The 60,948-nt window shown below is 34.7% G+C and overlaps 3 protein-coding genes across 10 annotated transcripts; all 3 read left to right on the forward strand.

Annotated features, from left to right (window-relative positions):
- Nucleotides 1-21,836: 21,836 nt before the first annotated feature.
- LOC114178672 (E3 ubiquitin-protein ligase UPL1-like) lies at nt 21,837-38,048 on the forward strand. 2 transcript variants are annotated; one of them, XM_028064712.1, is made up of 15 exons: nt 21,837-22,060; nt 24,205-24,300; nt 24,392-24,598; nt 24,776-32,677; nt 32,771-33,082; nt 33,290-33,491; nt 33,598-34,171; nt 34,345-35,473; nt 35,653-35,799; nt 36,248-36,328; nt 36,516-36,741; nt 36,829-36,968; nt 37,174-37,280; nt 37,372-37,539; nt 37,653-38,048. In XM_028064712.1, the coding sequence occupies exons 1-14, from the start codon at nt 22,028-22,030 to the stop codon at nt 37,472-37,474; spliced, it is 11,259 nt and encodes a 3,752-aa protein (XP_027920513.1). In that variant the 5' UTR covers nt 21,837-22,027; the 3' UTR covers nt 37,475-37,539; nt 37,653-38,048. The 2 variants fall into 2 exon arrangements, with proteins under 2 accessions (XP_027920513.1, XP_027920514.1); XM_028064713.1 differs by having other exon boundaries at nt 24,779-32,677.
- A 6,291-nt stretch (nt 38,049-44,339) lies between these two features.
- Nucleotides 44,340-52,826, forward strand: LOC114177723 (U6 small nuclear RNA (adenine-(43)-N(6))-methyltransferase). 7 transcript variants are annotated; one of them, XM_028063204.1, is made up of 9 exons: nt 44,340-44,622; nt 44,757-48,764; nt 48,837-49,042; nt 49,695-50,130; nt 50,237-50,441; nt 51,691-51,798; nt 51,879-52,025; nt 52,118-52,187; nt 52,587-52,823. In XM_028063204.1, exons 2-9 carry the CDS (start codon nt 48,529-48,531, stop codon nt 52,655-52,657), a joined length of 1,479 nt encoding a protein of 492 aa, XP_027919005.1. In that variant the 5' UTR covers nt 44,340-44,622; nt 44,757-48,528; the 3' UTR covers nt 52,658-52,823. The 7 variants fall into 7 exon arrangements, with proteins under 7 accessions (XP_027919005.1, XP_027919006.1, XP_027919007.1 ...); XM_028063205.1 differs by having other exon boundaries at nt 44,941-48,764; XM_028063206.1 differs by having other exon boundaries at nt 48,333-48,764.
- Nucleotides 52,827-54,583: 1,757 nt separating this feature from the next.
- LOC114176217 (glycine-rich RNA-binding protein 4, mitochondrial) lies at nt 54,584-60,287 on the forward strand. The gene is made up of 4 exons (XM_028061174.1): nt 54,584-54,793; nt 59,330-59,398; nt 59,513-59,619; nt 59,889-60,287. The coding sequence occupies exons 1-4, from the start codon at nt 54,658-54,660 to the stop codon at nt 60,024-60,026; spliced, it is 450 nt and encodes a 149-aa protein (XP_027916975.1). The 5' UTR covers nt 54,584-54,657; the 3' UTR covers nt 60,027-60,287.
- The last annotated feature ends 661 nt before the right edge of the window (nt 60,288-60,948 follow it).

Here is a 60,948-nt window from a genome sequence, read left to right on the forward strand (position 1 = left end):
ACACCACTATGTATAGTCTTTTTCCCTTTGCTCCATGCGTTAGTATGAAACTTGTACCCATTCATGAAGTACATGTGCCATTCTTTGACACATTTCATGGGCCAATTTGACAAATCCCTTAGGCCTTGGTTCCTAACACTTAATGACTCGTTATAAACCTATAAATATAGAAAGATAGATGTAGAATTATGATACATTAAAATCCATTTGTGGTATAACTAATGGTATAATACGTACTTGATATTGGAACCATTCAGGAAACTCTGAATGAATACGAGCAAAAGCACTAGTCTCAGGTATTTGCAAGCACATAAGGAATGAGCTGGAAAAAATAAATTTCAATGGTAAATTTTTAAAAGCTTATATATAATTGACCACAAAGTTGTTCACAAAGGAGGATATAACTTACTCAAGATATGGTTTGACTTTTGTGTAATTGATTAACAAATGAACATAAACAAATTTTAACTAGGCATCAGTTAACCAATGAATCGATTCTCTCCTTGCATGTCGACCATGTTGTTGAAAAACAAACAACGTTGACACATCTCTTTGACATTCAACTTCATTCCTCCAATTGCGTGGTGACAACATGAAGTTGTTGAAGTAATAAGAACAAAAGTATGTTGTCTCACGGTATAAATAAAATGTAATAATAGAACCTTCAACTTTGGCTTTATTTTTTATCGATCGTTTTGAATCACTCATGAATCTATATAAATAAAAAAGTACATCATGATGAAAAAAATTGGCGACAAAATTAATTATAAATAAGAATAGGGAGGTCCTTTAGTACCTTTCAAATGGATACATCCATTTGTATTGCACTGGTCCACCCAACAATGCTTCATGGGGGAGATGAATAGGGAGATGTTCCATGGAATCAAACAATCCAGAGGGAATATTCTTTTTAATTTGCAGAGAATAATTGGAAAATTTTCCTCCATTCTTCTTAGGGATTCCTCTTTTAATGTTGCAGAGCACAAATCTTTGAAAAAATGACTAATTTTAGTAAGAGGATTTAAAACATGAATGTGGAAAGCACTAAATGCAATAGGAAGTAATGACTGCATGAATACATGACAATAATGACTTTTTATACCATGGATTCTTCCCTTTTCAACATCAACACATCTAGCCAAGTTGGAACTATAATCATATGGCATCTTAAGTTCATTTATCGACCGACAAACTGATTTAACTTCATCTAGGGTTAAGGTGTATTTCGCTTTAGGCTTTAATATTTTTCCATTATCTTGAACCTTCAACTCCAAGTCTTTTCACTTGCAATACAATCCTAAATCCCTTCTTACCTTCTCATTGTCCTTTGTCTTTCCCGTCACATTCATAATTGTATTGTCCAAAAAATGCTTTTTTTTGTCCAATTATGCCACTCTCCATATCCATCTATCCTTGTTACACCATTTTTCGTGACTTTTGGAAAATGTTTCACTCTTCTCCAAACTTGTAATGGTGTCAACCTAGGAGGTGGCCCATCTATTTCAACTTGGCCTTTTCGAAAGGCTTCAATATTTCTCCTAAAGTTATGGTCATTAGGTAACAATTTACGATGTGAGTCAAACCAACAACTTTTGCGACCATAATTTAACGTGAATGACTTACTATGCTCCATGCAATGTGGACAAACTAATCTACCATGTGTGCCCCAACCAAATAACATCCCATAAGCAGGGAAGTCATTAATAGTCCACATCAAACATGCCCTCATCATAAAATTTTGTTTCCTTGAAACATCATAGGTCAAGATACCAACCCACAACTTCTTCAAATCATCAATAAAGGGCTCCAAGTAAACATCAATAGAGGCATTTGGATTGAATGACCCTAGTATAGGACAACTCAAAAACATATAAGGTTTTGACATGCACATTTCAGGAGGAAGATTGTATGGAGTAACAATCACTGACCAATAAGAATATAGTGAAGATGAAGCCTAAATGTAAGGGTTAAATCCATCTAAACATAGACCAAGTCGCACATTGCGTAGATCAGACGCAAAGGTAGGATGTTTACGATCAAAGTGCTTCTAGGCTTCACCATCAGATGGGTGGCGTAGCATTCCTTGGCTTTGGTTTTCATGATGCCAAGTCATATCTGGTGCGGTTTGCATATAAGCAAACATTCTTTGTAATCTTAGGATTAAAGGCAAATAGAACATTGATTTAACTACAATTGGTTTTTTGCACCTTGATCCCTGATGAAGTGGGTGATATCTTGGTTTGTGACAAAATTTACATTCAAGCAATGCTGCATCTTTTTTCCACTATCATTGTCATATAAGAATATACAATCACTCACACAACAATCAATCTTCTTAGCCTCCAATAACAACTTTGATACTAACCTCTTAGCATCATAATAACTCCTTGGCAAGCTCATATTTGGTGGTGTGAGATCTAACAAAACTTTGGTGAAATTCTCTAAGCATTGGTTGGGAATATTTCAATTATTTTATAAGATAGTAACACATACTGAAAATTTAGAGTCTCTTGCCCCTTCAAATAAAGGTTGATTTGCCTCCGCCAACAAATTATAAAACCTTTGTGTGGATTCATTAGGACACTCTTCTAAGTTAGTGTCATTGGGTTGTTGGGTTGATTGAAATTGACACAAAGCGTTATTAACCATCTATTCCATGTCACATAATTGCTCCATTACAACATTACGTACACCATCTCTAGGGACATAATTATCACCTTCATGTAAATCAACAACTGGCATACCTTCATTGTGTAATATCCAAATCCAATAATTTGGTATGAACCATTTTTTATAAAGGTGAACTTTGACAACCTCATATGTCAAAATCCTTGTACAGTCACACTTAATGCAAGTGTAAGACCCGTAAGATTTAAATAATTAATTAAATAATTAATTAATAAATGCGGGTGGGGAAATGATTATGACATTAAATTATGATTGGTATGACGTGGAAAAGTACTAGCTCAAGTGGTTAAGAGTACTTTGGTTGTGGTGAGAGGACTTGGGTTCGAGTCCTATGTATGCTAACTTTTAATGTTATTATTTTATTATTTAAATCTATGTAATCCTGTTCTGGTATAATATGATAATTGAATTATGATTGTTAGTATGAAATATGAATTGGTTAAATGGTTTGATATTGATTTGGCAATTGCATGATTATGGGTTCAAGCCTTGGAGAACTTACATTAAACTTTATATTTTTTTTCGTAGTTTGGCTTTAGCTTGAATATGGAAAGGTTGAAAGAAAACCCTAAGTGAGTGGGCAGCCAAAGGAGGTTGGAAAGGCAGCCGTAGGTGAGTTTAATGGGACATTACATCCTATTCAATGCCATTTTCGTTTTGGGATTAATCACCTAGCTTTAGGCACCTTTTAAAAGGCAAAATTAGGTTAATAACTAAGGTTTGGCAAGCTGGAAAATATACCCAGAGAGAGAGCACGAAAATCTGAGAGTTGTGAGGCTTAAGTGAGAGTTGAGGTGCTGAATAGTGAGGAATCAAGGAAGGAGGGTGATCAAAGGAGAACTTCCCAAATTGTCAAAGTTTAAGCTAAAGGATCCAGGTTAGGGGAGCTGGACTCCGTTTTTGATTGTTTTATTATTTAATTTCATGAATAATATGATAGCCTGAATGCATGATCACTGTTGTCTTTGTGAAATTCTGATTTTTGGAAAATTTCCAGAAACCGCCTGGCGGGCTCTACATAGCCTCCAGGCGGCGTATACTTGTGTGAGTGTTTTCTGGGTTCCTGAAGGAATCGCCTAGCGGTGAAGCCATGTACTGCCAAGCGACACGAACCTGTAACCATGTTTCTGGGTTCTCTGTTGAACTATTTGGCGGTGATGAATTTCCGCCAGGCGATGCAAGTCTGTGTGGCTTGATTTTCTGTGATTTTGGGGGTCCTGGAAGGAATTGATTGAGGAGTACACGGGGGGGTAGTGGTCAAGAGATGTTTTAACTTGATTGTCATTGAATTACAGCGAAGTGTATGGTTTAATGTGATGAAACAGTGTAATGAAATGGTTTGGGTTTGGGTATTGGCAGATTGGTAGAATTAGGATTACAAAAGTTAATTATACTGAAACTGGTTTGTTGGAAATTAGACTATGTAGTGTCGGGTGGCATTAGCATCAAGTTCTTGGAGAAAATGGATTGTGAAGGGGATAAGAGAGCCTTCAAATTTGAAGGGGATCGTTTCGTAGGGGCTGTGAGACTAGGAAATGCCCAGAATTCTTTGTGCCGCCTGGCGGCGCGGAGCTTGCCTTCGGGCGCCCTCGCGACAGTGAGACTTAGGTGTGTGGTTGCGTGAAACAGTGAGGGTGGTAGCTGTATTGGGAAGCAAGTTGGAGGGCAAAGAGGAAAGATGTGAGAAGAGAGTAGGGGAGGAGTTTATATGACTTGGAAAGAAGGGAAGGAATAAATGCAAACAGCAGAAGGTGTAATGGTTGTGTAGGATAAAAATTAATGTTGCACTAATGAATTTGAGGTTCAATAAATCAAAGTTCTGTGTTGGGTAATAATGACTGAATGGTGAAACCTTAAGGTTAATTGGTAATGTTAGCTTTGAGTCTTGAGAGCAAAGGTAATAATGGTAAGGGTGAGAGATATTGACCTTAGTATTAATATATTCATTACTGGATGAATCAGAAGGTAACAAAGGTAGGAAATGCCTAAGAGTACGTCTGATATGATAAATAAGGAGGTTAAACCAGATTACCCTCTTATATGTCGGGTTAGCGAATCCAAATGAAAGTCTAGAATTTGGGTAATGAGTTAATTATTGGGAGCGAGTGTAAGAGGATTAGAAGGAAATTAGGTGGTGAGGTTGGGTGAATTGAGTCATAGTGTATTCTGGTTGAGCAACCTAAAAGTCAGTACTGTGCAACTTACTGATACGGCGCCTGGCGGCAGGGTTGAGACCGCCAGGCGATGGCCACTATACAGAGGGCCCTGGAATGCGTGGCGCCTGGCGGTGAGGGAGATTCCGCCAGGTGAACGGAGTAGTAACAACGAGGTCCTAGAGTGTTGGCGCCTGGCGGTGGTGACGGAACCGCCTAGCGGAGGCGACTGTGATTACGTGTTTTTAGGCGCTTGGCGCCTGGCGATACGCGACACCCGCCAGGCGGTCTGGGAGCTAGCAGCGCCTGGCGGCACGTGTCCCCCGCTAGGCGATTTGTGCTGCTGCAGCTTGGAATTTTGATTGTGTAATGGTGATCTACAAGGCGTTTAGCGATGCTTTAAAGGTGGGATTGCTGGTGTTCCTGGAGTTGTGGCTCGGAACGTATCCCTTGAGTTGTGGCTCGGGATAGGGATTAGCACGTGGTATTCCTTGAGTTGTGGCTCGGAATAACATCTCATGAGTTGTGGCTCGGGATGGCGGATGAACACGAGGAACCCTTGAGTTGTGGCTCGGGTTGGCGAGTGTTGTCGGTGTGAGTGTGCTGGTTGTGGCTAGTACGGATGGGTCCAGATAGATTGCCCTCCTCAGTTGTTGGCTGACGAGTTTGGTAGTCTTGGGACGATACAGACTATGTTCGTATATGGGAACTCTATCTGGCGTTACGGTGTATGATCCGTAGCATTATTTCTTGCATGTGCTTTATCGGTTGTGGCCGATAGGTATGGCAGCAAGTCATCTTGAAGTAATCATTAGACGATGTAGAACACATATAATTTGATTGGGGGTCAGATGGTAGGAATTAAAGTATAGAATAATGAGGGATGTTGAGTTATGTATAGTGATATGTGTGTATATAGATATATATCTGTAACATCTTATATGTTTTATCTGTTTAGCTCATCCTATCTGCGTGTGTTTGGCGATGATCGTGTACGTGGTACACGGGAGCAGATGTTGTTGATGCAGGTGGCTCAGGTGGAGCTTAGTCTCGGAGAGGGGATAGACTCGAGGAATTTTTATGTTTCCTTTTATTTGCTTTTGGAATTAGTTGTAAACCCTGATGGGTGATTTCGTAACATTGTTATTTTGGTTTTTATAACAATTGGTTATGAACATTAATTGCTCATTTAATAAATTTTAAATTTTCCCGTGTTTTGGGAAAATGAGGTATTATTAATTGCGCTGTTATTTATTTACTTCGTTTATTTTTATTTATAAATCCGTAATATCCTGACGGGATGTTACAACAAGGGCATCTAATTTGACCTTCAAGTTTAAAACATCTAGACTGTCTTGCTACTTAGACAAACACTTCAATGCCTAAGACAAAAGACTCCTTCAACCCCCTTCTACCACTATAACAACGATCATACATCCAAGCACGATCGAAAGGAGGTTCGTCCATGTTCTATAAAACAATAAAGGCCTAATATTAGATTATTAAAGGGAGAATTGGAATTAAGTGGAGTAATGTGGGGATATATCTCACTTATTGTGTAAGATATCCAAATAGTAACCAAACATCATTGTCCTAATTGGAATGCAAGTCCCATGGTTATGCAAACCAAAAGTAGTAATTAGAATTACCTAGTTATAGAAATTTCGATAGTAATTACCTAAGGATAGTAAAATAGATCCAAAATCATATTCAAAGCATAAACAGACAAAAAAAAAAACAACAATCAAAGAGCTAAATAAGTCACTCACCTTTACTTTGAAGCATCAGTAGAGAACACTCACCACCAATCAACAACCTTACTTACAAACACCTACATTGGCACAAATCATAACCAATAAAACCAAACAATTAGTTTCAGCAATTAAAACCAAACAATTAGTTCCAACAACTAAAACCCAACAATTAGCTCCAGTAATTAACACCAAAGAAATTCAGCAAGGGTTCAGATTTCAACCACTCTAGAAGTCACTTTTGATGGAGAGTTAACCCAAGGGTTGACTTTTCAAGTCAAAGCTCCAAATCAAGGTTTGAACATCTTAGCATCTTGGTTTAGTCATTTGAAACATGTTTGAGCCATCAATTATCTCATTCCAAGCATTTTACAAGTTTTGAGTGTGATATGTTCCTTTTAGGTTTTCTATACTACCTAGAATTAGGATTTTTCTTTTGCACTAGTTCTTTAGGAAAATTCACTATTTTAGTACATCATTAGCATCATATTAAGCTTGTCTAGATGATACAATTATGCATTTGCACACTACTACATGTTTTGACCCTTTTAAAGCTTTCAAATTCTTTCCCGGGAATTTCTTCCTAAAGTTTGCATATAAATGCCTCATACAAAACCTTTGGTCAGCCCCATGCAAAAGGGATTGAATAGCAGGCAACAAACCCTACAAAAGACAATTAAATTAACTTAGGCAAGGCATCAAATGTCTCAGCAGTAAAAGGTAATAACAATAATGTGCGAAAATAATATAGATACCTTTTGCTAGTCTGACATGAACGTGTAGGAACAGATATTTGGTCCCCCAAGATCATCAATTAACAACTCCAAAAACCATGTCCATATATCCTTATTTTCCACTTCAACAATAGCACATGCAATTGGTACCATTTGGTTGTTGGCATCCCTTCCAACAACAGTAAGGAGTTCACCTCCATACTTGTATTTTAGAAAATAGCCATCTAAGTCGATAAAAAGGGCGGTATGAAATCATACTATATTTGCATGCTTTTAAACACATGTAGAACCTGTTGAAATATCTTTCCCCTTCATTTCCTTCAACTTTCACCTTTACTGTAGAATTAGGATTAGATTGAAGAATCTCATGTGTATAATCATAGATTCGATTAAATTGTTCTACAAAAGACCCATCAACTTGCTCAACAACCAGTGTTTTTGCTCTACGAGCCATGGACTTTTTCACAACAATATTCCACATCCTAATTACATTTAATTATCTGCTGCACTTGTGCTTGTCATTAATTCTCCTTAACTGTCATATGTTTGTTGCAGCCACATAAGCACAATATGCAAACCAAGTATATTTTCCTTTCGCACCCAAACATATCACTCTACATCTACGTTAATAATTTTTTTGAAGTTTTAGCCTTCTTCCATATTGCACTCCATATGTCCTTATTGCCTCTACAAATGTCTCTTTATATGGAAAATACGTTCCAACTTCCCACTAGTATTGGACCATGCTTTTGGGCATTTTAAAGGTCCCAAAGTTTGTCTTACATTGGCTGACATTGGCCAATGACTCATCATTATATCCCTATCATGCATATGAACATGGCCACTGCAATCAACATCTAACATTTCCTCCTCAACATCTTCTTCCCCATTTCCTTCCAACAAATTGTCCTCATAATGGACACTTACATCATGTAGATCTTCCTCACTCCCAATATAATCAGAATAAATTTCACCTTCATTTCTTTCCTCCCCAATTGTTATTTCTGCCTCAGCTCCAATATCTGCTTCTAAATCACACTCAGATTGGACACCACCTACTGCCTCAGGTGCAAAACCTACGTGTACATTAACTTCAGGTTGGACACCAACTTCTGCTTCAACCTCATTATTTTCCTAAACCAGAATTTGATCCACTTCATTTTTTGGCTGAACCTCAACATTGACATCCACTTCAGTTTGTGGTTGTACCCTAATGTTATGGTGATTATCAGCGTCATCCTCCAATTCTTATTCCATGTGACAACCATTATTATCTTGTTGTTTTTCAGCCTCATCAACCACATTATTATCCTCCACATAATTAATGTGATTTCCATCGCCACAACCACTATGACCATCCACCTCACCCTGGACCTCAACAGTTTTGGTTCATGTTTCTGCCACCACCTCTTTAGGGAAATATCCCAAAAAATTGTCCACAACTTCAGCTTTACAAATTGAGTGAATAACAAACATATGAACCTACTCATTCCTTCTAGCAATATTGACCATGTGCATTACACCCTTGTCATCAAACACAATTTTTAAATTGTTCTCCAATATAACTGACTTACTAAATTTATACCATAACTATTTAATGTTTACATAACCCATTTCCCTAAGTATTCCCATTATCTCGAAAAAACTTCACCTATCTGGGTCACAAGCCAATATGGTCGTTAACCCATTACTATAACTCAATGTTTCATTCGTTTCAAAGTATCACCCATGGTGGACCACCATCTCAAATCTATCATCACACATATCAACCTATAAAAAACCATAAAACAAGTTACTTTATGCACTACCAATGCCCACAGATACAACACATATTACAACCTATACCCCAAAAAAGTTAAACGCAATCTCCTTTAAAAGGGGACCACAACCCACTAACCACAAACTAACGGGACCACAACCCACACACCATTAAAAACACACAGAGACAGAATCACACAAAAAACAATAACAACGCCCACAATTTCAATAATATAAAAGTAAAAGGCGACAAAGAATCCATTAAAAACCCAAAAACTTACCTTCGATTTGGTGCCACTACGAACAAAACGAGGACCTTATGCCACAATCAAGGAGACGCGAATCCTTCCTCTTCGAATCGTTATCCTTCGATCGCTTCTTCCTCGAATCAATGTTATTCTCCACCAATATCCCTAATTTCTTCACCACATGAACCCTAATTTTACCCTCTTCGAAAACCCAATACAACTTCAATTTTTTATTTACTGTCCACATCATCTGATCTCCCTACATTGCCATGTAATTATCAATTGCCACAGTATCACATTAGAACACTCTACCATTAAATTATTTAACATTGTTAACATCAAGGACTAAATTGAATCCTGAAAAAATTAGGGACCAAAATGAACAAAGCATATAAATTAGGGGACCAAAAGTCTATTTAAGCCTAATCAATTTTATAAGGTTATCTTGGTCCACGTAAGAATATTTGGTGTCCATTGTGAAACCTAAGTAAAACGTAGAACATGGTATCAACGATGAATATGACCAATAAAAGATGACAATGAATACTAAAAGCACAAGAGAATTATATACCAAATGACATTACTCATTGAACCTTAAATGAACTTAATATATGGAGGAGAAAATGTGTTGAAAGAAGAAAATGTAAAAATGAGGAGGATGTTGGATAGGATCTCCATAGTCCTAAACTAAGGCCTTAAAATGATGGAAGGAGAAGCACCCAATTATTATTGATCGCCTCCATCTCAAGCTCATTCATTTGTTCCGATAATGGAGGTTAAAAACACTCAAAACGTTAGACTATATATCCAGAATTCTACCCACACCTCTTTAACCTAAGGAGAGTCCCACCAACATCCCTTTATTGATGGAATCACGGACACCCAAACCCCAATGATCACATGGGTGTTTATGTTAATCAAATTAATGTGATTTCCTATCATGTCTTCCTAACTTTCACAAAAATTTTATGATGCTCAAGAGCACAACATGTGTAATATAAATATATAGTGAATATTTTATTTATATGCAACAAATTCTACATATATCAACAACAAAGGATTCCAATAATCAATCAATTAATAACATGTATCCCTACTAGCACTATTGACTTACTACAAGTACACAATTATTGTTATTTATATGCTAATCTTGTCATAAGATTAAGGATGAGTACATAAGGTTTCTTCAAACAAAGTATATAAAGTCTCTCTAATTCATACAACAAGGAAGTTGTTTAGATTATAAGGTTCACATTCAAATGAATGAATATGAAATATTTGCTCTTTGTACTAAGAGATTACTTCACTAGAGTGAAGAATGTGCAATAAGCACTATCTTCTTATATTATTTGAAAAACAATTTTTTTATATGTAGTAAGAATCTAGTTAAAAATTGAAAGCTTAAATGAGTTATTGTATTTTATTTTTTCAGCAATTTGTCGCCAAACTTCATGTACATGACATGTCTTCTATTTATAAAAATAACAACAAATATTTGTTGTGAGTCAATGCTTCTACTTTGTCCTTTTTGTCATTTTAACATTTGATGTTATATAACACCTATTGTTTAAGTGAAACACAATTTTTCTTTGAACAACTATCTTTATTGACCGCATTAAAATGAACACATAATGTTTAGGAGTAGGTTGTTCGAATGCGAAGATTATCTTTTAAATTCATGACACTTTACCTTTAGGATAGACAATCTTCCATGTGTCCAAGGTTGTAGCTTTTAAGAATGCCAACTGAGTGCATGATCATTTAGTCTCAATGTAATTGTCATGTGTATCTAGACTTGTTCAATCGTTATGATCTTAGGTCCAGTGCTTCTTTAAAAGACTTATTTGATCTTCGTGATCTTGCATCTAATACTTATTTGAGAGACTTATCTAATTTTCTTGCTTCTCAACTAATGCTTCTAACATGTGATTATTATTACTTTGAACTTGTTTTATATGTCTTACTAAGTATTAGATAATGTCTATAGCAATAATATATATATATATATATATATATATATATATATATATATATATATATATATATATATATATATATATATATATATATTACATTTAGTTATTAAAGTTTGGAAATATTTATCTTAAAACACAAAACAAAAATTTAATGTTATTTATTGTTATAAAAATTACATTTGTCTTATTAACTCAAATATTCAATAATAAATTTGAATCTAATTACTCCCATTTGCTTTTACTCCTTTTGCTTTTACTGCTCCAATATTAGAAAATTTAAATTAATTAAAATTTTGGAATGTTACACTAATTCTCCCTCTCTTTTATTACTTACAATTTTATATCCTTTAAAAGTCTAAATAAAATCTCAAATTTAATTATTTGATAAACAAAGCTTAAATCTTATACCATAATATTGTTTGCATGATCTCCAATCATATTGGAGTTTTATTTCGGTCACGATATAATATTTTTGTCATTTTACATAATATGTTTTAAAATAAATTATTGATCTATTTTATAAAATATTAGTGAAAATATAGGTACTATATGCATGTGTATTCACTTTGATAATAAAAAAATTATAAATATATTTTACAATTTTATTGTAGATAGTTTTTAATTGTTTTATGGGTAACTCTTTTATTATATAGATAGTTATTTTAGTTTAAAAATAGTTAAATTAAAATCACTAAAATTTTAAAATTGATAATATAATTATTTTAATGGCTTAAATATACATTTGGTCCCTATTTTCGTTTTTTTCGTCAATTTGGTCCTCATTTTTGTAAAATTCGAATCACTCAAGTCCTTTTAGCAAATAATGTTAAAATGATTAACAACACACTAACAATGTGGAACTGTTTGCGGGAGGTGGCAAATTTATGCATTGACGTGGCTCGTTATTCATTTGTATACCTTTGTAGGTTTAAAACTTCTTGAAATCCAATTGGGAAAGAAATTGAATTAGGGTTTGCAGGAGTGGAATTTGTGGCCAACAAGAATTCATGTTTGTGAGGTATGTCTTATCACCATTTGTCTTCCTCCTCTTGTTGTAATTGTTGGGGGCAACCAAGTTGTAGTGGGTTTCATATTCGTGGTTCCAAGGGTATGGGTTGAACCCCCATTTGCAAATGTGGAGAACTTTTAGTAGTCTGAGTGGCAAGAACTTCAAGGAATAATGGAAGGCAAATTTGGGGTTGTCTTAACGACAAGGTTAGATTGATGTGCCTTAAAACAAAATTCATTTGTCATTTGCCTTTCGTATAGAATGATAATACAAAATTTATGCTTCGATAATTTTGTGTTCAATAATAGAGTGTTGCTTCCAGTGATGTGGTGTGGTGTAACTACTTCAAGTGGTGTGATGAAGAATTATATAATGAAAGGGATGGTATTATAGCCCAACAAAGAATGAAGATTTCTAAACTAGAGACTTCAGTCAAGGTTATGAAGAAAACAATCCAATTTTTCATAGAATTGGGTATTGTTATTGTTGTAATCAATATAGTCATTGTTCCAATAATGTTAAAAAAGCAATGTGTTTAGGTGAGGATGTTGATCAAGTTATGAATGTTAAAAAACCAATGTCTGGTTTTGCTTTGTAATTTATGAATGAAGTTATGAATCTTATTTGTGTTTTGGATGAACTAGGCTTGGGCAATCTTTATTTTGTTCTGGATGAATGAATATGAATCTTTATTTTCATTTAAATTGTTTAATTTGGTCCCTAATTTGATTTAAATATGTTCAATTAAGTCCCTAATTTCGTGAAAATTTGTGTAATGAAGTCTCTAATTTTGTAACACAACCTCCCATCAGAAATGCATAATTGAATTCAGTCTATATTTTGGTAAGACAACCTGCCAAGCACAAAAGCATAATTCAATTGACTCCCTATTCTTAAAACAATAGATGCCAATCACAACTCCAATATTGGAGACCAATATTCATTTAAGTGAAAATAGAACCTGTTTACTCAAGCAATTTAGAGTTCAAAATAGTAAAATGTTGGACCAAAAGACTGAACAAAATAGAGTACCAATTACTACAAAATTACACCAAAAGAGGCCTAAATACAGTTAACACAAAATATGGTCTTCTAAGTAGGCCTAATTAAAACACACAAAAGGATCTTCAAGTTGGTCTCCAAATCTGCAATTTTTGCCTTGTGCTTGGTTGCCCAAACTACATTGAGACTTCATGTGGTTGTTGTGTAGGTTGTGTAGACTACTGACTTGTTGGGGGTGGTGGTTCTGTTGGTTGACTTGATTGTGGATTTGGTTGTTGAGAGACTTATGGAAAATTACTTTTGTTATGTCCCACTTCATGACAGACACTACATTTCTTATGATGACCACCTTTTTTCCTCAATTCTGTATCATTCTTCTTTAACTCCCATTGTTCCAATCTCTTTTTTTTCTTTGGCTTCCAGGTAATCTCCTTTTAAAGAGGGGGGAGGGGGGGTTGTACATCATTACAAGAAGTCCTCTCCCAGAGCAACTAGCCATTGACTGAATAGATTATTGAGTTGTATGTTTCTTTATACGTGCAAATTTTGAACCAGTGTGGTATGAACTCCTCTGCATTCAAATTTAAGAACCTCATCACAACAAGTGCATGGCAACAAGGAATACTAGTGACCATCCATCTCCTACAGGTGCATTCTTGTGTGTCAATGTTGACTTTGTACTTTTCCCTAATAATTGAAATGTGCCTGACTTCAAAAATCTTTTCTCCTGACCAATTATGAAAGTGTTAAAAGTTAGAAATAAGGATGAACATAAATATGTGTGTGAAAGACATTATTTACATACCTTGGAATCCAATTCTTTGTTAAAGTTGATTCTTCTCGAAGTCTACTTTTAATCTTTGGACAAATTAAACCTTTACAAGATTTCACATACTTTCGGTTTTTGGCCCACCTCTTCATTAAATAAATTCTGATGTCCTCTAGCATTGATATAATTGGTTTAGTCCTTTGCATGAATAATGACATTATTGAAAGCTTCGCTCATGTTGTTTACCAAAGTGTCACAAATGGCTTGATTTGTAAACCTAGATCTGGATCAAAATCTGAAAATGAATATGTGTCACAAAAAGGTTAGCATGATCATAATGTACAACAACATTGTGAATATGAAGGATGAAAAACAAACCTTGGTGGAATGGCTATGAGGTATTTGTAAGCCTCAACATTGACTTCTTTGATATTTCTCATCTCTCTTTTCCAAGCTTGGGGATATATACTTGCAGCAACCCGCCACATTAAATTCTTGAATTTCTTCCCACCAATTTTTTTCCTGAAATTGGCGTACATATGTTGCATGTAGAATCTTTGTTCTGCTCCAGGTAACAGTTCTTGGATAGCAGACATAAGTACCTATCATAAGGCAAAATCAAATATATAAGTCCATAAGCACAGTGCAAATGCTTTAAAAGATGTATTAAATTATTACTTTTATTTACCTTTTGTTGGTGTGACATGAAGGTGATGGACCTACATACTTCTGGCCCACCTAGGTCTTCAATCAATAGCTATATAAACCAAGTTCATATCTCTTTGTTCTCAACTTCAACAAGTGCATAGCATAGTGGTGGCATTTGGTCATTACCATCTTGACAAACAACAATTAATAACTCACCTTCATACCTTCCTTTCAAAAAGCATTCATCCAACTCAATAATTGGTCTGCATGACACAAAACTATCTTTACACGCTTTTAAACAAGTGTAAAATCTTTTAAATGTTGCTTGACCTTGTACGTCTTCCACTTTTAATTTTATTGTAGATCCTAGATTAAATTTCAACAATTCATTTGCATAATCATAAATTCTCCTAAACCGCTCTTTAAAAGAACCTTAGACTTGGTCTGATGCCATTACTCTTACCCTATGAGCCATAGACATTGACATTCTAGTATTCCATTTCCTAACAACCTTGTTACATATTTCATTTATTTTTAAACTTGGATTTTCTCTTAAATTTGTCTCCAAAGTCCCACTCAATGGTGGAGCTCCAAAGATGCATGAAGAGTTTCATGGGCAGCGGAAATGGATGAAGGAATGGAGGCAAGTTGGAAGGCACTTGCAAGCAATGGAAGGTGAAAGAGGTGATAGGATTTCCTAATCTATGCTAGCCTAAGGAAGGTGGCTAGAGGTAGAGAGAGGGAATCTCTAGAAAGTGGTGACTCTCAAAGGCAATAGAGGGAGGAATGCTCTCAACTCAAGTTGCATCTATTGCTTAAAATTTCAAGAGTGTCTACAAATGAGTGAAATTTTGGCTTTTATATGAAGCCATTTACACATGAGAAAAATGAGCCCTTGGATGGAGTGGGCCTTGATCTTGGCCCTTAGATCAAGCTTGGAGAAGGAGGCTTGATCTTGACCATTGGATGATGCCTTGGAAAAGGAGGAAGCATTCTTAACCCTTGGATGCTTTGGATCCATGAGGTGTAGGAAGAAGTGTTGACTTCCACTTAGTCCACCTTGGCTCTTTTGATAGCTCATGGCCAAATCTCTTATTGGGCTTAGTCAAGCCCAATTTTATCAATTGAACTACTCATTGTTTGACTTATTATTTTAGAAAGCAAAGCCTAAACAATGGGCCAATATTATTGCTATTTTATTGCTCTTTGAGAAACCTCTTCAAATCTTCACATCTTCTTTGGCCCATGTGAAGATTATGAGAAGCCCATGTGGGTTTGGGCCATCTTGAATGAAGCCCAATTGGATCTTTTCTTAGCATGCTCCTTGTTATTGGGCCTCTTGATGGGCTTGGGCTTGAAGGTGCATGTGGGCCATGTATTGGGCCTTGAGCATGATTTGGGCCTAGGCGTTGACCCAAGCTATAAGCCTTGTTGGGATCACATCACTCAACCACTTAGCATTTATTATATCAATGCTAAATTCTCTATTGCAAGTATGAACATCCATAACTTTCCGTAATTGCTAGTTATTATGGGAAGTCAACAATGCACAATAAGCTAACCATGGACACTTTCCTTGGGCCCCCATGCATCTCACCCTCTAACTCTATGTTTATCATTTTTGACAAATCTTATATTTCTTCCACCATGAACTGCATACGTTCTAACAACATCTCTAACATGTTCCTTGTTAAGGAAATATGTTCTCACATCCCACTTAAAGTCTGCCATGGATTTGGGCATCATAAACACCCCAAACACATCTCGACTGCTATCATCATCTTTTGATTCACAATCAGTTTCTCCACCACTTAACAATTCATCTGACTGTCATTGATCATCAGAAAGCCCTCTATAATGTGTTTTCGCACATCCCCTCTTTGGTCACAATCACTTTCATTCTCTTTTTCAGTTATACCTACTTCAACTGCCACAAAACCCACATCATTATCACAATTATTAACGTCACCCATTACACTGACAAGAACATCAACAAAGTCCTCATCCTCAGTCTCCAAATCAACCCAACTGTGCACCTCGACTTCAATATCCACCTCAATTTCAAACACCCCCTTCTGACCCCCTCCACCCCAGGTCTACATGAAACTCATCCTCACGTCCACTTGCCAACTCATCCTCACCTCCACCTTCCAAGTCAACCTCAATCTCACATCCACCTCCCAAGTCAACCTCAGTCTCACCTCCACCTCCCAACTCACCCTCATTCTCACCTCCACCTCCCAAGTCAGCCTTAATCTTATATCCACCTCCCAAGTCAGCCTCATTCTCATCTCCACCTCCAACTCACCCTCAGTCTCACCTCCACCTCCCAAGTCAGCCTCAGTCTCATCTCCACCTCCCAAGTCTGCCTCATTTTGACCTCCATCTCCCAACTCACCCTCAATCTCACCTCCACCCCCAAGACAACCTCAGTCAAACCTCCACCTCCCAACTTAGCATTAACTTCAACAATTACATATTCCAAATTACTTTCTAAATCATCATCTACAACTACTGCTTCTGATACAATGTGGACCACATACAAGTGGACTTCTCCCTTACGCTTAGCAATATTAACCATATTAATTGACTCATTATCATCATACAACAATTGCAGCCTTCTATCTACAACATACCATAACTCTTTAACAGTTAAATAACCCATAGACTTAAGTGTGTCTAACACCTCAAAATACCCCTTGTGTCTGGGTCACATGACCAATCATCAATAAATCCACCCACATAAAAAAGCGCACCATTCTGAACAAAATTTCCACCATGGTGGACCACAACCTTGAATCTTTCGTCACACATCTAAATACATAAATAAAATAATAGGCTATCAATTAAACAGGGGACCACAACTAAAAAGCACATAAACAAGGGGGAACATAAGGGGACCACCAAACACGTAAAATATTAACACACCCCACTATCGAAAGCGACTACACAAACAACAAATCAACCAAAAAGTGACACTTTAGAAACAATAAGCAACAAAACTATAAAACCCACCGCAAACGAAACCACACTACACAAATATTTACAATGAACTACCCTGGTTGATGCTCCAATCGTTCACATTGCTTGAAGACGAAGTTCACCCACGAACAAAGCACAATTTCGAAGTCTAATCGCAGTGGAAGAAGGTTGTCGTTCTTGATTTTCCCCCTTCTCACGAACCCTAATTTGGTGCTCACGAACCCTAATTTTTCCCCTTTCTCTCGAACCACTTTTTCACTTATTTACTTCCACTTTCTCTCGCTGTACTTAATTTTCACTTCCAAATTTTTAACTTTTTAACTTATTCACTTGTTTTACATACTTAATTTTAATTTATTTTTTCCTAAATGTTAAAAACTAAGTAAACACAATGCCGACGTCAATGCATAACTTGCCATGTCCTCAAAATAGTTCCACGTTATCACTATGATGTTAATAATTTTAACACCGTTTGCTAAAAGGACTTGATTGATTCCAATTTTACAAAAATGAGGACCAAATTGACCACAAAACCAAAATAGGGATCAAATTGAATAATTTTGACGAAAATAGAGACCAAATATATATTTAAGCCTATTTTAATTTAAAAAATAGATACTTGTTAAAGGGTAAGATTGAAAAAACAATGTATACAAATAATAGAACTTTACCAAACTTTACTTGTTAATATTGATCCTAAAAAAATAATGGACAACTTTTTTTTTTTAGAATTAATTATTCTTTGGGTAGAAAATACACATATGACAATGTATTAATAATACCTCCTCCTTATACAAATAATATTGCAAATAACAAAATATATTATAACCAATCATATCTAACAATATTTTAACGAGACCTAACCCTCGTTCTAAAGTTGGTGCATATAAATAGTATGTACTAGGGGTGACAATGTGGGTTTAGCTTGGCGGGTCGATCCGTAGGCTCGTCAAAAAAATACAAGGCTAATCGAGATGTTGAACTCGCAAAAGCCCGACCCGCATAACCAGTAGCCCCGCAGGCTGGCCTGTGGCCTGCATAAAAAAAAAGGAGAAAAATTTGCACTTATGTATTTAGTTACTTTCCTTCTGAACTCCTGCATGAACATTCCAAATTATTGTATGAATGGAAAAGAATGGTGTTATGTATTTTTGAATGTGCTAAAATTTGAAAAATATACTGTGTATGTCAAAGTACGGATATGAATATGATGAAAGTGTTTATTATCAATTTATTATTCAACTCCCCAAAGTCTTTGCTTAATTTTTTGAACTTGTTAAAGTTTTCCAATTTGTTGAACATTGAATGCTTTATCATAAGATTTTTTAAAAAAGAAAAAAAAATGGGCCACCCCGTGGGCCCAACGAACCAAACTTTTCAGCCCGCATTTTCAATGCGGGGAAAGCTAGCCTGATCTGCATTTTGCGGGCCAAGTGAGGAACAAGCCTAAATGGGCCATGCCAACTCGCATTGCCACCCCTAATATTTATCAAACTTGTTACAAATATAATCAATTATTGGTTCATGTAAAGACTTAATGAAAATATCTATTAACTTATCACTTGTAGCTTGATTATCACATATAAATGTCATTTGAGAGACATCTCCAAATTGTAACTCTTTAAGTAATTTTTTAAGACAAACAAGTTCACAAGTGACTAAGGTTATAACTCTATATTCTGCTTCTACACTAGTTCTTGCCACAACATTTTGTTTTTTACTTTGATATCAAGCTACCTCCAATGAAAACACAATATCTGGAAGTAGAACTTCTATTAAAAGGAGATATTGCCTAGTAAACATTTGAATAATAAACAACTTTATTATTATTATTGTGACCATATAACAAACATTTTCCAGGAGATCGTTTAGTGTACATTGATATACGAATGACTACATCATGATGATTTATGACACTTGAATTAAGAACCTAATGTCCTAAGGAAGTATAGTGAGTTAGGCCAATAAGTTATATCATTAATCGCATGTTATCTTTTGTCTTCGATAACAAAATAGGGTGAATCTTTTTATATAATGACATAGATTTTATATATGAATATTTCTTTTTCATGGTTTATCTTTATTAAATGTTATGAACATTTATATTTTGCACATAAAAGTTAATATGGTACACTAGTAATATATATTATTTAAAATTGAACTAAACTAATTATTTTCTCCATTATATATTATAAATATTGTTTCCATTAAACATCAATGAGTATTGTTGATGCAAAACTTAAATTCTACTAGAAGAACAATACAAATTATATGGCATGGTACTTAAAAAATGGTTTTGTCCTAACATGGAAATTTGGAAATACTATGATACCGTTTTAATTTGGTGTTCTTCATGTTGACATGTCAAATATGACATACCCTTAAACTTATGTTGGATATAACCAATGTTAACATTATCTTTTGTCTTCATTTTCTTAATCTTCTAAACTCATTAATGAGTATATATACATGTAATAAGTATGATGGTTCATGAAATTAATTAGTCATTAGTGAGTATATATATACACATATAGTAAGTATGACCGTTCATGAAATTTATTACAAACAATTATTATATAGACATCTTTTTCTTATCGCAACTAGTACTAATAAGAAAAATGACGCTTTGGAAGAAAAAAAGCATGGACTAGTATAAAGGTGAAAATGTAAATATATTATGATTTTAATATTTTCTTTGAATATGTCCTTTTTGTTTTTGGTCTTTTAATATTTTTAAAGTATTTTTTGAGTAGGTTATTTTTATTTTTAGTTTATGAAAATGTCACTTGATATCGTATGTCATCACTATCAACATTGTGTGAGAGAAATAAAAAATATAACTATTTTTTTTGTTAAATGTAAAAAAAAAACCATGAAAAATATTTTTAAGAAGGAAAATAAAAACACTAATATCACACAAACAGATATTTAACCTAGGAATACAGACAAAGTTAATACATCTCAGATGAAGAAACAAAAGTAACGGTCTATTTAATATTTCACTTAATAAAATAATACGGTCTATGATAAGCCGTGTTTATTTTAATTTGAAAATCACTAAAGTTCATATTTTTTAACAATAGGACAACTTTGAACTCTTATATCTTTTTATTTAATTTAAAGTTTTAAAAAATGGCTATATAATACCAAAACTTACCTTTTTAAGATAGCTTATTGGTAGAAGAAAGAATAGTTTTCATTCTTCCTCACCATGGGTAATTCCACCTATTAATAACTGATTACTATTACTTATATTGTTATTATATATAAATATTTTAAAGAAATATTTAAAAGTATTATTTTATTTTGATATATATTTGTATTTTGGTTCTTGAACTTTAACCCCAATCACAAAATAACTGAAATATGATCAAAATTATGTGTTAAAAGATGAACCCATTGTAATATATATATATATATATATATATATATATATATATATATATATATTATTTTAGTAACCTGAACTATTAAATTGGTTACAATATTTTTATATGCAGAAATCCAAAAAATAATTTCACAAGAAATAAGTATTTGTATTTGTAGAAACTGAAAAGTCAGTGCTTTACCATGAAATGCTCTGCAGACGCCAAATAACATTGCTTATGTTTGTTTTGGTTTATAACAAAACTGAATAATTGGAATCTTAAAAATCAAATTCACAATCTGATAGGAAAAATTAAAAAATCAAATAGCCAAATAAAAGGATAAACAAATTTTGGTAATTGAAATTTATAATAATGCTTTGCATAAAAGAAAACCTTGCCGTTTTTTTTTTCTCTTCCGGATATATTCCATTTCTGGAAGATTAAAAAAAGAACAGTTTTTTAATATCCAGTGTAGAGGAGATATTAAAAAAGAGAAGAAAGGAATCCACCAGAAAAGAAAAAAAATATAATTAGAGATGGAACATATTTTTAACAAAATATTATGTAATCAGCAAATGTTTTCCCATTTTACCTTTTCAATCTTCATCTCATAATAATATCTAATCTAATAATATAATAATAGTTATTTATTTAATAATAAGGTGGTGCTATTTATCATATTAAATTTAATTTAATTTATGATAGTCTTGTTGTGAATATATAGAAGGGTATTGGAATTGTAAACCACGTTATTGTGTGCAGCTTCTTCTCTCAGTTGGGTTTCTCGCTTCCTCTAATCTTCTCCTTCTCTCTCTCCTCACTTTCACTTCAATTTTCTCATTCCTTTCCAGAATTAGGATCAATTCTCGATTGTTGGTCGGGGATTGATCAACTCGCACAATCTATTTTATTTTCTTCCCTGCGATGCTCTTAGTTCCAAGATGAAGTTGAAGAGGAAAAGGGCACTTGAAGTGGTTAGTTTTTGGTTTCCTTTTTTTTCTCTTTCTTTTGTGATTGTTCATTTATACGCCGATTCTTCTGTTTATTGATCAATTTTGCGATTTTAGGTTCTTCTCCTTCATTCAGTCTTTTTGTTGTTGGGGTTTATGGGGTATTTTTAATTCTTTTTAATCTTTTTGGGTTGTTCTTTTTAATTTCTGGGTTGCAACTATTTTATATTATTTCCATTTTTCCCTATCCCGTTTTTGATGAGTTTTCACTGATGCGTGTGCAAATTGTTATATTCGATTTTATTCGGTTGATTGATGGGGAGTTTTGATGTTTACTGTTGTTGGTGTTGGCAAACAAGGATTCTTCTGAGATGAATTTTACCCTTTTTCAGTTCAGTTGGCCGTCTTATTGTTGAGTACTTATAGGAGCCTTAATGACTTATTCTTTCACGTTATGTATGATCTAACTTTACTTGATCAAGTTTAGCGGAAGATTTTTTTCTCCTCATAGGAGATACTATGATTTTTATTTTAGAAATTCTTAAGTGCAGGGAAAAAAAAAGTGATCGATACTGATACTATGAAAATATGGTGACTCTTTCTTTGGTCTGAATTGCATGTTTCTTATTTTGCATGGGTTCTTTAAAATTTGCTATTGTTGTATTTTGCATTGAAATTAAAGGGGTAATTGACTTGAAAATCAGGGAATAGCATAGCATGAAATATGTTTGTTGTCATTTTGTTTATTAGCTATCCTGGATAAAATGCAACCTTTCTGTTTATTGATGGGAGACTTTGATGTTTACTGTTGGTGGTGGGAAGCAAGGATTTTCTGAGATGAATTTTACCATTTTTCAGTTACGGGGGCTGTCATATTGTTGGGTACTTATTAGAGCCTTGATGACTTATCCTTTCACGTTATGTATGATCTAACTTTAGTTGATCAAGTTTAGCGGAAGATTTTTTCTCCTCGTAGGAGATACTATGATTTTTATTTTAGAAATTCTTAAGTAAAGAAAAAAAGTGATCATACTGTGTCAACTGATGGCTTGAGCGTAAGCTAAGGTTCTGGTTGTAAGAATTGATGAACCAACAAATGGCCACAATCATGTAGGCATGTTGCATTTGTAACATGTACTATGATTTTCAAAGATTAATAAATGTTTTAGTTTCTGATTTTGACTTGGTTGTAGTTTGATTAGTTCCTGATTCTAATGTCCTAATATAGGATGTGTATTTTCTTATCTTTTTCTTCTTCCATCAATATCAAGTCCCTGTTTCACAATTCTAAAGCATCACGCCTATAGATTTTCTTGTTAGAACTTTTATATATTACACATGTATCTTTTAATAGATTGATACTTTATTTTTTCGTAAGAAAAACACTTTATAATATGTTACAAATATATATATATATATATATATATATATATATATATTGTTTTTCTGAATATTAAACGAAATTGTCTTCAGAAGGAAAGTAATCCTGTTGCTGTAGACAAGTCTATTTATAGATATAGTATTTTCCATACTTCTATGGACTTGGAAATCATAATTTGCTTAAATAGGATTGGAGATGACAATTTTGAAGACGCAAGATGTGATGTTATTACTTTTAAAGCTTCTGATTATATTTTCTCAATATTTTGGTCTTGATGGATGCCAATGCCTTTGTTCAATTGATTCAGCTACCCAAACTAATGGGTTATTAATTGTTGTTTGTGTGCTTTTATTGTTTTATTTTAGTTCATTTTAGCTATATTGACTAAATTCATATTGTCGATGCAATACCAGTAAATTCAGTCTCATACTTTGATGAGAGGTTTCCTTTGAGAACTAGAATAGTGCGTTCCACAAGGTTTCTTTAAGTAACTTTGCAGTTTTTGCAATCGGTAAAGTATTTTTTGATGGGTCTTGTTACAATTTCTATTTATCAGCTGGAAATCAGTTTCAATGTTTAATATGCAATCTTATGTTTTTAATTAATTGCCTCTGTACTATTTGATCTTTAACATGGTTATGAGTTTAGTTGTGTACTGTGTGCTCTTTTATTATCTTAGTTATATATTTTTTTTAGTAGTTGATCATTTTAATTTCAGTATGTGATGGTCATATTGATAAATCAATTAAAGGAGTGTATGAATTACCTTTTTGTTGACTGGTTTCAGCCTCCCAAAATTAGATGTTTCATTGATCGTGTTACTTCAGTTCCACTTGAGAAGATAGAAGAACCTCTGAAGGGTTTTGTTTGGGAGTTTGATAAGGTAACTTTATGGCTTTGTCTTAGGCAGACGCAGATCATTTACATTTGTTTTGACGTGCTTGATTCATTGCTATTTTTTTTTTCGTGTACAGGGAGATTTTCATCACTGGGTTGACCTTTTTAACCATTTTGATTCATACTTTGAGAAGTACATAAAACCAAGGAAGGATTTGCTGATTGATGATGATTTTCTTAATTTAGATCCTCCATTCCCTAGAGAAGCCATTCTTCAAATTCTTCGTGTCATCAGAACAATTTTGGATAATTGCACAAACAAACATTTCTATAGTTCGTATGAGGTATGGCATCTTCCCTTAAGTAATAATTTTCGGCTTCCAAACAATGAGACCTAAGATAAGCTTATTGATTTTGTGTGTTCCCTTTTTTTATCAGTGACCTGTTTTATGTATTTTATTTTGAAATATGACTTTCATACCTCTAGCACTGATGCTGCATGTGTTTCTGTGTGTCTACAGCAGCATCTCTCTGCATTGCTTGCATCTACTGATCCAGATGTGGTTGAGGCTAGCCTAGACACTTTGGCTACCTTTTTGAAGAAAACAGTTGGAAAGTACTCCATAAGAGATACTTCCTTGAATTCAAAATTGTATGCTCTTGCCCAAGGATGGGGTGGAAAGGAGGAAGGACTTGGATTGATTGCATCTGCTGTACCTGATGGTTGCGACCATATTGCTTTTGAATTGGGTTGTACCCTTCATTTTGAATTTTATGCTGTAAATGAGCCAGAAAATGACATAAAAGTGGCTGAACCCTTGGTCCAAGGCTTGCAAATTATACACTTAAGTGGTATTGACAAACGTGTGGAAACTGATCTTGAGCTTTTGCACAAGTTAGTTACGGAATATAAGGTGCCTCTCAGTTTAAGATTTTCTTTATTGTCAAGACTACGTTTTGCTAGGGCTTTTGGTTCTTTGGCTTCTAGACAGCAATATACATGCATTCGCTTGTATGCCTTCATAGTACTAATTCAAGCATGTGCTGATGCCGATGACCTGGTTTCGTTCTTCAATGCTGAGCCTGGATTTATCAATGAATTAGTATCATTACTGAGCTATGAAGATGCAGTTTTGGAAAAAATTCGGATTTTATGTTTGCATGCATTAGCTGCTCTTTGCCAAGATCGTTCCCGTCAGCAGTCAGTACAGACTGCAGTTACATCTGGTGGGCATCGTGGCATTTTATCTAGCCTGATGCAAAAAGCCATTGATTCTGTTACCAGTGATACCTCAAAATGGTCAGTTCATTTTGCTGAGGCTCTTTTATCTCTTGTCACTGTGTTGGTTTCAACATCATCAGGGTGCTCTGCCATGCGTGAAGCAGGATTTATTCCTACTCTCCTACCCCTCCTTAAAGATACGAATCCACAGCATTTGCATTTGGTTGAAAAGGCTGTGCGCATTTTAGAGGCTTTTATGGATTACAGTAATCCGGCTGCTGCTCTATTCAGAGATTTGGGAGGTTTGGATGATACCATCTCTCGCTTAAAGATTGAAGTCTCATATGTAGAAAATGGTGGAAAACAGCCAGAAGAAAAATCTGAGTCTAGTGCAAGAAGTGTAAATATGGCTAGAAGTTCTTCAACTGGGCTGGATGATTTGCAGAAACCATTGTATTCTGAACCATTAATTTCATATCACCGTAGGTTGCTAATGAAAGCTTTATTGCGTGCTATATCCTTGGGAACTTATGCCCCTGGAAATACTGCTCGTATCTATGGATCTGAAGAGAATGTTCTGCCTCATTGCTTATGCATAATTTTTAGAAGGGCAAAAGATTTTGGTGGTGGAGTTTTCTCTCTTGCAGCTACTGTTATGAGTGACTTAATACAAAAGGACCCTACTTGTTATCCGGTTTTGGATGCAGCTGGTCTTCCATCTGCCTTCTTGGATGCTATAATGGATGATGTTCTCAACTCTTCAGAAGCCATTACTTGCATTCCCCAGTGTTTGGATGCCTTGTGCTTAAATAGTAATGGCCTGCAGGCTGTGAAAGATAGGAACTCTTTGAGGTGTTTTGTGAAAGTGTTTACTTCTAAAACATATTTGCGTGCTCTGGCTGGGGACACACCAGCATCTTTGTCTAGTGGATTGGATGAATTAATGCGCCATGCTTCTTCATTGCGTGGGCCTGGAGTTGAAATGTTAGTTGAAATTCTGGAAACTATCTCAAAAATTGGTTCTGTGGTGGAATCCTCATCCTCGAGTTCTGATCCAAGCTCTTCATCATTGGTTCCAATGGAAATGGATGGTGAGGACAAGAATGTGATCTTAGCTAATAATGAGTCTTCAAAGGCTGATGACACAGAGCACATTTCTGAGCCATCTCCTGATGTGTCAATAGTGAATGTGGAGTCGTTTCTTCCAGATTGCGTTAACAATATTGCTCGTCTACTTGAGACAATTCTTCAGAATGCTGATACATGTCGTATATTTGTTGAGAAAAAAGGAATTGAAGCTATTCTCCAGTTAGTTACATTACCTTTGATGCCAGCTTCTGTTTCTGTTGGGCACAGCATATCTGTTGCCTTTAAAAATTTCTCACCGCAGCATTATGTTTCTCTTGCTCGGGCCGTTTGCTCTTTCTTGAGGGAACATCTAAAGTCTACTAATGAGCTTTTAGATTTGGTGGGAGGGACCCAACTTGCTCTAGTGGAATCTGCAAAGCAGACAAAGGTGTTGAAATATCTTGCTAGTCTTGAAGCTGTCTTAACTCTTTCTGTATTTTTGTTGAAGGGAACAAGCACTGTTGTCTCTGAACTAAGCACTTCAGATGCCGATGTGTTGAAAGATCTTGGGAAAACTTACAAGGAAATAATTTGGCAAATATCATTGTGCAATGATTCTAAGGCGGAGGAAAAGAAGAATGCTGATCAAGAGCCTGAGGTTTCACAGGTACCTCCATCTACGACAATTGAAAGAGAGAGTGATGATGATTCAAATATCCAGACTGTAAGATACACAAACCCAGTTTTTGCTAGGAATGGTTCACATTCACTGTGGAGTGGGGAACGGGAATTCCTTTCTGTTGTTCGCGCTGGAGAAAGTTTGCATCGCCGAAGTCGGCACGGAATATCCCGCATAAGAGGTGGAAGAGCTGGTCGTCATTTGGAAGCTTTAAACATTGATTCAGAAACACCTCCTAGTGCACTGGAAGCACCTTCATCCCAAGATCTGAAAAAGAAAAGCCCCGATGTTATTGTTTCAGAGATTCTTAACAAATTGGCATCAACTTTGCGCTCTTTCTTCACTGCCCTTGTGAAGGGATTCACTTCACCAAATCGTCGCAGAGCTGATTCTGGGTCACTCAGTTCAGCTTCAAAGACTCTTGGAGCTGTTTTAGCTACAAATTTTCTCGAGGCTCTTAGTTTTTCTGGGCATTCTACTTATGCTTCTGGACTTGAAATGTCACTTTCTGTAAAATGTAGATATCTTGGGAAGGTTGTGGATGATATGGTTGCTCTGACATTTGACAGCAGGCGCCGGAGTTGTTATACTGCAATGGTTAATAATTTTTATGTCCATGGAACTTTTAAAGAGCTCCTCACAACATTTGAAGCTACTAGTCAGTTGCTATGGACACTCCCGTGTTCTCTTCCTTCATCAGACATTGATGTTGGGAAAAAAGGGGAAGGAGGTAAATTGTCCCATAATACATGGCTACTTGATACATTGCAAAGCTACTGTCGTTTGCTTGAGTATTTTGTAAATTCTTCTCTTCTTTTGTCCCCAACCTCGGCATCTCAGGCAGAGCTTCTTGTTCAGCCAGTTGCAGTTGGTCTCTCAATTGGACTCTTTCCAGTTCCTCGAGACCCAGAAGTTTTTGTACGTATGTTGCAATCTCAGGTTCTGGATGTAATTCTACCAGTCTGGAATCATCCCATGTTTTGTAGCTGTAGTCCTGGTTTCGTTGCATCTATTATTTCACTTGTTACACATGTATACTCCGGTGTTGGAGATGTCAAGCGAAGTCGTAGTACCATTGTGGGAAGTACAAACCAACGATTCATGCCCCCTCCACCTGATGAGGCAACCATTGCCACTATTGTTGAGATGGGTTTTTCAAGGGCAAGGGCTGAGGAAGCGTTGAGAAGAGTTGAAACAAACAGCGTTGAAATGGCCATGGAGTGGCTGTTTAGTCATGCTGATGATCCTGTCCAGGAGGATGATGAACTTGCTCGGGCACTTGCTCTGTCCCTAGGAAATAGTTCTGAATCTACTAAAGCTGAGAGTGCTGAGAAGACTATAGACGTGCTAACTGAAGAGGGGCATGTAAAGAAACCTCCGGTTGATGATATACTTGCTGCATCTGTCAAGTTGTTTCAGACTAGTGATTCAGTGTCATTTCAGTTGACAGATTTGCTTGTGACACTTTGCAGTCAGAACAAAGGTGATGATCGTCCAAAGGTAATATCTTATCTTATGCAGCAGTTAAAACTTTGTCCATTGGATTTTTCCCAGGATAATTGTGCATTGAGTGTGTTAGCACATATCTTAGCACTTCTTCTTTTTGAGGATGTAAGTACTCGGGAAATTGCTGCCCAGAATGGCATTATATCTACCATTATAGATATCTTGACTAACTTCAAAGGCAGACAAGAGTTGGGGAAAGAACTACCAGTTCCTAAATGCATTAGTGCTTTACTACTTATATTGGATCAAATGGTGCAGTCAAGACCAAAAGTTGAAAATGTGGAAGGAACTCAAACTGGTTCCCTACCTGATTCTTCAGTGGAGCATGGTTCTCTGCAATTTTCTGATACAGTTTTACCAAAGGAAAAAAATTCAAATGGGAATGAGAAAGAACCTTCAATGGCTTTTGAGAGTATACTGGGAAAATCTACTGGATTTGCAACTGTTGAAGAGAGTCATAAATTGCTGGATGTTGCATGTGATTTGATAAAACAGCATGTTCCTGCTGTAGTCATGCAGGCAGTTCTGCAATTATGTGCTAGGTTAACAAAAACACATGCTTTAGCTTTGCAGTTTCTTGAAAATGGAGGTCTGGCTGCTCTTTTTAATCTTCCGAGGATTTGCTTTTTCCCTGGGTATGACTCTGTTGTGTCAGCTATAGTCCGACACCTCCTTGAAGATCCTCAAACACTGCAGACAGCCATGGAGTTGGAGATACGACAAACTTTAAGTGGAAATCGCCATTCGGGACGTGTTTCTCCTCGATCTTTTTTGACCTCATTGGCACCAGTTATCTCTAGGGATCCTAACGTTTTCATGAAAGCTGCAGCAGCAGTTTGTCAGTTAGAAACATCAGGGGGAAGGACTGTTGTTGTTTTGTCAAAGGAGAAAGAGAAAGAAAAGTCAAAGTCATCTAGTATTGAGGTCGGGTTATCTTCCAATGAATGTGTCCGGATATCTGAAAGCAAGTCTCATGATGGATCAGGGAAATGTTTGAAAAGCCACAAAAAGGTTCCTGTTAATCTCACTCAAGTAATTGATCAGCTTCTTGAGATTGTGCTTAAGTACCCACCTTTGAAAGGTCAGGAAGAATCTGAGCGTGACTCAACATTCATGGATATAGATGAACCTGCCATGAAGGTGAAGGGCAAGTCTAAGGTTGATGAGGCTGGGTCATTAGAGCCCGAGTCTGAAAGGTCTACAGGACTAGTGAAGGTGACTTTTGTTCTCAAGTTACTGAGTGACATTCTTCTGATGTACGGGCATGCAGTTGGTGTTATACTTAGACGTGATTCTGAAATGTGTCAATTCCGTGGATCTAATCAACCATCTGGACATAGTGGTATTATCCACCACATATTACATCGGTTGTTACCGCTCTCTGTTGATAAATCTGCAGGACCTGATGATTGGAGAGGTAAGTTATCTGAAAAGGCTTCATGGTTCTTGGTAGTTTTGTGTGGTCGATCTGGTGAAGGGCGTAAACGAGTGACAAATGAACTTGTTAAAGAATTGGTGTCCTTTTCAAATTTCGAGAGCCATTCCATGAGAAGCAGCTTATTGCCAGATAAGAGGTTATTCACTTTTGTTGATCTAGTGTATTCTATCTTGTCAAAAAATTCGTCATCTGGTAGCTTACCTGGTTCTGGATATTCACCTGATATTGCAAAGAGCATGATAGATGGGGGAATTATTCAGTGTCTTACTAGTATTCTACAAGTGGTTGATCTGGATCATCCTGATGCACCCAAAATTGTGAATCTTATACTCAAAGGTTTAGAAGGTCTTACAAGAGCTGCTAATGCAAGTGAGCAAATATTTAAATCTGATGGGACTGAAAAGAAAAGATCTACTGGTTTAAATGACAGATCTGATGATCAAATAACAGCACCATCTGCAACTGAAGCAGTGGCCCATGATCAAAATGTGGGCAGCCAAGAAGCAATAATAGATACAATGGATAATGCACATGATCAAGGAACTTCTCAAGGTGATGATTGTGCTGATAATCCAAATCAGTCAGTGGAGCAGGATATGAGAGTCGAAGAAGATGGGACATTGTCTCAAAACCCACCAATGGAACTTGGAATGGACTTCATGCGTGAAGAGATGGGAGAGGGTGGTGTCTTGCACAACCCAGATCAAATTGAGATGACTTTTCATGTTGAAAATAGGGCTGATGATGATATGGGTGATGAAGATGATGATATGGGTGATGATGGTGATGAGGATGAAGATGATGATGATGGAGAGGATGAAGACGAGGACATTGCTGAAGATGGTGGGGGCATGATGTCCTTGGCAGATACTGATGTGGAGGATCATGATGATGTTGGCTTTGGAGATGACTATAATGATGAGATGATTGATGAAGATGATGATGATTTTCATGAGAATCGTGTCATTGAGGTAAGGTGGAGGGAAGCTCTTGATGGCTTGGATCACTTGCAGATACTTGGACAACCTGGATTTATAGATGTGGCTGCTGAGCCTTTTGAAGGTGTTAATGTGGATGACCTATTTCGTCTTCAGAGTTTTGAGCGTCGTCGTCAAACTGGTAGGTCTTCATTTGAGAGACCTGCTACTGAAGTGAATGGTTTTCAACATCCTCTCCTTGTTAGACCACCGCCATCTGGTGATTTTGTCTCAATGTGGTCGTCTGCTGGTAATTCTACATCCCGAGATTCAGAAGCCATGTCATCTGGGAATCTTGACGTGGCTCATTTCTACATGTTTGATGCACCAATTCTTCCATATGATCATGTGCCAAGTAGTCTGTTTGGTGACCGTTTGGGAGGTGCAGCACCTCCTCCTTTGACAGACTATTCTGTCGGTATGGGCTCATTGCACCTACCTGGAAGAAGAGTGTTAGGTAATGGTAGATGGACTGATGATGGTCAGCCACAAGGAAGTGCTCAAGCGGCATCCATTGCGCAAGCAGTAGAGGAACAATTCCTAGCCCAATTGAACAGTATAGCTCCTGCAAGCAGTCCTGTTGAGCCACAGTTACAAAATTCTGGAGAACAAGAGAATAGGTCTGATACTCTTGCATCTCATGATGGTCCAATATTAACTGCAGGAACTGACTCTACGTGTCAGCAGATTGAAAGTCAGGAGCAAGAAAATGGTAATGGTGAAGAAATTAATGTTGACTCAGTTGCTAGAGATACTGGTGAAGACCTGCCAGCTAATGAGCCTATGTCAGTTCAACCAGTTTCATTGAACATCATGCCAAATGATATTGATTGCACAGTAATTGAAGGAAATGCTACTCCTGATGAGAATGTGGAAATATTTGTTAACTCGTCTGTTAATTCTAATGCTGCTATACAATGTGAAAGGGCTGCTGATGTACCGACTAGCATCCAGGATGTACCAGTTGAATCCATGGAATGCAATGGATCATCAACTGCTGATGGGCAGCATATTAATCATGACTTAGGCGGCTGTGGTTTTGAAACTCCTAATTCAGGTGATTGCCATGCTGCATCAATTTATGCTAGTGCTGATGTTGATATGGGCGGTACTGACACTGAAGGAAATCAGTCAGAGCAACCAGCTGTTTCTGAAGACAGGAGGGATGAGTTGTTATCAGCTCAGAACACAGAGGTTGCTCCAGATGCTTCTCAGGCTGATCAAGTTAGTGCAAATAATGAAGCTTCTGGTGCTAATACAATTGACCCTACCTTTTTGGAGGCTCTGCCTGAAGATTTAAGGGCAGAAGTTCTAGCAAACCAACAAGCTCAGTCTGTTCAACCACCAGCCTATGCGCCACCTTCTGCCGAAGATATTGATCCTGAGTTTTTAGCTGCTCTTCCTCCTGATATTCAAGCAGAGGTGTTGGCCCAACAAAGAGCTCAAAGGGTAGCCCAGCAGGCTGAAGGACAGCCAGTTGACATGGATAATGCTTCTATAATTGCCACTTTTCCTGCTGATTTGCGTGAAGAGGTTTAAATCTTAATTTTTTGTTGTGTAATTGTTGAGGAAGTTCTATTTTTGTGAAATATGACATGATGATTATCCTTGTATTTTCTGTCATAGGTTCTTTTGACTTCTTCTGAGGCTGTTTTGTCAGCCCTGCCATCTCCGTTGCTTGCAGAAGCTCAGATATTGAGGGATCGAGCAATGAGTCATTACCAAGCTCGCAGCCTTTTTGGGAGCAGCCACAGGCTTAACAATAGAAGAAACGGTCTTGGATTTGACAGGCGGCCTGTGATGGATCGGGGTGTTGGAGTTACGATAGGGAGGAGATCTGCCCTTACGGATAGCTTAAAGGTAAAGGAGATTGAAGGTGAGCCACTACTTGATGCAACTGCACTCAAAGCTTTGATCCGGCTTCTGCGACTTTCACAGGTAACTTGGATCTCTTCCTGGTGGTAGTCTTACCTCATTTTGAATATGAAAATGCTTTATTTTTATTCCAAATGCTGTGCCTACTGTTTATTCTGTTGATGTTTATTACAAGATTCAGTATGTGTGATCAGACATATAGGTTGTAGTTTGGATGTCTGTATCTGTGATTTCAATAAATTTTAACATTTTTTTCTATCTTCTTCTCAGCCCCTTGGAAAGGGACTTCTGCAGAGGCTCTTGTTAAACTTATGTGCGCATAGTGTTACAATGGCCACGCTTATTTATCTTTTGCTTGACATGATTGAACCTGAAGCTGAAGGCTCTGTAAGTAGATCAGCAACACTAAATTCCCAGAGGCTTTTTGGTTGTCACTCAAACACAGTTTATGGTCAATCTCAATTGTTGGATGGTAACATTTATACTTTGTTTGGGATAGAATCATTATGTGCTTATTTCAATATTATAGTTTATTGCTCACTGAATCACTGATCACTCCCATCATGCCTTCATTCTAGGTCTTCCTCCTCTTGTGTTCCGCCGAATTCTTGAAATTCTGACTTATTTGGCAACAAATCATTCTGCTGTTGCAAAAATGTTGTTTCATTTTGATCAATCAATTATTCCTGATTCTTCACGTCCAGTTAATGTGCATACAAATGAGAAAGGGAAAGAGAAGGTTATTGAAGGGGGCCCTTCACTAAATCCCTCTAGATCTCAGACTGGGGTTATTCCTCTTGTTCTCTTTCTGAGGCTCTTGAGTCGACCCCTGTTTTTACGCAGCAATGCTCATCTTGAGCAGGTAATGGGCCTGATTCAAGTTATAGTTGATACTGCAGCTTCAAGATTAGAAAGTCAATCACAGTCTGAGAAAGAAATGGCAGATACCCAAAAATTGTCAGCCAGTGAAGTCCCAAGTAATACTGAGAAGGATGCTGCTTTAGTGGAGCCAGACTCTAATCAACAAGATAAGCGTGCAGATATGCATGTATGCCATTCTGAAGGGAAGAAGAGTACAGATATGTACAATATCTTTTTGCAGTTGCCACAATCTGATTTGCGGAATTTGTGCAGTCTTCTTGGTCGTGAAGGGTGCTACTCTTAACCTTTTCAAATTTATACTTTCATTTTTTTGAACTATGCTATTCAGAATAGATGACTTTGAATACTGTCTTTGTGCTGTCTCACCTGTTAATTCTCATTTCCATCTCCATATTTTTATGAAGTTGTGATGAATAAAAGTGACTAATTCGACATTATTTTAGGCTCTCGGATAAAATGTATATGCTTGCTGGTGAAGTGCTGAAGAAGTTGGCTTTCATTGTTCCATCCCATAGGAAGTTTTTTACTTTAGAGCTTTCAGAATCAGCTCATGCTTTGACAGGCTCAGCCATTAGCGAGCTTGTCACCTTACAGAAAACAAATATGCTTGGTTTGAGTGCTGGTTCTATGGCCGGTGCAGCCATTCTACGTGTTTTGCAAGCTCTTAGTTCTCTCACTTCACTTAGTACTGTGGGTGAGATGGATATGGATAATGGTGTGGATCAACATGATGATCAAGCAACTATTTGGAATTTAAATACTGCTCTTGAGCCATTGTGGCAAGAACTTAGTAATTGTATAAGTGCTGCTGAGATGCAGCTTGGACAGAGCTCTTTCTCTCCTAGCATGTCAAACATAAATGTTGCTGAGAATTTGCAAGGTTCTTCTACTTCACCACCTCTTCCTCCTGGGACACAAAGATTATTGCCTTTTATCGAGGCTTTCTTTGTTTTGTGTGAAAAGCTACAAGCAAATGAATCATTTATGCAGCAAGACCATGGAAATGTGACTGCTAGAGAAGTCAAGGAATCTGCTGGTTGTTCAGCTTCAACAAGCGTAAAAGGTGGAGACTCACAGCGAAAGCTGGATGGGGCTATCACTTTCACAAGGTTTGCTGAGAAGCATCGCCGGCTTTCAAATGCTTTCATTAGGCAGAACCCAGGTTTGTTGGAGAAATCACTTTCTATGATGCTCAAGGCACCAAGGTTGATTGACTTTGATAACAAGAGAGCCTATTTCCGCTCAAGAATAAGGCAACAACATGACCAGCACTTGTCTGGGCCATTGCGAATAAGTGTAAGGCGGGCTTATATTTTGGAGGACTCTTATAATCAATTAAGGATGCGTCCTACTCAAGATCTAAAGGGGCGGTTAAATGTTCAATTTCAAGGTGAAGAAGGTATTGATGCAGGTGGTCTCACCCGAGAATGGTATCAGCTGCTATCAAGGGTCATATTTGACAAAGGTGCTTTACTTTTCACAACAGTGGGTAACAACGCAACTTTCCAACCAAACCCGAATTCAGTATATCAAACCGAACATCTCTCATATTTCAAGTTTGTGGGCCGAGTGGTATGTTTCGCAAAAGGTTTTTTATGTGGTTTCATGATAATAGAGAACCCCGCCTCCCCTCAATCTCTTTTATTTTTCTGGGTGATATATGGTTAAAGCTGCCTGTGATACCAATATTAAACTTAGGTTAACAGTTGAGTGGTTTTGAATATTTGACAGTTGTCTGATCTTACATGCAGGTGGGAAAGGCTTTGTTTGATGGGCAACTGCTAGATGTTTACTTTACTCGATCTTTCTATAAGCATATACTGGGTGTTAAGGTTACATACCATGATATTGAAGCGGTTGATCCTGATTACTATAAGAATTTGAAATGGATGTTGGAGGTGAGTTTCAATTTACAATCTTTAACACTTTATTGTCTTTTTTCTTAGACACATACACACTTATGGGCCAGGTCATCTAGGAGTGTCATTGGGTACGATAAGACTGGTTGTGGGTGTTGAGGGAAAGAGGTCTCAGCCTCATCATAGAGGTAAGTGAGATGGATAATGTTGGCAGTAAGATGGATAGAGTGACTTGGGGGAGGTGCGTGTGTTTTGGCAAGTTATTTATAAAATTGTGACTTTAGAAATTGTTAATTTAGCTAGGTTGGAGGGTAATCACTGGATATAGTTGGATAGGATACAAACATAGATGACTTGGTATTTTAAGCCGCCATTTCAATCTGTAATAAGCTTTGCGGAACATGCCTATTTCAGTCCATTTTGGTTCATGACATACTTGTTTTCTGTATGCATTTTGTTTAATTTTATTTTTGTATCTTCACAACAGAATGATGTGAGTGATGTTCCTGATCTGACATTTAGCATGGATGCCGATGAGGAAAAACATATTCTTTATGAGAAGAATGAGGTAAATGAGCATTTTATTTTGGCTTATCGTGTGTTGCCTGCGTACTAGGTTAAAAAGAAAAATAGATTTGTTGCATTTAATCTTTGGGCTTTAATTTGACTCTTTCTTTTTTCAATTTCTGTATATTAACTCTAGATAAATTCTCCTTACCATTTTTCTTTTGGTCTCTCACGAAATTCTGAAATAGGTCACCGATTATGAGCTTAAACCTGGAGGAAGGAACATAAGAGTCACAGAAGAAACAAAGCACGAGTACGTTGATCTAGTTGCTGACCATCTTTTGACAAATGCCATACGTCCTCAAATCAATTCCTTCCTGGAAGGTTTTAATGAATTAGTACCACGAGAACTTATATCCATATTTAATGACAAAGAGCTTGAGCTTCTCATAAGTGGTCTCCCAGAAATTGATTGTGAGTTGGTTTCATCATTTTTTTTAAATTATGTACCATATTTTTAATCACCAATGAAGCACCTGAATGGTGTTATTCTCCCTACAGTGGATGACTTGAAGGCCAACACCGAGTATACTGGCTATACAGTGGCATCAAATGTTGTTCAATGGTTCTGGGAAGTGGTTAAAACTTTCAACAAAGAAGACATGGCAAGATTACTGCAATTTGTGACTGGAACATCAAAGGTGATCTAATGGAAGCATCAAATTGTCATCTTATAAATAAATATTTCTATCACATGCTAAGGTTACTCTAAACATATCTAAAAAATGTATGGTCGAAGATTATTTATTGTTGATGTTGTCGTGGTGCTTCTCATATTGTTTGTCATCTTAGGGGTATTTAATTTCCTTTAAAATACAAGTGGTAACACATGTAGCCTTTTTTCAGGTTCCGTTGGAGGGTTTTAAGGCCTTGCAGGGCATCTCTGGTCCGCAAAGGTTTCAGATTCACAAGGCGTATGGAGCTCCTGATCGTCTGCCATCAGCTCATACTTGGTGAGTAATTATTATCCATGCGTTTAGTAGAAATACAATGTCTGCATTTTGAGTTTCTGCCATCCTAATTCCGTATCAATTTCTACTTCAGCTTCAATCAACTTGACCTTCCTGAGTATACCTCTAAGGAACAACTTCAAGAACGTTTGTTACTTGCAATCCATGAGGCCAGTGAAGGGTTTGGTTTTGGTTAATCAGTATTTTGGTGACATATTTTTGCACAGCGATCCAACCATGGGCTCCAACCTGTCGTTCGGAGGTACGTACGTGTGTGTCATTTGATAAGGGAGATTTCCAATACGTATTTTATTTTATTTTTTAAAATTGTGAAAGAAGAATGATGACTCATGGTTCCGTTCTCTTTTTGATCAGAAGGAGTTTGCTCTGTTGATCTGTTGAGGGCTCTATTGCATCACAATGAGACATTTTGGTGTTGGTTGAGTTTGTTCTGATGCTCTCCAACCAAAAGTGGCTAGAATGTTTTTTTCCTTCTATAATTCTGCCATGTCTGGTTTTGGAGCTTTCTCACCGCCTTCTGTGTCTAGCTTTTGCAATCTCATCCCATCTTATTTTTTATGTAGTTTCTACGGCCAAACAGCCTTTTATAGCTCTAGAATTTACCAATAAGATTGAGTATGTACATACTCTGAAATACATAATTGATCTTTTTTTCTCCAAAAAAGAAAGTGTTTCATTCATTAGTGAACTCTGAAAGTTGGCACTTAGTTTACAAATTTAGATAAACTACATTATCTCGTTCGTGTATAACTTGCAATTCTTTTGTTAAAAAAGAAGTAATAGATACAGCTGGTATTTTCTTTTAAGAATTAAATATATTTAGTTTAATATACAAATCGTGATTTCATTGAGTTATTAATTTGTTTATCGATCCTGAGTTTTGGAAATGTTTTGTTTTAAATGTTCTAGATAATATTGAGGTACCATATAAGTTACAAACAAGCCTTTCGTAAATGTTATAATCTAAGCAACGGTTGAGACGAATTTACAATAATTCATTCTTCTTAATTGTGTTGAAATGACTGACTTATAAATTGTTTTTTATAATAATAACACACTCTAAATGGTCTCTAAAGCATTTTATCTTGTCCCTGGGAATCTTATAGTGGGGATCTTCTCACTTGAGTGGGATGTGGAGGAAACCATGACTAGTTGTGATTCCGTGATCTATTCTTGGTTCATTATCTTGTTTTGTTATGGCTTATATATTTGTCAATATTTATAACGTGTCTTTTTTTTTAATAAGCAGAATAATTATATATATATATATATATATATATATATATATATATATATATATATATATATATATATGAGACATTTGGGTGTCTCAATCCATTTAAAAGAATTTATAATTTTACATATGCAATCATTTATATGAGTTTGTATAAAGTCCATTAAAAATAATGAAAGTTCACAAAAATAAGACTTTGGCGTATACAAAATATTTGGGTAGTCTCTTAATATCGGTTTTTGTGTAACACCCACTTATATTCCCTTTAGGGGTAGTAATGCGAGCCGGCCTGACCTGTTTAGGTTCGGCTTGTATAAGGTCCGCACAACACGAGTTGGCTTGCCCCGCTCTGCACACTTTATGCGGACTGATAACATTGGCCCATCCTGCATACTCCTTAGTTCGTGGGCTCGCAAGCCAATGCAGGTCGGGTCTGCGAGCTCACTACCTTGGTCTGTCTCGCGTTTTTTTTGTGGGCCTGCGAGCCGGCCCGACGGGCCAGGTCCTAATTGTCACCCCTACTTCCTTTGCCAACTCCAATGACATGGCACGCTTATGAAATGTTAAGCATATTAAAGGATTAATCTTTGTGATACTGTCACCTAGGAGTTTCAAACAATAGTAATCAGTGTACCGATTTTAGGGGCATCAAACTATTGCAATTTGTCTAAGTTTTTGTCATCATGATTTGATAGTGCATGGTAATATTTTGAACCAAAAACAAGAGAAAAATTAGACTAGGTAACCTGAGTTAAATGAACATTTCATAATTTCCACTTAGAATAAGAAAAATTAACATTTGACATTTTATGTTTCATCTATATTTAATCATTTAATTGTGTCAAAGTAAAAATTTTTTTCTATCAACTTTTCCTTATTTAAATATAATTATATTCCTTTGATTATTCTTTGATTCAATATGTTCCATGTGATTGACATCCACGTACCTTTTCATAATTTATTTCTTTTATTATTATTCCTCAATAAAAAGTGTTGTTGGAAATGCATATTTAATTGGTTATGGTGTACAAAACTTATACCTACCATTCATTACACATATTTCAAACTTTGTTTTCTATTTTGCATGTTAGGAAAAGGTGTGATATTGGTTCCTCTTCCAGCCTGCATAAAATGCTTGCAGTATCTCCTAGTTGCAATTTTCTCCTCCTTAGATTTTCTTTGTTTCCTTTCTATTGGACAATACTTACCAAGCAAAAGATTGAACTGATGGAACTACACTTATGCTCCAAAAGATGTAATACATATTAGAGTTTTTTCCAATATTTGAATTACATAGTTTTATATATGTAGATTTAACTAAAAACATGTGTTCTCATTTTTTTATACCCACCCATCCTCACCTTTTCATTGAATTTGTGCTGGAGATATTAATTGCCTAAATACAGGTACTTATGAAAGTTTCCACTCAAACCAATTTTGTCTCCATTTTATTGTCGATTCCCAACCATTGCTAGTCCATTAACCAAACTCCCTTATTGGTTTATCCTTAATCATGCATCTTCCAAAAACTTGATCCTAGATCCTTTGTGATCAAACCATCTCCCTTTGACACATTCTCCACATATCTTGCACAAATCCTTCCACCACCTAGATGTGTAGTGTTTTCTTCTCTACCCATTTAAACCTCTCTAATAACTATATTTTGATTTTAGGATATCTTTCTACAAACCACATTCATTCATACCTAGTCTCCACTTCCATTTAGATAGTAATGCTTTATCAAACAATTCAATATTTTTTATTCCTATTCCACCTTCACTTTTGGATTTGCATAAATTTTCTCATTTTATCCAAACTATCTTTCTACCATCATGTTCCCAACTCTAGAGAAAATTTCTTTGTAGATTTTTTATAATCTTGGATACAACTAATAAGGCTTTATAAAAGAAGAGGTAATAAAGAGGCATGACAGTAATCACAAATTTTATTAAGCATATTTTTCCTGTAAATAATAAGAATCTTCCACTCCATTTGGACAATCTGTTTTTAATTTGTCAACTATTGGTTGCCAAAAAGAGAATTTTGTTGGATTTCGTCATACCTAAATATTTGAATGATACTTCCATTATATTGCGGTTGAAAGCTTGTGAGTACATTTTAAAATTATTTTTGTCCACTCCTAAACTACTAATTTTACTTTTATGAAAATTGACTCCAAGTTTTGAAGTCATCTTAAAACATTTGAGTATATTTTTAATAGCCATGATATTTTGAAACACACAAATAATGCGTCATCAACAAATTGTGGGAGGTTAACCTTAACTTTTTTATCCCCTATTTCCATCTTAGTATAACATTGTTTCCCAACAACATGCTAAACCATTCCGGATAGATTTTGCACCATTACTTATAACATGTCTATATGTTTCCAAACGACTAGTTTAGAAGATATTTTTAGAATCAAAGAAAGTCCTTTCCTAAAATTGAAATAAACTCATTCTACTATCATTCAAAGAAATATCTTATTTTAATAAGAAAATCATGAAAAGAAGATGGCTACACAAAATTGTTTATGCATGTTCTTTTATTCTATAAAATTGATGTTGTTTTCATAGAGAAAGGATGATTATTTAGGTAAGTATGAGTTAAGATAAATAAAAGTCTTGAATATCTTAAATCTTGCATTTTTGATACCTAAATTTTGGTAACAAATAAGACAATTTTGGTTTGCTTAAAGTATAAAGTATAAAGAGCAAAGAATATATGAGACATTGGGAAGCAACCTTCAAAATGATATAAATAAGTATTACAACAAATCCTGCCAGAAATATTAGATGGAAAGTTGAAAAATATGTTTATCTAGTGAATAATATAGAAATCATTATTATGTCATGAGAAGAACCAAAATCAAACACAATTAGAAAGATATAACCTAAACAATGTTTTTCGCTACATAAACCATTATTATATTCTAAATAGGATTAAATATGTTTTTAGTCCTTGAACTTTGACCCAAAATTGAGATTTGTCTTTGTTCGAAACTTCAATATATTTTGGTTCTTAAACTTTAAAAATTGATGAATATAGTATTTTTAACTCAGATATATTAATTTTTTAATGTGGCGAACGCGTTTCATGTTAGTATTGTAGTTGTTTACCGTTTGACACATTTCCAATTCAATATCTACTGGGAAATGCATTCGTCATGTTAAAAAAAGTTAATGTAATTATGTTAAGAAGATTATATTCATTCATTTTTAAAGTTTAGGGATCAAATATATTGAAGTTTCGTACAAGAACGAATTCCAATTTTTGGTAAAAGTTCAAGGACTAAAAACATATTTAATCCATCTAAATATATATAGTTAAGGGTGACAAAATGGGTTGAATTCAATAGCTCACTCGTTAATATGTTTATTGATTCAATTTAGTCTCATTTTTTTTTTCATAATAGATAAATATTGTCTCTCTCTAAAGATGAAATTAATTATTTATATAAATGTTATATTGATATTTGGTATTAAAAATGACTTACAAAATTGACCAATATTGTCTCAATTTTTTTATTGAAAATGTAATATGTTATAATGTCATTTTCAAAATAGAGTAATATGTCTCATTTTTTATTGAAAATGTAATATGTTATAACGTTATTTTCAAAATAGAGCAATATTGTCTCATATATTTGTATCGAAAATGACGTTATAATATGTTACATTTTTTCTTAATTGTTAATCCATATTTTGTTATTCATGATTTTTACCATTAAATTTTAATATAAATATTAATAATTGATTTTGTAAGTTATTTTATAATAACAAATATCAATACAATATTTATATAAATAATTAATTTCATCTTAAGAGAGACAATATTTATCTATTTTGAAAAAAAAAAGTTAAGATTAAATTGAATTAAAAGAACATAGTTGGAACTAGATTGAAATACACAAACATATATATAAGAAGTAAATTGAAATACACAAACAAATAAACTTGGTTGACAATGTCACGTGATAGTATCTTACGTAATGACACTGTGAGTGTCATGTGTCATACCAAGAATTTGATACGTGACAAAAAAATATAAAAATTGAAAAAAAAATAAAAAAAATAAAAAAACCAGAAATTAACGGAATAATTTTTTTTTCTGAAAGAACCTAATTAAAATCATTCCTATCAATTAATACTAGGCTTAAATATATATTTGGTCCCTATTTTTGTTGATTTTATTCAATTTGGTCCCTATTTTCGTTTTATGTTCAATTAGATCCTCATTTTTGTCAAATTGTGGTCAATTTGGTTCTTTTCACTAACGGTGTTTAAATAGTTAACGTTTTTGAACAGTACATGCCACATGTCAGCTCCTGGTTTTTTTTATTTGTTTTTAAAATTTTTTTAAATTTTTTTAATTTCAAAAAAATGGTCCACGTGTCAAGTCACAATTGTGCCACGTGTCAATGCTAGTGCCACGTGTCAGTTTGTGGTAGTATTATTTTTTCTGTTCAATTTAGTCCTTATATTCGTTATTTTTGTTCAATTTAGTCCCAATTTTTGTTAAAATAAATCAATTTTGTCCCTTTCAAATTGACACTAAATTTAATATCTTTGATACAAATTATATTAATATCTTTTCTAAAATTTACCTTTGAATTTATTATTTTTTAAATTCAATTATAAATTATTAAATTTAATTATAAATTGAATAAATTCTTATATTTAATTGCTAAATAGAATATAATTATTTAAAATATTATAAGAATATAATTATTAATTTTTTTTCTAATATTTATATTCTAAAATATTTTTAAAATTGATATATAAAAATATTTTATAAAAATAAACTAATATTTGTAAAATTAACATTTACATATAAAATATTTTAGATTTTAATATCTAAAATGCAATAAAAATATTAAATATTTATATTTAAATGTGAATTTTACAAATGTTAATATATATTTTTGAAATTTTAATAATTATATTTTAATAATATTTAAATAATTATATTCTATTTAACAATTAAATCTAAGAATTATATTCGATTAATAATTAAATATTATAATTTATAATTAAATTTAAAAAATAACCAATGTTAATTTTAAAAATTAAATGGTTTCATTTTAACAAAATTTGGGAGTAAATTAAACAAAAATAACGAATATAGGGACTGAATTGAACAAAAATAACGAATATTGAAACTAAATTGAACAAAAATAAATAATACAACTACAAACTAACACGTGACACTAGCATTGACACGTGACACAATATTGACTTGACACATAGATACTTGTTTTGAAATTAAAAAAATAAAATTAAAAAATTAAAAAAATAAAAAAAAAGTTAAAAAACAATCCGGAGCTGACACGTGACATGTACTGTTCAAAAACATTAACTATTTAAACACCGTTAGTGAAAATGACCAAATTGACCATAATTTGACGAAAATGAAAAACTAATTGAATATAAAACAAAAATAGAGACCAAATTAAATAAAATCAACAAAAATAGGAACCAAAATAATTTTAAGCCTTAATACTATTATAAAAACAGTACTAAACTTACATCCGAATTAAAATAATATCATACTATTAATTAAACCTAGACTCGTATCAAATACAACAATGATCCTCACCGGCACATAAATCATTAGAGATGACAAAAGGGACCGGACCCAACGGACCGACCTGCAAGCCCAACAAAAAAGACATGGACCGGAACAAAATATTCAACCCGCCAACCTAAAATAATCCGGCCCGTTAAACCCGCTAACCCGCCGGCCAAAACGGGCCGGCCCGTATTACTTCTTAAAACAAAGACCACGTGCACAATTTTTTTAATATTCCTCTCTCACACACTACGCCCAGACTCACACACTCTGCGACTGCGAGACTGCAACTCTTCTTCTCCGCTCTCTTCACTGCGCCACACACATACTCGCTTCTCCTCCACCCACGTCGCCGCTGGCCACCACGTCTCCGCTGGCCATACCCGCTTCTCCTCCACCGTGACATCCACCACGTCGCTGGCAGCAGCGAGAAATCAGCGCAGTGCACGGAGAACGCAGAGCCACCATCGGACTGCGATTGGCGAACGATTCCGACCGCCACGACCACCGCAAAGACAGGTTTGTTCGTAATTTGCGTTCTAGTTCCCTTTTTCCCGATTTGTAACCTAAATTCCTGATTTTCGTAACCCTAAATTTCTGATTTTGTGATTTCCGACCACCACGACCCATTCTGTGAATCGTAATTGCTGTAGCTGCTGCCGTTAATCGCTGTTCATCCTTAAATTTTTTCCCAATTTCAATTTCGTAGCTTTGGAGGATATGCTATCCTCGGCCATTGCACTTTTTTCTCTCCCTCTTATCCAAGAATATTTTTTCTATTTCTATTGTATTAATACCGAGTAATGTAAATGAAATTTTTGGTTGTTCCATTGCTAGACATTCAGGGGTTTAAAGCAACAATCATATTGATGATGTCCGTTGAACTTGGAAGGAGGGCATTTAGAAAGATAGGGAACCTAATCTGATAGAAGGGAAAGCTTTTATTCTTGTAGAATGTAATGTATAGATCTTGCATATAGTCCATGTACATAGCTTTTTATGACCCATTATATGTGCTCTTCGTATAAAATAAAACTCTGCTGCTAGTCTTCTGAACCTGCTTGAACTGAATCAGTTATGTTATTATATATTGCAGGGTTATTTGTGTTGCGATAATTTTCTTGTTTAATAGATAATTGTTGTTGTATTCTTCATTGAAGGAGAATTTCTTTTGGTAATATAACATTGGGACAACTAAATTTGAAATGAAAAAAATTAAAATCTGATTTTGGGCCATAAATTAAACATTTGAGAAAAAGCTGGCGGGCCAGCCTAAATAGTCATTGGCCACTAATGCCGACTAGGTTCAGCTCCAATTCTCCCCTCTTTCTCTGTTTTGCTTAAAATCTGTGTTTAATTTTGATTGACATTTAGTTTTGGTTGGAAGTGATTAGTTGTATACTGTTGAATTTGATGTTTCCGGATTATGAATCTGTGTGTATTTTTTTTGTGGAGTGTTGGGTCATCTGATGATGCGATTCAGTCTTTGAATTCATTCGTAAGTTGGTGATTTAGGTTGCTGGTTCATGATGACGGAAAAATGTGTTTAAATGGAGTGATGTGGCTTAATTTGGATAGGCTATGAGGGTTTTTTCTGTTGGATGTTTTTTTCAGAGGAGTGGCAATGCATATGTTTCTGTTGAAATAATTATTAAATTTATGTTAGAGTAATTATTAAGTCTAAAATAGGGAGTGGTGTGTTGGGAACTACTTCCAACTGTATTTATAAGTCTAGGGCACTCTATGAGTTGTACCTAGGTATTTAGGATAGTCTTTTGATCTTTCATCTTCCATTGTATCAGTTTTTATCATTATAAATAGAAGGTTATGAGAGGGATCTAATAAGACCCTCCAATTGTGTATTATCCTTTTATTTTCACATGGTATCAGAGCGACGATTTGGGCCCATGACTGCTTTGTGATTGTAGGCACATTTGGATGTTTGTTTCTTCTAATATTGAGGTTGCATTTGATTGAACCAGTTTAATGGTTATGTTTGTTCTCTTTACTCTTCCGTTGGGGCCTTGATGGAGTTGAATGTATGAAGTGAGTTTTCGGATGGTTATTGGTTATGTTTCTAATGCAATTCTTGTGTGATCTTTTTTAAGGCAATTCCATCAACCCTATTTTTGTTCTGTGGCTTCGTATGATTCAGGTTTATACTTGATTGAATAAGGAAACTGTTTTCTTTTCCAAGTCACTTGCAATTATAATTGATGATATGATTATTTGAATATGTTCTGTTCTTATAATTTTGGTCTCAAGAAGTTTGCCCAAAGTTTGATTTGGTTATGTGCAAGTGAATGGCAGGTGCAGGAGGATTTAACAATGAGCCATGGTTTATATTGGCAATTGAATTATATGACATATTGTCGGATTCATGTTCATTTTTATTCTGTGTTCACTTTGATTTGAGAAAAGAAAACTGAATGAAAAAGGGGATATGGATTGATACATAGGGTGATTATATTTGTTGTTTAATATGTTACAGGGGCTATATTTAGATGCAAGCAATTAGCTGTGGAGTTCCTGTTTTAATTATTGATTGCATAGAGTAATAATTGGAATGTGCAGGAAATGGGTTTTAGCGTTAAATATTAATTATGCTTTGGTTTTTTTATTTAAAGTTCGCCTATGAAAACTTACTAGCATTCTAAATCTAGCATTTCTTTTCATTTTTAAATTCATACTTATACATTTTAAAAGGTTGGATACTTGTATGATCGTCCGAATTGTTTGGTATCCAATCTTGGTATTCAAATATTTTTAAAAGATAAGTTTTTGGGATGTTTATATGACCATTTGTCATCTAACACTTCCATAATAAAAGTCTAAGTATTTGTACGGTCATCCACATCATCATTTGATATCCCCAATGAATGTTTTGGATATTTGTATGGTCGTTTACATCGTTTGGTATCCAATTTTGTTATCCAAATATATTTTAAAGATAAGTTTTTGGGATGTTTGTATGGCTGTCTGTCATCTAACATCCTCATAATAAAAGTCTGAGTACTTGTATGCTTGTCTGCATCGTCCTCGTACTCGGTACCTTTTCTTCTATTCAAAATTCTAAAAAATACAAAATTTTCAAAATTAAAAAAATCAATACTCATTCATTAAAGCCCGGTTCACATTGGCCCTCTCTTTTGTTCAAGCCCAGCTCTCGCCGGCACATTTTCACAAAAAGCTTTTTAAAAGAAACTACATAACCCTGACTCTATTATGAATAGAGATACGTAAGAGTGAAAAATTATCCTTGTCGGGCCCACAAAATTAAGAACTATTTTTGTTTCTTTTCTATATTATTTTCTTACTATTTTTGAGGAAAATTAAACATCTTGAAAACCACATCATTTTTGTATATTTAATTAGAGGTACTGCTTTCGAGTGGGCGATGTAAGGTGCTAATACCTTCCCTACATCATAACCAACTCCCGGACTACAAATCCGGTTTTTGCAAACCACATGTTTTATTTTACGGTTTTTAATAGTTTTCTAGAATAAATTATGGTGGCAACTCCCAATTTTTTAAATGTATTTCTTTTGATTGGAGTTAGCCATTTCCAGTCGCGATTGAGGTTGCGACATGTACCATTGCATTTCCTTTGGTATGTGACAAAAAGCTAATTAAAATAACCTAACCACATTCAGTGGCGTCTTTTATTTACAAATATGTAGAGAGTACTGATTAATTTTGTGTGCACTGTACACTACTTAACACACTACTTAACGTGTGGTCTTTAGTGGATGAACAAAATGTGAATAGTGAAGGTTATAACCTATGTATAAATTAATTTGAAATTAACAAGTTAAAATAATGTTAGATCAGTAGAAAGATAAACGAATTCTGGCAGTTTGCTAGGTTCCAATGAAGAAGGAGTTCTATAGACAAAGAGAAACTTGGTTCACACATAGCACAGACAAGAATAGTTTTGAAAGAAAGAGTGAAAAACTAAAATAATTTAGTTTTAAGTGGTCATTCCCATCCTAGCCCTGTCCCAACCCACTTCACATAGGACTTTGGGGGTTAGGGCTTTGATAAAGTCCCCAACTGAGGGGGTCAAAAAAATAGGGCTTATTTTTAGAGGGGGACAGGGCACCAGCCCATGGGTTAGGGGCTAAAATGACAGCTCTAATGTTCAGGAATTTAACTTTTTCCCATAACCATAGAGTCAAATTCGCAGATGGGAAATTGAAGTTTATCTGATATTTGTTAAAATTAACAGACGATTTTTAAAATCTTGCACACCACACCACTGATGGAGAAAAATGTGCACATGGCCCTTGACTTTACACAAAGACGTTAGGAATGCACTCTCATTTCCAATCCACAACCTTGAACTGCAAACATATGAACTTTGTTTGAGTGGGAAAACAAACAAAAAATTACGTTTGAATGTTGAAAGGGTTTGATTAAGAGACATGGGTGGGAACAAGAAAAGGAAGAGAAACAAAGAGCAACAAGGAAGCAATGACATTGTATATTCAGAAAGCCAACCGGACTTTGCTCTTTTGGCAACTCTCTACCCTTCTTTCCAGTCATTCGTCCAACCCTCACCTCCTCACATGCGCCTCACCATCGATTGGACCGACTTCAACGCCACACGTGAACTCACACGGGTCTTGCTCCATCATCGTCACAGTTTGACTTGGTTTGTGTGTGTGTCTCTCTCTCTCTCTCACTGTTGACACATTTATTGACATTGTTGCTGATGGAATCTATTTGGTAGGTGGATTCCTGATGGGCAACTCTGCCCCACTGTGCCCAACCGCAGCAATTACATTCACTGGCTTCAACATCTTCTTTCATCAGACGTCATTCCTGGCACCATTTCAAGTGATGCCATGGTCAGGGGATTTGACATAGGAACTGGAGCTAGTTGCATTTACCCTCTTCTTGGTGCTTCTCTCCATGGATGGAGTTTTGTAGGATCAGGTATATTCTTTTGTCAACAAAATTATGTTTGATGTAGCTCTTTAATTGATTTTGATGTTATTTTCCAATGAAAATTTAAATCTTTGTCTCGCAATGTGCCCAGTGACGGATTGTAATGATTACTAGAAGTTTGAATTTTGATTAGAAAATATCATCAAAAGCACTCTAGGAACACCAATTTGGTGTGACATGGTTAGTAGATAACAAATCTGTCTCTTAGGCACGGGGGCCAGGGATTCAATCTCTAGTCTATTTGTGTGAAAAGATATCTATTGGAATAGGTCAATCTCTAGAATGAATTTTAGTACACGAAGGATTAATTCTTGACCTTCTATTGTTGATACCCTGTTATGGAAAGACATTGCCAAAACATGTAAGCAACACCAACATGGTGTGACAATGACAATGCCCCTTGAGAATGCGGTTGGAGGTTTAATCCTCAAGCTTGTATAAAACATTAGGAGAGGTTAGTGTAATAAATGGATTTTAGTATCTCGAGGGATTAGTCCTCACCTCTTGTCTTGGGATACTTGGGTTCACAAAAATAAAATAAGAAACCTTGTCCAAGTTTTATTCATTGTTTTTGGAAGTCTAGTTTCTGTATCTGTTATCAAAATTGGTATTTAAATTCACTTACAATGATTGACTGCAGATGTGACTGATGTTGCAATTGAGTGGGCAGAAAAAAATGTTAGTAGCAATGCACATATTTCTCATCTGATTGAAATCAGAAAGGTTCAAGACAATGGAAATGCTCCCTGTGTGGAAGTTGAAGAGTCGGAGAACAATGGCGAGATAATTTTGTGCAAGAAAACTGATATGGAGGTAGCTCCTCTGCCTCTTGATTTGCATGCCCGTGAGAATGAGAGTTATCATGGACCTCCCATACTTGTTGATGTGGTCAAGGATGATGAGAAGTTTGATTTCTGTATGTGCAATCCACCATTTTTTGAAAGTTTGGAGGAAGCTGGACTCAATCCCAAAACTTCTTGTGGTGGGACTTCTCATGAAATGGTCTGTCCTGGTGGTGAGAGGGCCTTCATTACTCGTATCATTGAAGATAGTACACAATTGAAGCAACATTTTCGGTAATTACTATTTGTTTATCAAAATAATTCCTGTTTTTTCATATTTGTCCAATTACATCCTCATGCTTGTAATAAATTTGGACTCCTTCATTTTAATTGTTCACAGGTGGTTCACTTCAATGGTCGGTAAAAAATCAAATCTTAAGTACCTTGTATCAAAACTTTGGGGGTTTGGTGTTTCCATAGTGAAGACAACTGAATTTGTTCAAGGCAGGACATACCGGTGGGGGCTTGCTTGGTCTTTCTTGCCGCCTGTGCAGAAGTCATCAATTTCTTTATCCACGAAGAACAAGACATCCTTCACGCTTGAGGTATAGTATACTACCAGTATCTATAATTCAGTTTGTAATAATGCCATTGTTTTATCTTGATACAATCTCACACATGCATGTACATAGATAACACAACACTATATGGTGTGGTTAAAAACCAAAACTTTAGGAATCACCATTTGAAACGTGAATTTCTGTGTTAATTTTTGAACTGTGAATCATAATTCACGGTGAATAGTAAGATTTATAAGGCAATGAAAAATCACTCCAAATATCACAGACAGGGAGTGTTCATTGTAAACTGTTTGAACTAGAAATAGATAAAACAACTTAACTAGAAGTCTCATTAAAAAATTTATTAGTTATTATGAGTTTGTGAACCCTTTATTTTAGAATAGTGGAAGTGAAGCAATTAAATAGCTATATGGTGCTTTGAATGTGTGAATGACAAATAAAGTTGTGCAATAATAAAATAGGATTAGTTCAAAAAATCAAGCTTTATATGCATTTAAATGTTTTCGTGAGAATTGATGAAAGAGAAGTAGAAAATAACGTATCATTGAATCATGCAATTCGTATTGATAATATGAAGTTGCACAGATCCATTTATCTATTGTAAAATAGAGTCATTTAAGTTTCGTTGTAGGGTATGTATTGGAAGGTGGCAATTGTATAAAATTGTAAGATTGTAAGATTTAATTCAAAAAATGGTTTTAACAGCAATATGTCTGCTTACTAGAAGGCTCGGAATTTATATCATCAACTTGTGAAGGGTGTGTGTGCATATTCTGAGATTATACGTATGGTGTCTAACTTGAGGAGACTTCCTTCTAGATGGAAGTACTGCCAGTTAAATTCAAACTTCAGAAGATGGTCAACTATTGGGACAGGAAAGCAATTGTTCTTGCTCATTATGGTTAGGTTTGGTGATTTGTGACACCTTGTAATGGGAACACTTCCCTTCAGTGAACAAATGTGATGGTTATCCTTTATCCTTCCATTCTTTTAAGCATACAAGAAATATGTTATTTGATGCGTACCTCTAGTTGGTTGAGAATTCAGTTGTTGCTAGTGCATTCATCCTTTGCATACAAGGTTGTCAGGTAGGAACCCCAATATCTGTGTTGCCAGTAGGGGTGAAAGTTTGTTTTGATTTCCGGTATGAAAGAGATCTTCAACGAAATACATGTCAAATTAGCTTGAGATAGTGATTAATTACACCTATAACATTTTCACGTATCTGGTCACTTTTGTTTTCCTCGAATGTGATGAAAGAGATTTATTTCAGGGTCTTCAACGCCAACATGGTGCCATTAATGTGTTGGAAAGTGTTAAGTCTCACGTCTCTTCACATGGCCTATCCTGTTCAATGAACACTTCTTCTTTCACAGTGGATGTAAGATCAGTCACTCTTAAGACTCAGATTCTGATTTAATTTCCTTACGATAGCTATTAATAACGATCTCATTATGATAGGTTGCAATATCAAAAGATGATTGTGATTCAATATTGAGGAATGAATTAAAATTTGTCAATGATTCCACTGATTGTCAACCTAGAAGAAAGACATCTAATGAATCGAGTTTAAATTTTTCTCCCGAGAGATTATGCTTCCGTATATCAGTATGCTTGCTATCTTTTCTTACTAGACTTTCAAAATTGACTTTGGTTAGCAGAATTTACATTGATCTTAAGTTATGTATATTATCCTACAGGTTTTTCAGCAAATCCCTGGGACACTGTTGGTGAAAGGTTCATTACAAGACAAGGATAGCCCGTTATCAGGTTTTTCTCTAACAACCTGCTTTTTCCAATTTCAATTTTTCTAAATGTCTTTTCCACTAGTTTAGTGCAGCACTTTTGTCTAGGAACTACAAATAGCTTTGGTGGAATAACTTATTTTTCTTGGCTTCAGATACTTTTTGGCTTAGTGAAATGATTGACATTATTAATAGGGGTTTGATGTGAATCATAAAATAAATACGATCAGTCTGATAATTTGTTGACCACATTACTGAAAATTTTGTGTTTTTTACTGTCATTGGCTTCTTACATGTCACAAGTTTGTACCTTAGACATTGGTTCCTACATTTGATATGTTGCTAATTCATATGGTTAAGATCAAGAAACAACACCTGTGCTATCTAGTAATAACTGTCTAGTTTTTGGTTGTTCTCTATGCAGGAGCATTCTCTGTGATTTTCCAAAAATTAGAGGAAGCTTTGCGGAGTAAATTTTGTACTAAATCACTGTAGGTTTTTTATTATTTGATGTAGTTTGGCAAAGTGAATGTATATGATATGGGATGTTGAGATGTTCTTGAATGCTACTTTGCGTACTAATGATTTATACAAACTAAATTGGTGATGGTTTTGTTTTGTTCACCAAACCAACAGTTGAAAATTGTTAACTATTTTGTCACAACTTCTACTCTAAATGGAATTGATAATAGTGATAAAGGAATCAAAAGACTTGTGTAATGACTATCATAATAAGCAATGCTTTTGTAGAATCGACATAAGGATTATTCGATAGCACAGTAACACCAGATTGTTGTGTGAACATATGTTCTGGGAAATCTCAAGTTTTCCTCTTTAAGTTCGTTTTAAATTCATAAATGGTCCTAAAGGAAAGAAAAAAGTTTAACAATTCTGAATTTCAGTTGTTTTATAGAAAACGTCTTCTCTTTAACTTGATTTGTATTAGATTTTATTTTCCTCAATGTTTTAAACACAAAAGCTCCCAATTCTTATTTTATATGCAATTTTTTTCTAGGCTGATAGATTCGAAACGAGATTATAACTTGACAGTTCAATAAATTTGATGGTTTTGTAAGAGTCGAGTAAGATTTATTTTGTTCTCAGCTTAGATAGTAGTTAGGAACAAAACTTTAGAATATTGGTGGATCTTGTACTTGGGAAAATACATTCAATTGTCCAAGCATTTGCTTTTTCTCACAAGTACCTGATACGGGTTCATCTAGATAACACTCTTTGATCCTTAACACATGTATCTAAGTAGTTGCTATTCAATTTTTGTTGTTGCCTACTATCTTTGATAGCTTATTCATGAGATATTTAAATTTTAATTGTTTTGTGAGATACTTTTGATAAGAGAGATTCAATTCTAACTCAAAATTTTATGGTTCTCAATTTGTGAATCTTATTCCTTATATGTTGTTCACAGGAAATGATTTAACAATTGTGAATCATGAGTCAATCATATAAAACATTATATAATTATCTACAATATAAAACCTTTCAGATAAAAAGTTTGGTAATCTTATGTCATTCAACAATTGTTTTCATGAAATTAGTTACACTTTATATATGCCATTTCATTTTTATTTCTAAACATATTTAATTATAAAGTTCACTTATAATTAACATTGAAATAATGTTATAAAGATAAATTAAAAATAAAACTAAAAAAATCTTATATTAATCGAATTAGAGTTTAATTATAATGTTTAATTGTTTTCTGGTGTCATATAAGTATAAATGACGGTATAAATTATTTGTTAGTTGTTTTTGAAATTACAGTTTGTAAATAAATATCATAGCACACGAAAAACCTAAATTTCCATCAATTTTTATAATTACATTTTTTTAATGCTTTAAATGGTAGACATGCAATAAACACATTCGACAAGAATAAATTGATATGATAAAAACGGATAAAAAAAAGAAACTAAGAGTGTTTAATTGAAAATATGACTGAAGAACTAAAATAAAAAAAAGATTAAACAATAAAATTAGTATTTTTTTTAAATTATTTATTTTATCTTCTCTTTTATCAAAGTCATTATATTTTTTTTTCTTTTTTGGTCTTGTTAACAAAATATTATAATATCATTTTAAATTTAGAACTGATATTATTAAAATAGTAAAAATTAAATCTAAGACAATTCCACAATATCATATATTTGTTCTTTCTTATATATTATATTTATAAGAGAAATCCATGAATTATTATTTATAATGTTATATTTATTAAAGAACAATTCAATACATAATTACTTAAAACAATAGAAATAAAATAAAACCAAGTAACCGGAGGTAAAAAAGAAACAAGGAACATGTAATATACTCTAAAAGTAAAATATATTTAAAACTAAGTGATAAAAGATTAATAGTTGAAATTGTGATGAAAATATAAGGAAATTTAAAATTATAAAATCAAAAGTTGTTTAGTTTAGAACAACCACATTCGCTGTGTTCATAAAAAAAATCTTTGGCCGTGTTTGGTTTCGGTGATGGAGATGAGTATGTTGGCTCCTTCCTTCTCTGGCTTCGCTAAACCCTCTGCATCTGTAAAACCTTCTCGTCTTACGCTCAGGGCATCTTCTCTGCGCCATGACTACCCTCTTGCCAGCAAAATTGTTGTTAAAAGTAATATTCGTTCTCACCCTCTTACCCTTCAATTCCATTTAGTTGAAGCATGTAGTTGTGTGTTTGATTCATGCATGCCCATCTCATTTCCAATTGTTCTCGTGTTGTTTGAGCCTTATGGATACATACTCAATTTAGAATTATCTCCTTTTATACGCCACCCAATTTGGTGATGTAGGTAGCGCGAAGGAGAAAATATAATGGCATTTTTTTATTTTTTGGTCTTGCAAGCCTTGTCAGATATCATCCTTTAGGATGCTTGTTTTGTTTATGGTGTAGCACTCAGGTTAGATGTCATTGTCAACTGTTATCTACCATTACCAGCTCTAGGTGGTTTATGTTACAAAAAGGTGCAGCTTAATGTCAGTTCCTTGGTGGGGATATATATGGTTAAGGGTATGAGAAAAATTAAGTGCTGAGTAAAACACCATTTTGGGTTCTGAAGATTTCGGTTGGTTGGTTAGTCCAAAGAGATGAAAATTATCCTTTTCATTCATGGAAGATGATTTTTACAAGGCTTTTAATATAGCCTTGATACATTTGTGGTTATATGGTAACTTTGGAACATTATTGAGGCAAATAGATGGAACAGGCTATGCAATTGTTTGATGAATGCTTGTATTTGTTGAATAAAGTTAAATGAGAGTTAATGTTGTTGAATAAACTTAAATGAAAGTTAATCTGTTAGCAATTTTAGAATGGAAAGGTCAGGAGTTAGTGGTTACTTTTTGTGTCTTGATTTGAAATAATTAACCGAATTTAAAGCTTGGAGATGGAAATCCATTCCAATGTATAAGTTCACAATTTTATTTTTTCATTAATGAATGAATGAAAAGTGAATCAGGGTATTCACACAAAAGAAAGACGTGTTGTCTTCAAATTGGCATTAGAGCTTGAGAGTGTGGCTCTTTACATGTTGTACCCAACTGTTGGTGCTAAAAATTAAAAAGTGTGAGATATTTTGGAGAAAGTGTACAAGGGAGATGACTGAGTGAAACAAGTCTGATTTCAAACAATTTGGTGCTAGTTGGAGAGTATGAGGTTGAAGGAGACAAAAGGATTTTCCCAGTTCATCACTCAAGTTGAAACCCTAGTGAACCGATTTAGCTGAAATGGAGAGATGTTGCTCGCTAGCTATGTTATGGAGAAGATCTTGAGGTTGCTGAGAATGTCGTATGTGCAATAGAATAGTAGAAGAGCTTGTCAATTCTCTTGAAGCACATGAGCAACAAAAGAAGAAGAAGGTAGTTGCTTGAATAAACACTCCAAAAGAAAGCAACAGTGAAAGTGGATAAAACGTTATATACTCAGAACACTCAAGGTAGAGGAAGAGGTCGTGGAGGTAGAGGAAACAATCATGGTGGTAGAGGTCATGGTCGAGAAGGGTATTATGGGGAGAAAGAGCATTCAAATAAAAATTGGTGTGGAAGAGGAGGTTGGTCGCAAAGCCATTCAAAGGTGGTAAATATGGCCACTATTCAAAGGAGTGTAACTCAGACAAATGTTACGGCTGTGGTCAGTTTGAAATTATGCTAAAGATTGCCTATCCGAGAATAGGAGGGAAGAGACGACCAACTTACTGACAAAGCTTGGAATTGGAAAGCCAAATTCCAGTCTACAAGTTCTCAGTTGTATTTTTTGATTAATGAATGAAAAGTGAATCAGAATATTCACAAAAGAAAGACTTGTTATCATTATTTGTTTTCTGGTTGTTATGAGGTGTATATAGTTTTGCTATTAGTCTCTAGTGAATGATGCATTATAATACGAACTAAATTGGAACAATGAGGAGTATCAAATCAAGTTTCCAAGATAACGTTGCAAATGAAGCTCCCGTGCGTGCATCGTGGAATTGAAGTTTGAGCATGATCATATGAATCTATGATGTCTATGAATAAAGTCTGAATTGGATCATGTGAATGTTGAGTCTGGTTCGTGTTTGCTTCACTAAAATTGTTGTATTCCTGTTATTTTCCTCTTAACCACTGTGATGGAAAGCAATAATTACTCTGTGAATACGGAATGAAATGAAAGTAGCCATAGCAAAGCAGTGCTATAATTTTAGTAGCACTGAATATCCCTATATTGTTCTTAAGTCTGTTATTGTTATTGTGTATGCTTTATCAAAATAGGAAAAATACATTATTGTCTTGTAGGAAAGGAGTATAGTGCTGGTTTCTAGACATCTTGGTGCTTCTTCTCACTATTTAATTTTGGGATGATCAGGGATTTTAAGGATTTTCTTATAATTGTTTTTCAGGATTATGGTGTGGCATATTTTGATGGTGCAAACTGTTATATGTTTAAATGTATATTTATGGTTTCTTCATAGTCTCTTCATGAGAATCCGTGATTGATCTTTGGATATGCCAAGGGAGTTCATATGTACACATTAGAGGTGAGTGATATTTTCAGGGTGACATGCCCTGTTCAGAATAACCGAATTCCCTAATCAAGAGTGGAATGACTCCAAAAGAGAAAAATCTGATATCAAATAATTATTTTCTGAGATTCTCATTGCGTTCCCTCAATGACACTGAAGGTTGTTATCTTAAAAGTGGATAACCATTCACCTGCCACTTTAAGATTTTTTGCATGATAAAAATGAATTAGTCTAAAATACAATTTTGGTCTCCCTAATTCAAATAGAAACATTTAGTCACCTAATTTTTCAAACTTAGTGATTTTAGTCCAATTGTCCAAATTAAGACACTTGATGGTTAAGATATTAATGTTGACTTTCATGTGATACTCTAACTAACATCATACTCAGATTATTTGTTTATTTGAAGGTGATTAGGATTATCTTGAAATGAACTTTCATTCATTTGCATAATTTATTTGATTTTTTTGTGACAGTAAATTAAACAGAATGATCAAAGAATACCAGTTATAGTGTGCCACCACGTCTGAGTTATTGTCAATATCTTAGATATCAGGCTTTTATCACGCAATGTTCTTTGTCCTACTTGGTTTCAGACATTCAGTATGAGCCTTTTGGGCCTTGTGCTCCATTATGGCAACTGGGGTTACTGTCAATGTTTGGGTTATATGAAAGGGGCTAAGGCCAGGGTACTGGAGATTTTTTTCAGCTCTGACTATATTTTCTTTCTGCCTTTTTCTACATTTTACTCTTCCTCTTCCCTTAATGGAGGTTTCCTCCTCAAGTACCAATTTTTATAGTTAAGTGCTTATGTGCTTTATGCTGAAAATTTATTTTCTACAAAGTTTTATTTGAACATCTTTGGGATAGACAAATGACAGTACAGTGACCCATAAGAATGATACCAGGGACCTCAATAGATTGAAAAAGACTACATCAGATATTAAAGGGGACACATCAGGATTTTGTTGCCACTGTCTTATTATATATCTTTATATTCCATTCTGTTAACGCATCGAGCATATAACCAATGATTGGCTCAGTGTATTGCTCTAATAAGGTTAAATATGTTTTTGGTCCTCCAACTTTCAGTGAAAATTGGAATTAGTCCCTTTTTAAAACTTTAATCCAATTTAGTCGTCTAACTTTATAAATGTTTAGATTTAGTCCTTTCAACCAAATTTTGTTAAATTTATTTGACGTTTCAAATGATTTTCTATATAGTAGTTGAGTTGTTAACACCGTTTGACATATTTTCGCTTCAATGTTAACTAATAAACTATTATGAAACGCTTTTGAAACATCAAATAAACTTAACAAAATTTGGTTAGAAGAACTAAATCCACACATATCTAAAGTTGGGGGACTAAATTGGACTAAAGTTTCAAAGATGGACAAATTTCAATTTTAACTGAAAGTTAAGGGATCAAAAACATATTTAACCCTTATAAAGTTTATGAATGAAAAAGGAGGGGTATGATGAATTGTTGGCTATAGTTAGTGTAGAGGTAGTACCTTATCAACATGCTTTTCTAAACTCTATCTATATAGACTCTCTATCTATAGTTGTGACTGTTTCTTTGTTTAGGAGGATTCTTGATCTTTCGTCCTTGTTACAGTGACAATAAAAATGTTCTTTTACAATAATAACAAATCACTGTTGCCAGTTATCAACTTGATAAATAGAAGTACAAAGGTGTCTGTTACACAATCATCTGGTTGACAACACTGCTTTTTTTTGTTAATTTGATATCTAGCAAGTTAATGTATCTGCATGTGCAGACTAATGTCTAATCTAATTAGACAATATTTGACTTAGCTTTAGCTAGTATATTATCATTTCGGTAACTTATGAGAAACATTTTAGCTTCAAAACACTTAGCATCTATCACATCTATCTGTCTGTCTTAGTTCTCATCTACAGTATCTTCTACTGATATAGTTCTGATGTATTGTTGTTTGGTGGAGATTTGATTTACTTTGCGCAGTTCTGAAATTTCATCAGTGATCAATCTGCATGCTTGTGTGCCCTTTTCTTATTTTTCACTTATGTTGTTTCCATGCCATGGTGGCAGATTTATATTAATTTCAGATATTGCATCGTATAGTTTACTTTTTTACATCAATTTCTACTTGTTTTCATATGGAAGCAGATTTACCATATTCTACTGGTGAGACTACTTTGCAAAAGGAATTTTCTGATTTTGGCAAGATAGCTGAAGGTAAATGTACAAGTTTTCTCATTATTCACAATGGTATGAGTCTTGGGATGGTTTACATCATGATTTTTAGTACTCTAACTCACACCTCTTGGGTCATGCATTTTATGTTTGCAGTTAAAATGGTTAAAGATATGAAAACAAAAAGATCTAAGGGTATTGCTTTCATTCAATATACATGCCAAGATGATGCCATGCTTGCACTAGAAACCATGGATCAGAAGGTTCAAATTTTCATCACATGCCTCACCTTCTTCTGCCAATGATTTTTTAACCCAAATACTACACTGGGAATTAAAATTTACCCAGATAACATATTGTCACAGATAGCATTTTTTTTTTCAGATCAGAATTCGGTTTTCTGAAAAAAAAAATGTTATCTGTGTAAATATTTGGCATAACATGCTAACTAGGTAACTTTTTAGTCCATATTTGCTATTTTAGATGATAAAATCCATTGACAATGGATGTGTTTATTGTCCATTTTGTACAGGATTTTTATGGTAGAAGAATCTATGTGGAAATTGCTAGATTGGGTTGGGATTATTTTGGTGCAACCCCAAGGGCCTCAGGACCCCCAAAGAAGTGGGATTTGCCACAGCAAGAAGAAGTGGTAGATTGTTGGTACTGATCAAAATTCATAATTGAGTGAAGCTGTAGAACAGAAAATGATGAAGCAACAAATATCAAGTTATACAAATATGGCTATACAAGTTAGAGTTTGATGGAACATTATGTTTTTGTAATAATACTGATGCAATACTGTAGTTGATGTAATCTTTCATGGCACTCTTGATTTTGGCACAATAAAATGTACTCCATCCTGAAAATTAACTTCATCTGTCTGTAGGGCTCCAACAGTTATAAAGATTCAGGTGAGTTTCATTCATGAGTTTGAGGTGCTATTCTACATAATACATTTGATGTTGTATGTTTTCATTTGTACAGAACCTTAAATTATATTTGCTTCTTAATTATACAAAATTATAATGTTCGATGAACTTAAATATAAGCACATTTTAATATATCAAAAATAAAGGATCGAGTGTGAACGAAGAAAAAAGCAAAACTCAGTTACATGATAAGGGGATTATGGTTGATTAAAAAAGCTGAATTTTTTATATGCTTAACTTTCTTTATAAAATTTATGATATTTTTTTATGATGAACCCATCCTTCAATAATGTTAAGATATAAGTCTTATTTGACTCAGCAGTAGTTGCATCAAATCAAATCTCTCACGAATCAACAATTTTTTTAATGAAGTCTTGTAAGAAAACTTTATTTAGTATTTTCTGTTAATTTTGTTTAGATTAATAACAAATGAAACCGATGAATACTCTACAATAACAATATAATATAAAAAAATTGTAATTAATTTTTCTGCACCCGTCAATTATGTTTTTTTGAATTAAATTTTTATTTAAAATTAAAATTTCCTGTTCTATTTACAGGTTAACTTTTTTTATTTATTTAAGTATTCCCTGTTTCTATACCTTTTTATTAATACGATGATATGATTGTTATTTTCATTTTTTTCATCTTTGACTTGTT

Source organism: Vigna unguiculata, chromosome 3 (assembly GCF_004118075.2).
Source record: "Vigna unguiculata cultivar IT97K-499-35 chromosome 3, ASM411807v1, whole genome shotgun sequence".
Taxonomy (NCBI): Eukaryota; Viridiplantae; Streptophyta; class Magnoliopsida; order Fabales; family Fabaceae; genus Vigna; species Vigna unguiculata.

Coding starts and splice junctions, on each gene's coding strand:
- LOC114178672 (XM_028064712.1), top strand. CDS start 22,028: ATGAAGTTGAAGAGGAAAAGGGCACTTGAAGTG. Junction 32,678..32,770: donor CTGCTGATTTGCGTGAAGAG/GTTTAAATCTTA, acceptor TTTCTGTCATAG/GTTCTTTTGACTTCTTCTGA. Junction 36,969..37,173: donor TTGTGACTGGAACATCAAAG/GTGATCTAATGG, acceptor GCCTTTTTTCAG/GTTCCGTTGGAGGGTTTTAA.
- LOC114177723 (XM_028063204.1), top strand. CDS start 48,529: ATGGGTGGGAACAAGAAAAGGAAGAGAAACAAAGAGCAACAAGGAAGC. Junction 49,043..49,694: donor ATGGAGTTTTGTAGGATCAG/GTATATTCTTTT, acceptor GATTGACTGCAG/ATGTGACTGATGTTGCAATT. Junction 52,026..52,117: donor GATTATGCTTCCGTATATCA/GTATGCTTGCTA, acceptor ATTATCCTACAG/GTTTTTCAGCAAATCCCTGG.
- LOC114176217 (XM_028061174.1), top strand. CDS start 54,658: ATGGAGATGAGTATGTTGGCTCCTTCCTTCTCTGGCTTCGCTAAACCC. Junction 54,794..59,329: donor CAGCAAAATTGTTGTTAAAA/GTAATATTCGTT, acceptor ATATGGAAGCAG/ATTTACCATATTCTACTGGT. Junction 59,620..59,888: donor TAGAAACCATGGATCAGAAG/GTTCAAATTTTC, acceptor CATTTTGTACAG/GATTTTTATGGTAGAAGAAT.